The sequence below is a fragment of the Giraffa tippelskirchi genome, chromosome 1 (assembly GCF_054371585.1).
Source record: "Giraffa tippelskirchi isolate mGirTip1 chromosome 1, T2T-mGirTip1v1.2.pri, whole genome shotgun sequence".
Classification (NCBI taxonomy): Eukaryota; Metazoa; Chordata; class Mammalia; order Artiodactyla; family Giraffidae; genus Giraffa; species Giraffa tippelskirchi.
Genome location: NC_137275.1, coordinates 180,654,935 through 180,715,882, shown reverse-complemented (window position 1 = coordinate 180,715,882; position 60,948 = coordinate 180,654,935). Strand labels below are relative to the sequence as shown.

General features: G+C 41.6%; 2 protein-coding genes, 1 long non-coding RNA gene and 1 other non-coding gene across 13 annotated transcripts; 3 read left to right on the top strand and 1 right to left on the bottom strand.

Moving 5' to 3' along the window:
- Positions 1-10,911: 10,911 nt before the first annotated feature.
- LOC145514252 (uncharacterized) lies at positions 10,912-23,507 on the bottom strand. Its single transcript, XR_014059988.1, has 3 exons — positions 23,451-23,507; positions 12,513-12,607; positions 10,912-11,153 (listed from the first exon to the last, which is right to left on the bottom strand). It is a non-coding gene; the product is annotated as an uncharacterized LOC145514252 (long non-coding RNA).
- On the top strand, positions 18,023-18,094 carry TRNAC-GCA (transfer RNA cysteine (anticodon GCA)). Its single transcript has one exon. It is a non-coding gene; the product is annotated as a tRNA-Cys (tRNA).
- Positions 23,508-23,615: 108 nt separating the features above from the next.
- On the top strand, positions 23,616-41,441 carry HEMGN (hemogen). Its single transcript, XM_081511502.1, has 5 exons — positions 23,616-23,650; positions 31,192-31,316; positions 33,151-33,244; positions 37,865-38,928; positions 41,282-41,441. Exons 2-5 carry the CDS (start codon positions 31,238-31,240, stop codon positions 41,386-41,388), a joined length of 1,344 nt encoding a protein of 447 aa, XP_081367628.1. The 5' UTR covers positions 23,616-23,650; positions 31,192-31,237; the 3' UTR covers positions 41,389-41,441.
- Positions 41,356-56,145, top strand: TRMO (tRNA methyltransferase O). 10 transcript variants are annotated; one of them, XM_081511545.1, is made up of 6 exons: positions 45,337-45,463; positions 46,865-46,995; positions 47,665-47,839; positions 48,678-48,835; positions 51,810-52,451; positions 55,675-56,145. In XM_081511545.1, the coding sequence occupies exons 3-6, from the start codon at positions 47,811-47,813 to the stop codon at positions 55,932-55,934; spliced, it is 1,089 nt and encodes a 362-aa protein (XP_081367671.1). In that variant the 5' UTR covers positions 45,337-45,463; positions 46,865-46,995; positions 47,665-47,810; the 3' UTR covers positions 55,935-56,145. The 10 variants fall into 10 exon arrangements, with proteins under 10 accessions (XP_081367710.1, XP_081367681.1, XP_081367671.1 ...); XM_081511534.1 differs by having other exon boundaries at positions 45,337-45,638; XM_081511555.1 differs by lacking the exons at positions 45,337-45,463; positions 46,865-46,995 and adding an exon at positions 43,568-43,657.
- The last annotated feature ends 4,803 nt before the right edge of the window (positions 56,146-60,948 follow it).

Here is a 60,948-nt window from a genome sequence, read left to right as displayed (position 1 = left end):
AAAGTTTGAATAGACATTTCTCCAAAGAAAATATACAAATGGCCAATAAGCACAAAAAGAAGCTTAACATGATTAGGCATTTGGGAAATGAAAGTCAAAACTACAATGAGATACCACTTCACACCCACTAGGATGGCTGTAATTAAAATGATGGACAATGAGTGTTGGTGAGGATGTGGAAAAATTGGAACCCTTGTGCATTGCTGGGGAGAATGTAAAATGGTGCAGCTGCTATGGAAAACAGCTTGGCAGTGCCTCATAAAGTTAAACATAGAGGCAGCAATTTCACCTCTAGGTATATACCCAACAGAATAAAAATATATGTCCATACGAAATTTGTGCATGAATGTTCATAGCAGCATTATTCATAATTGTCATAAACTGGAAACAACCCGAATGTCCATAAGCTGATGAATGGCTAAACAAAATGTGATATGTACATACAATGGGATTTTTTTTCAGTCATAAGAAAGAATGAAGTATTGATATGTGCTACAACATGGATGAACTGTAAAAATATTATGCTAACTGAAAGAACTTTGGCAAGATGACTGTGTGATTCCACTTATATGGAGTGTCTAAAATAGGAAAATCCATATGGACTTCCCTGGTGGCTCAGATGGTTAAGAATCTGCCTACAATGCAGGAGACCCTTGTTCGATCCCTGGGTCAAGAAGATCCCCTGGAGAAGGGAATGGCTACCCACTCCAGTATTCTTGCCTGGAGAATTCCATGCAAGGGGAGCATGCATGGGTTACATGAGGACAGAGGAGCCTGGTGGGTTACAGTCCACAGAATCCCAAAGAATCCCACACGACTGAGCAACTAACACTTTCACTTTTTCATAGAGGCAGAAAATAGATTAGTGGTCACCAAGGGCTGGGAGTAATCGGGAGCGACTGCTAATGAAACCGAGTGGGGCTCTATGGGGCTCCCAGGCACAAAGGCCTTTCTGTCTCCCATTTCTTATAGTCAAGACTCCAGCCACGAGTCTGAGTGACCTTCCATGAGTTCCAAAGGGCAGATTTGAACAGTTGCTAATCAAGGGGAGAGTAGCCAAGAAATCACCTGAGGCAAGATTAAAGTGACTGCTGCTGCTGCTAAGTCACTTCAGTCATGTCTGACTCTGTGCGACCCCATAGACGGCAGCCCACCAGGCTCCCCCGTCCCTGGGATTCTCCAGGCAAGAATACTGGAGTGGGTTGCCATTTCCCTCTCCAATGTATGAAAGTGAAAAGTGAAAGTGAAGTCGCTCAGTCATGTCCGACTCTTCCCCACCCCATGGACTGCAGCCTACCAGGCTCCTCTGTCCATGGGATTTTCCAGGCAAGAGTACTGGAATGGGGTGCCATTGCCTTCTCCGTTAAAGGGGCTGGAGAAACTCATTAGGACTAGGAGACCCACCACCTGAGAGGAGACTGAGACGAGGGAGTGCAAGACCAGCTTACACCCTAACCTTGTCAGAGACCCCGCCTTTGACCCACTGTTATAAAAAGCAAGAATCAAGTTCTCTGGGACTGGGACACATAGTTTATGAGGTAGAAACTTGGTGTGTCTCCCTTTGTCTGGCAAAGCACCAAAGCTATCCTTTGCTACTTCACCCAAAACTATCTGAAAGATTTGATTTGGCACCAGTGTACAAAGAGGGCTTCCCAGTAAAGAACCTGCCTGCCAATGCAGGAGATGGAGGAGATGAGGGTTCGATTCCTGGGTCAGGAAGATCCCCTGGAGGAGGACATGGCAACCCACTCCAGTACTCTTGCCTAGAGAACCCCATGGACAGAGGAGCCTGGCAGTCCATAGGGTTGCACAGAGTCAGACAGAACTGAGTATGGGGTTTCTTTGGGGGTAACAGGAATGCTCTAGAATTTAGGAAAAAAAGTGTATTTATTTATTTGTCTGTGCTGGGTCTTAGTTGCTGCTTGCATGTGAGATCTAGTTCCCTGACCAGGGATCCAACCTAGGCCCCCTCATTGAGAGTGCAGAGTCTTAGCCACTGGACCACCAGGTAAGTCCCCAGGAATGCTCTGGAATTTGATACTGATGGTTGCAGTACTCTGAACATACACTAAAAACTACTAAATTGTCATCTTTAGAAGTGAACTTTATGGTATCTGAATTATATCTCAATAAAACTAAAAGTTTTTTATCAATTAGGCAAGTTGACAATGATATATCATTTTTACTTTAATTTGTACTTACGTATATAACTAATGGGACTCAAGTATTTAAGGCTGTTTGTTTTCCTTTGTAAGTTACCTGTTTATGTCCTGTTGGTATTTTAAAATTATTAACAAGTGCTCCATATATGTTAAGAATATTAACACTTAGCCTGATATTCATCGTCAAGCTATTTTTTCCCACTTGTTGTTTGCTTTTAAAAATGTATGTATGTATGTATTAGTAAACATACACACACATATACTGGTGAGGGTGATGAAAAATTTTTAATTTTTATTCAAGATAAAATTAATCTTTATGTTTATTGCTCTCATGTCTTGAGAGCTTTTCCCATCCCAAGATTATATCAGTATTCACATATATTTTCATCTGATGCTTCTGGTTTCATTTTTATGTGAAATCTGTATAGATTAATATTTTAATGTATGGCTTGAAGTAAAGGTCTAATTTTCTTTATTTTTAATGGTTAGCTACTTGTCTCAATGTGTTAAATAACCATCTTTCCCTCTATGAATATGAAATGTATCACATACTAAATGTATCACATACTAAATTCTTCATATTCTTAAGTCTATTTCTGGACCTCCTTCTCTATTCGCTTATTTTTCTGTCTGTACCCTCTGGGACAGTTTAACAAATGGGAAGCCAGTGGACAAATGGCAGAAGACCAGAAATTTATTCTCTGGAGACATGGGCTTGGAGCGGCACTGGACTTGGGGACATCAGGCCCAGGTGAGAGTGCATCTCCACTAACCACATAAAAGGTGGAGAACACACGTTTCAGAATGCACAGTGACACCACTAGTCCTATGCTACCCATCATATTTCTCCCTTCCTATTTCTTATCATTCATCCCCCAAAGAATACACAGTTGACCCTTGAACAGTGCAGGTTTATACTGTGTGGGACCACTTATACGTGAATTTTTTTCAATAAATACGAATTACATTTGTATACAGTATAAGGTTCACTGAATCTGTGGATGCAAATTGGATATGGAGGGCTGACTCTAAAGTTTTACATGGATTTTCAACTTTAGGGAGGATAGGCAACCCTAACCCCTGTGTTGTTCAAGAGTCAGCTGGATAACCAGACAAGATGTAAAATGGTATCAGAAGGATTTCTGGTTAGTCATGGTGGATTCCTGGAGCGCTACAGTCCATGGGGTTGCAAAGAGACACAACTTAGTGAACAACACAACAGTGGTGGATTTAACTCATATGCTTATCACTACACTCTCCCAAAGCCTCAAAAGGATTTAAAGATAAAGTTGAGAAAATTTTCCCAGAAACTGAACAAAAAGATAATGAAATATACTAAAGGACAAATAAAATCAAAGGATCAGTCTAGGGGGTCCAGTATCTGACTAATCAGAATTCAAGAAATAGAGACAAGATAAAATGAAGTCCACATCCCAAATGTAGGTACCCCTCTGACTCCCCTTTCCCCACTTAGTTCCAGAATGCTAATAGCTATCTCTGAAGGCAGGAGATTGGAGGATTCTTTTCTGAGGAAAGTGACTGGTTTAAGAGTAAACATCTAAGATAACCAAATTTTGTTTTATTTTAGCTGTAATTCACAAGTGAGGGCTCTTTTTTTTGTCTTTATAATTATTCATTTTTATAGCATCCTGTCTTTATTTCATTGATGTAACACCTCTTATCTTTGAGATAAGTTTTATTCTGATATCTGAATTGTCTTCATTTTCTCCAAGTTCCTTTTTTTAAAAATTGTAGTTATTTGGCTGTGTTGGGTTTTATTTGCAGCACAAAGGGTCTTTATTGTATCACTCAGGATCTTTCATTGTGGCACAGGGACTCTCCAGTTGTGGCACTTGGGCTTAGTTGCTTCACAGAATGTGAGATCTTAGTTCCCTGACCAGGGATTGAACCCATGTCCCCTGCATTACAAGGTGGATTCTTAACCACTGGACTACCAGGAAGTCCCTTCCAAGTTCCTTTTCACTAGCTCAGATTTCTGGCTCTTGTATTAGAGTCTGTTAACCGACAACAATAACAGCCAGTTATTTTACCAGCAAAGTGAATTTATTTGGGACCAGCAAAGAACTGCAACTTGGGACACGCAACTATGGTGAACCACTGGCAAGTCCAGTTAAGAAAAAGAAAGGAGGGCTTCCCTGGTGGTCCAGTGGTTAAGAATCTGCCTTGCAATTCAAGGGACACCAGTTCAATTCATGGTCTTGGAAGATCCCACATGCCATGAAGCAACTAAGCCTGGGCTTCACAACTGAGACCCGGCACAGCCAAGTAAATAAATACTTTAAAAAAAAAAGAAAAAGAAAGGAAACTCTTTTATAGAAGAGAAGGAGAAATTGGGACGCGCTGTTAAAAACAAAAAGTCCATTGGAGGAAACTGGCTGAGATGTTACCATGCAAGGAGAAATTTTTCTTCCTCCTAAGGTAGTATAATAGTGTCACTTCCTCCCAGAGATGCAAGAGAGGTCTCTACCTGTGGGGATCTATATTGATGTTGTGTAGTACATACATGAGAGCTCCCCTTCTGGCCTCCCAACTCTATTTTAGTGAGGTTTCTCTTTATTAATATTCACAAGTCTTTCCTGAGTATGTGGTCATCCTTGAATATCCATTCACATTTACTAGAGAGGGACTTAAAAGATGATCAGAAACTCTGATGTACTGGTAGGTCTTAGAGACTAGTGGGTATAACTCCATGGTGATCACGAAGCAAGCTAGCATTTCCATGGAGAGGCCTCCAAATGCCAGTATTTTCAGTACCTATAACTGTAAAGGATGAAATTATCAAGCAATAATACAACACAGTTCCTTTGGATTTCCAGACTGAAATGGCCCATCAAGGCATATTATAATGAAAAAACCAAAGTGTCCTAAGAGAGAAAAAACTTATAATGAAAAGCTCAAAAGTCAAAATGCATGAGACTAAATAGAACACAGGTAACTAGAAGACAGTAGAACATTTGATGCCTCCTGAGGAAATTCTGAGAAAAATGATCCGCCTCTTAGAATGTGCAGGGGACATGGGTTCAACCCCTGACCCTAGAAGATCCCACATGTAGTGGAGCAACTACTGAGCCCACACTTTAGAGCCTTCAAACCTGAACTACTGAGCCCACCTGCCACAACTACTGAAGCCTGCAAGCTCTAGGGCCACAAGTCACAACTGATGAGCTCCTATACTGCAACTACTGAAGCCCGTGCACCTAGAGCCTGTGCTCTGCAACCACAATGAGAAGCCAGTACATTGCAGCTAGAGAGCAGCCCCTGCTCTCTGCAACTAGAGAAAAGCCCACGCACAGCTATGAAGACCCAGTGCAGCCAAACTAAATAAATAAATAAAGCAGTGTGTACATATCATAAATTTTAAAAAAAAGGGTGAGTAGAGTCTCCTTAAAAAAAAAAAAAAATCATGCAAGCTGGCAGAGGTGGCTCCTGACTGTGGCTATGGATGCTGGGAAAAGGTGCTCTGCCTGCCTGAGATCTATTTCAAAAGGGCTGAAGGTCCCCAGAGCACAGAGGACAGATGGTGTGGGAGGGACCAAGGGCCTCCCCACCCTTTCTGAGGCAGTCTGCTTCTGGAATGGAGGTGGGCGTGATAGGAGCTCAAAATTGGGTCAGATTTGCTCCATCCAGCTGCAACACACACTTTATAAGAGCAGAGATATTGCCAAGTTTCTGGCATGACATTTCTGTCAGGTTTTGTACAGTGTTGGGAGATCCCTAATTTCCAAATTTCTTCAAATGTGTTTTAGAGAGAAGTTGAGAGAAGGTAGGAATTACTCTGAAGCCACTGTATTTGGACATCTGGTTCTCCTTTCTGTAACAGCATAAGAAGGTCAGCCTCCCTCTCGCTTGCTTTTTCTCCTATCTTTCTCTCTTAAATTGAAGAATAATTACAGTACAATGCACAGATGTTAAACTTACAATTGGTGACTTTTGGGGTAACTTTAAAAAATTTGAAAAAAAAAATTTCTTTTGGCTGTGCTGCATGGCATGTGGGATCATAGTTTCCCAACCAGGGATTGAACTTGTGCCCTCTGCATTGGGAGCACAGAGTCTCAGCCACTGGACCACCAGGAAAATCTTCAGTTAGCTACTTATAACAAAGGTGTTCAACTGTGTAACTGGCACCCCAGTCAAGACAGAAGACATTGCTATAGCATCCCCCTGTTCTCCTTCCAGCGCCCCATCAGGGGCAATCCTTGTTCTCAAATATATCCCCAAGAGACGATTTTGCCTGTTTTTGGACTTCATATGAATGAAATCATACTACCTGTACTCTTGTGTGTCTGACTTCTTTCACTCAACATATTTTTGAGATTTATCTGGGTTGTTGAGTAAAACAGTAGCTTATTTCTCTTTATTTATGAGTACTATTCCAGCATATGGATACATCGTGATTTAGTTATCCATTTTCTAAACAAGTCTCTTCTCTCTTATGATTAGCTTTATTTCTGAGCGGAGGCAAGTCTTCTTTATGTGACATTTTTTTTTTTTCACTAACACACTAATGGGCTTGTTTCCACAGCATGGAGTTGAAAGATTAAAAAATAGACTTTTTAAAGGACCAGCATAATTTACACCCATGTTACAAATGGAAATTGGGTGTAATACGTGCTCATTTAGGTTAAAGCTATTTGTGTACTAGGAGACCAATTAAAAGCCTGTGACAGCAACCCACATGTAAGGTAACTGAAGTCTTCACCAGTGTTTTTGCTGTGAAAAGAGAAAGGAAGGGACAGATAGATTAAATATTTCACAGGAAAGCTTGATAGGGCTTTGTGACAGATGTATGCAATGAAGGAACAGGATGAAACAAGTGCTGTTTCCAGGTAGTCATTTGCCTGGTATGTCCTTCTTCTCTTTAGGAAGGACCTGGATTGATAACTCCCTTTGCAGCCTCTGTCGTGTTAGGAAACGTAAGGAGCTCTGGTTCAGCAGCTCAGCCTGCCTTTTGGGCCCACTTGTACCTTTCATCCTGGGCCTGGTAGCTAAGCTCTTACCACACATGGTGGGGCTATTGAAAGTCATAGTGACATTTTGGAAAAAACACTGAGTTTGGATTTGGTTAGTTTTTCATTCTTTCATTCACTGAGGCTCCCTAAGTCTTGGTTTCCTCATAGGTGAAATGAAGATGAGTGCATATCTCCACCCTACCAAGATGGTTTTGAGAATCAGGGGAGGTAACTCAAATTTCTTATAATGATTCATAAGAAACTAATAAGAAAGATCACCTATAGGAGGGGTAAGAGGTATTGGGGGAAGAAGTGGGAGTGAAACTTTTAGTTTTTTTTTTAAACCATGTGAGCATATTACCTTTTACAAAAAATTCTAAACAGAATTAAATAAACTATCTCTATAAATGATTAGGCATTCTAGACTGCTGAAAAAGTCAGAGTCTGGCTAACTCCTGTGAGAATCTTGAGGTCCATTAGCCCAGAAGTCCTATCACTCCAGCATAACTTGCTGATAGCAATTTAATAACAACAACAAAAAAAAGTGAGTTTGGGGTTGTATCAAGAGCTCACCTTCAAGAGTAAAGAGATTGGGATTCTAGTCCTGGCTTTGCTGTGTCTTTCAGGTGCGTTCCTTCTCTTTTCTGTGGTTTCTCCTACTGAATGAAAGAGCAAGACTGCATGATCTTTCAGATGCTTCCAGCTCTGATATCTAGAATATAATGCTAATTTCTAAGCAACAGAGGGTCTCATAATGGATTTGCTGGTGACATTTTTGTATCTAAGACTAGAGTAGGGCAGTGAAACACATGCTTCTCTTTTCACCTTTTATTTCCTGTGACGATGAAGTATCCAGAAGCCATGAGTCAAGTGGAGTGTGTTTTCCGGGAAAAGGAAATTGAGTTGTGTTTCAGTAGAACCATTGGTGCAATCCCATTGCTGTTTGCTACTGACATTAGCTGAAGAGTGTATGGGTGATATGTATATACAGCACTTTATATGGATATCAACAAATAGGAATTCAGAAATCATATAATCCAAATTCTAACAAGACTGAAACAATGGCCTTTGATGCCAAGGAACTCGCTACCTCCTGAGGTGCTTCATTCCATTTTCATATTGCTCAAATCATTAGGAAACCCTTTGGGTTGAGCTGAAATCTTGACTTCATGATCACCATTAGTGCCAACTTAGCTCTCTGGGCTGCAAAATACACCTGTACTCTCTCTGACCAAGATCAGAAACTGCTGAAATGTGGGCCAGTACTAGACCACGTTTCAAAATATTTCAATTAGATTTCTATATCAAAACATCATGAGGGGAACTTTCCTGGCAGTTGAGTGGTTAAGATTTCGATTCCCAATGCAGGGGGTGCAGGTTCAATCCTTAGTCGGGGAGCTAGGATCCCACGTGCCTCTTGGCCCAAAAACCAAAACATAAAAACAGAAACAATACTGTATCAAATTCAATAAAGACTTTTTAAATAGTCCACATTAAAAAAAACAAACTTTAAAGAAAAGAAAGGCTTTTTTTTTTACATAAACTGTTTCTGACTTCTCTTGATAGATCCAAATATCTGTGTAGCTGCCTCACCAATGATTCCTTCCTTAGTAAACAAAAGTTTACTAAAGCTTCCCCCTTAAGTAAAGTCCCTATCCCCTCTGGTTCAGCTTATGTGTGTTGGAGAGGTGGATCCCATCCCTGGTTCTAGAACATGGCATGCAGACTTATCTGAATTCATCAGCATAATCCTACCTTTTGTCACCTTTATTGATTCAGAAACAAGCACTGTTGTAAGATTGGGTTCCTTGGGAACAGAATCTGAGATGAGACTTGGATGCTGAAGTTTTACTGAGAGAGAAGGTTACTGATCGGGACGCGAAGAAGACAAAGTTGGGTGTGGAGAGAAAATGGCCAGCAAAGCAGGTGCAATTGCAGTTACAACCAAAGTCTCAGCTGACCCCAAGAAGTTGAGGATGGGGAAGACCCTTCAGAGCTGTCACAGATCGAAGTAAGGGGGCCGGAAGTTTGAGTTCCCACATCACCCAGTCATGGGCCTTAGGCTGCACCCTGGGACAGGGTATAAAACTTTGGGGGCCTGGTTTCCTGAGGCTAAGAGCAAGACTATTCCCAGCAGCTGAGGGACAGATGTGTTCCCCTGAAGAGTGGATCAGGGCAAACCCCTATAGTATCTCCTACAGGTACAAGTCCACAGAGATTTGCTAGGACCGCTGAGAGAAAGGCTTCCGGAAGTGACCTGTATCTGTCTGGGTATGGTCGAGGAGCTCTGGGGCTTGTCTGGAACCATCTCACATCGAGGTCAGCTTTGATGACACGGGTGCTCGGCTGAATGAAAACAACCCTATGCGCTTCCCTGGTGGCTCAGACGGTAAAGAATCTGCCTGCAGTGTGGGAGACCTGGGTTTTATCCCTGGGTCAGGAAGATCCCTGAAGAAGGGAATGGCAACCCACTCCAGTATTCTTGCCTGAGAATTCCATGGAAAGAGAAGACTGGTGGGCTACAGTCCATGGGGTTGCAAACAGTTGGACAGGACTGAGTGACTAACACTACACACTTGGATGTGGTACTTTGGTGTGAACTTCATCGTTAAGTCAGTTTTCTGGCTGTGTTTTAATTATGTGTATATGAACATAAGTGTCAGTGTTACTTCGGTACATTCTGCCAATGGGGAGCTGCATTCTCTGGCAATAACCTGCTGAGTAGCAGCTGCCTCTCTTTAAGATGGGTCACTTGGTTTCCAGCTTACTAGTGCCCACTCAGCAGAGAACTAAATCCTAATCTTCTAATAATAGTCGATAGATAATATCTAAAGTGGAAAAAACCAAAGCATAGAACAGACGCGTGTGTCTATAAATACGAGGTAAACATCAGAAGAAATAGCTAAAAACATTGGCAATAGTTGCCTGTGGGGAGACCCGTCAGGGTGGGATGGGACAAGACAAGATAGCTGGTTTTGTTGGGAAGCCTTGAAATGCTCTTTAATTTGAAACTCGGTGTATCACCCGTTGATAATGCATGTCTTGGGGCAGCTTGCACTGCTCTGGGACTCTCCCATCTCCTAGTTCTCTGGTCTTTCTCTGTCTTTCTTCAGGGTAAATGCTGGTTGATAATAATTTAAAGCTACCCTTTCTCTCTTTATTATTTTAAGCACTCTGCTCTACTACTTCTGATCCATATTTCTTCCACAAGATCATCTTGGAGTGCCCCCTGCCCAATCTCCAACTTGCATGAGGAGGTAACCAAGGTCTCTCCCAGGTCTCACATGCTATGAGGCCTAAAATATATGTGGAAATATTTAACAAGTCATGAGAATGAATCTCTTTCATTTACTTAATATTATTAGCCATTTTTTCTTTTGTCATGTTAAATGAAAAATATACACAACCTAAAAGTCAAGAATTATGTTTTATTTGGCAGACAAAACAGAGCACTTAAACCCAGGACACAGCCTATCAGATTATCACTGAGACTGCTCTGAGGAGGTAAGGGAGGAGGAGCTAGGATATATAGGAGTATTTGCAACAAAGAGCAGGTAGTCGGAACTTCAAATGATTTGTTGTGTAGTCACTAATTTGTGACCAACTCTTTGCATGCCAGGCTTCCCTGTCCTTCACTATCTCCCAGAGTTTGCTCAAACTCATGCTCAGGGATGGAACCCATACCCCCTGCAGTGGAATCACAGTGTCTTAACCATTGGACCACCAGGAAAGTCCAAAATATTATTGTTAATTGAAGAAAACCAGACACCTCAAGTTAATGAATTTAATCCTTATCTGTGTATGGGAAGATGCAGAAGTCTGGGCTCAGTGAAATCATTCCTTTGATAGGCACCTCAGCTTTTCTGTGACCAGTACCCTGTGTTTTCCTATCCTGAGTCTCCTCAGGGTACACCATTGTGGGTGGCTGCAGAGGCTGCTGACTTGATAGCTGGCATCCGGTTTGTATCCTGAGTTCCCTCAGGGCTCACCATTGGGGTGTTGTAAGGTGATAACTTGATGGCTGCAACATCCTTTGTTTACTGATGTGGCAGGCAACATTTTGTTACTCACAGTCAGATGAAACAGCCATTTACTGAGCACCAACCAAGAGCCACGTGTGACACCAAATGCCATCATGTGGTTTTGCTATCACATTGTTTGGCTGTTTTAACATCTCTTCATGCCCTAAAGTGTTTCTTTCCTCAGTTTAACCATCTATAAAATGTATACAAGGTTATAAGGATTAAATGAGTCAATGTTTATAAAGCCTTTTGAAAAGTACTTAGCATAAAGTTATTAATTAGTACATTTGGACAGCGCTCTGTGTGTGTGTGTGTGTGTGTGTGTGTGTGTGTGTACTGGGCTTCAGAGATAATAAGAAGATACTGTTAAGAAATACCTTTTAAGAGAGACAAAAAGTGATGTTGTGTATTGTAACTGTGATACAAGGTGACAAGATCTTATGTCAGGAGTACCACATAAGGAACACAACCAAAGCTCTGTAAGAACCTAGACTGAGGGAAGGGACCAAATTTTCTGGGGTGGGGTTGGGGGTGGAGGCCCAGGAAGATTTCATCAAGGGAATGTCATTTAAAAAATAATAATTTTATTTATTTATGGCTTTGCTGGGTCTTTACTGCTGCACGGGGTTTGGGAGTAGTTACTCTGCTGTGCTGTGAGGGCTTCTCACTGCAGTGGATTCTCTTGTTGTGGAACATGGGCTTTAGGGCATGCAGGCTTCAGCAGTTGAAGGGAATGTCATTTTAAATGGACTTCAAACAACAGGTAGTAGCCTTCCAGGTTGAGAGAAAGGATATTTCAAGTATAGACTAGCATTAGGCAAAGTTCAAAGAAGTAGTTTTGAAGGGCTTAGCATGTTAGGGGAATAAGGACAAATGTTTCATACTTTCAGAGTTACAGCTATTGAAAGACCTAGCAAAGAGAACTTCCAGGGTTAGAAAACCCTCCAGCAGCTTTAATATTCTGGATGGAAAGAAGCTCTCATGCTTCTTTTATTTTTTTATTTTATTTTATTTTGGGGGTGCTGTGCCATGTGGCATGTGGGATTTTAGTTCCCTGACCAGGGATCAAACCCATTCCTCCGCAGTGGAAGCTCCAGAGATCTTAACCACTGGACTGCCAGGGAACTCCCCTCGTGCTTCCTTTAATGTGCAACCTTTCCTTTTTTTTTTTAATTGTAAAATATAACAAAATTCACCATTTTAACCATATAGAAAGAGACAATTTAGTAGCATTTAGTTGTGCAACCACCACCACTACTTAGTTCCAGAACATTTTCATTCCCCCCTGAAGGAAACCCCATACCCATTAACCAGTCACTTCCCCTTCTGGCCTCCCCTAGCCCCCGGAAACTCCTTACCAGCACAAAGTGATAGTCATGTCCCCGTATCCAACCTGAGGCCTCCCCACCTCAGCTTCTCATTGCCAGTGAAAACTTGGCCACTTTCTGCAAAGCTGAGATTAGTTAACAGAGCAATCTCTATAGATGCCTCTCATGGACATTTTATATAAGTTGAGTCATATAATTTGAAGTCTTTCAATACTATGAAAAAGCCAACTAACATCTTAAGATTATTATGAAAATAATTTTGACCTTATGGACCCCTTGAAAGAGTATCGGGATCCCCCAGAGGTCTGCAGAGCAGACTCTGAGAACTGTTGGTCTAGGTCATCCAGGGTGTGGGGTGTCAGCCAGCTCCCCATGACAGCTTCTGTCCCAGCACAAAGTGATGGTCATGTCCCCATATCCAACCTGAGGCCTCCTCACCTCAGCTTCTCATTTACAATAAAATCTTGGCTACTTCCTACAAAGCTGAGATTAGTAACAGAGCAGTGGATTCATGTTCAAACTGTTTGAAGGAACCAAACCATCAAATGAGGACACATTTTTATGAGTAATAAATCTAAATGTGATTTAAAAAAAACCGTACCACAAACTGATTTCCAATAAACTTCTGATCACTTCTTACCACTGTCATTACATTTTATAATCACAGTAATTACCTGTTACCTGTGATGAGAGCTGTCATGTACTTTTGAATATCAAGCAGCAGCCATGGCATAAATTGCTAGCCCCTTTCTCCTCTAATGATCACAGCTTATTTTATTCTTCAAGTATTCTTCTCAGAGTAATTAGCACGCTTATTATACAGCATATTCAAATGTTAATGTGCACACCAAACTGATGCTATTGTGAGACCCATTTTGCTCAGGAGCTAAAATTATGTTGCCATTTTGCTTGATGCTCGAGACTCCATGCTTGAAACCTGTTTCCCACATACAAGGAGCCAAGGTTATTTACTGAGAATGCTGAGCTAGAATGAGAGGAGTGACACTTAATATAGAACCTGAAAGCTGAATGGGTCAGCACATACAGGGCCTACACATTTTGAATTAGTTATCCATCACTGTGGAGACAATCAATATTTGAGCAGACTGGCTTTGGAGCCTGTTTAACATAGTTTCTCCAGGGTCTCTACCAAACTTCGCCTCTGTAGAGGTTAAACCATCCGAATCACAGTTTTGTCAATTGGAAACATTTTCCTCAATCTGAGCTGAAATCTGCTCGAGTTTTCACGCGTCTGTTTTTGCTCTGCCCTCTGGAGCCATGTAAAACATGTCTGCTTTCTGTCCTGTGACTATCCTTTAGAGATTTAGGACAGTGACATTGTCCCCACGGTCTGCTCTTGTAAGGATCAATTGTTCCAGGTCCTTATGGGACAGGTTACCAGTTCATTCACCACTGTGGTGATTCAACTTGTCAATGTCCCCTCTTGAAATAAAAACAGTGAGGCACTCAGAACCTGAAGCAATGATCCCGGTGTGGTCTGGTCAGCGTGGAAATCAGTAGGTCTCTTTGGATGTGAATGCTTTTGTTGGATATGATTCCATTCGTGCTTTCCCAGAGTATATTGTCTTTCTCGTTATCCATCATTGATTCCTGATTAGCTAAAACTACCAAATCTTTTAAGCCATATATTGGTACTTAGGCAATTATCCGTTTAGATCCCAAAATAGGATCTGAGATTTATCACCATTACATCGCATCTTGTTAAATTTGGCCCAGTGCTTTGGTCTATCAAGAACCTTTTCTGTGTCCTGAATCAATCCTTTCCATCAACAGGTGTAATCAACTTATCGATATTGCTATCTGTTTATAAATCAAAGCTTAAAATGCCTGACAGGAGAGGTCTCAGGAGAGAGCTCTCCACCTATTTTCAGAGACCTCAAATCAAAGTATTTATTCAACCAGTTATGTCTCTCTCCCTCCCCATCCAAATATGCACACCTCTATTCCAACTCTAACTCAAGCTGGCAGGGAGGGAAAACACCAAAGGATATTCCAGGTTACTAGCTGGCCGATTAAAGTGACCTAGAAAAGAAACAGAAAAAGACGGGAGGGAGTGGATAAGGCCTGGTGAAGAGTCCAGCGTGGGAAAACAGGTTCTCTGAAGCTATTTTCTCTGGGCCAACACACCAACACAGGCTGGGGGGGGGGGGTATTAAGGTATGAGTCACATGGAAGATAGTCCAGGGCTCTGCTGTGATGAGAGATAGAGGAAATCAATAACCAGGAAACAGGACCAATATTGGAAGTTAGGAGTTAGTCAATTAGTACATCAAACTGGAGGGACTAGGCAGAAGAGAACAGAGACAGGCATAAGGAGTGAAGCAAAGAAAGACCACATGAAACAGAATCTCCGCTTGCTAAATGGGCTCCAGAGCTGTGCTGTCCAACTTGATAGCCACTAGCTACAGGTGGCTATTTAAATTAACATTCATAAAAATTAAATTTAAAATATCAGTTCTTTAGTCACATTAGCCATATTTAAAGTGTTCAATAGCCACATGTGATTCATGGCTACCATATTGGATCATACAGAAGAACATTCCCAACATTGTAGAAATTCCTATTGGACAGTTCTGGTCTAGAACATGCTACATGTACTTCTTAAAAAGGGCTAGGGACTTCCCTGGTGGTTCAGAGGTTAAGACTCTGTGCTTCTAATGCAGAGGGTGCTGGTTTGATCCCTGGCTGGAGAACAAAGATCCCGCATGCTTCATGGTGTGGCCAATAAATAAATAAATAAGGGCCAAGAAAGGTAGGATATCATTGTAATGTACTTATATTCTCTTTGCTTTCTCCTTCATGACCCAGCTCAAACATCACTTCTTCTGGGAATTCACCACATGTATGAGCTGTGATTGTATGCTATAGGCAGCCAAGCATTCTGAGTTACACAGTTGTTAGTGGTCACGCATGGGTCTAGACAGTACTTAGTATGGAGATCCTGGCACAGTTATTTGTCAATCCTTAACCAAAATGTGTGGCTTCCCTGGTAGCTCAGCTGGCAAAGAATCCACCTGCCATGCAGGAGACCTTGGTTCGATTCCTATGTTGGGAAGATCCCCTGGAGAAGGGATAGGCTACCCACTCCAGTATTCATGGGCTTCTCTGGTGGCTCAGATGGTAAAGAATCCGCCTGCAATGTGGGAGACCTGGGTTCAATCCCTGGGTTGGAAAGATAACCTGGAGGAGGGCATGGCAACCCACTCCAGTGTTTTGCCTGGAAAATCCCCATGGACAAAGGAGCCTAGTGGGCTACATTCCATGGGGTCGCAAAGAGTCGGACATGACTGAGTGACTTAGCACAGCACAGCACAACAAAACTGTGGCCTTTCTCTTTCTGGGGAAGACGTCCTCCTGGACAAAACAATTAGCTTTGGGACTAAGACTCATGGGACAGGAAGGGAAGGATGAGGAACTCTGGCCTAGCCAGCCAGGATTGCTGACTCCACCATTGTAGCTTTAAAAATAATTTGTGATGAAAGCTTTTGATCTCCTGTCCATAAACATTACATAGGCCATCTCAGCCAGGCAGTCAAGAAATGGAAATCAAGGATTGTTATTTGCTTGATGCAAGATATCTTGTCATCTTACCTGTGGGCCCCCACAAAATTTTCAGTCTGCCTTCTTTCTCTTTTAATTTCCTGTGCTGTTGCTCTTGGAATTTCTCATAAGATCTATCGATTCTTCATTCTAAATCTGTCTAGAATCTGTCCCTTCCTCTAATACCCTCAGTAAATTTATCTTCTCTCTCTTTTCTCACCCAGCTCCCATGATGCTCTAAGAACTTTAGCTGACCATGACATTCTCCTTCCTGAAACCCCACAATATCATAAAGGCTCTTCCTTGGGGCACCAGCTAGCCCTTTCAGTCTCTGATATGTAACACAAATGCCAGCTTCTCTGTTACTACACTCAGAACCAAGTTGCCCTCTCACATCCCTCTGCCTTTGTATCCTCGAAGCTCTTCCTGTCTGAAATGCTGTACCCCTCCCCCCCGGGACCCCGCCACCTTTAATCCCCTTGGAGAATGTCTACACCCTTGTTTAGATTTTAATCTTACAGCCTCTGAGAAGCCCACCGTGAGCCCTCAGACAGACTCAAGGGATCCATCAGTTGTTCCCAAACACTGTATGGGCATTGGTCATAACATAGCCTGTACATAAAACACTCCTGGGTCTGTTTCTCCCACTAAACTGTGAGGTCTCAAGGGCGGGCAGCATTTCTGACTCATCTTTTACCCCGGGCGGCAAGCACAGGACCTGACTCATAACAAACACTTACTAAACGCCTGCTAGAAAGAACAACCATCTGTGCCATCATGAGGTTCTGCTATGAGGGTCCTCTGTGTAGTTTGCTGCCTCGCTCCTCAGGGTTCACCCACACTCATAGAGGCTGAGGGCCAAGAGGCACTGGTAGCTGAGGATGGATGGAAAAGCAGGAGGCCTGCAGTTGCTCCCACTGAAAGCCTCCCTGTGTGCATATGACTTGTTCCCTCGCAGACTCCATGACCTGCACAAGCCCATTCATTGTCTTTCATGAAAAAGACACAGGACCCCTTGGAGAATGTTCTTGTAGGGACACATCTGTGGGTAAACTCTATAGGGGAGAATTATGGGCAAGGGGGAGAAACATCTTAATAGAATGAAGAGGGATGACACATTGCTACTCTTGCTTAGCATGGGGAGGTCACTGGCAGGGAAATGAAGGTGCTGGTAACAAGGCTTCTTATGTTTTAGAAAATACAGCATATCCAGTGGTTACCAAGACTTTGGACTTCTATCATATTCTTGAGCCCGTTATCCACCCTGAGGGGCAGGCAAGACAGAACAGGGTTGTTATTTATAGATAAGGAAACTAATATCCAGAGAGGTGAAGTGACTTGCCCAAGGGCATGTTTTGAGCAAAGACCTGCAAAAATGAAGTGACTTTCCCAGGGTTTGTTGTAAAGTAATAATCAGAACTATAATTCATGGGGTTATTTGTAAAAGTCTCTGTGGGGTTTTCTTTGAGAAAATTTTTGAAATGAGAAATATTTTCTAGTAAATTGAGTCTGTACAGGGTTTTCAGACATCTCTTGGGAAATTTGGCTAGATGACATGAAAGATTTCTTCCAGCCCTGAAATTCTATGAACTGTTTTCTGCTGTGTCCCAGGTTCACATAACTCCATACAGTACAATTATAAGTTTGCAAATAATTTCCAAAACAAATAGCTCTCCTGCCCATTTAAGCATCCCTGTCTGACTTACCAAAAAGTCTCAAGCCCATTTCTTACTTAGTGTATCACCTAGTCATCAATCTATTTTTTCCACTCTAACTCCCCACTCTGTGCCAACTCTGTTACTTGACCAGCTGTTCACTTCTTCTGTCAGAGATAACTAGAATATAGAGCTAAAGGTATAATTTCTATGTAAGACTAGAAAGCAGAACTGTCACCATGTATTATTGAGATCTTAATTTAATTTCCACTAAAGGGGAATTGAATTGACTGGGTTAGTGAAGGTTCATGGTACTCATTGGCTTCCCTGGTGGCTCAGATGGTAAAGCATCTGCCTGCAATGCAGGAGACCCAGGTTCAACCCCTGGGTTGGGAAGATCCCCTGAAGAAGGAAATAGCAACCCATTACAGGACCCTTGCCTGGAAAATCCCATGGACAGAGGAGCCTGGTAGGCTACCGTCCATGGGGTTGCAAAGAGTCAGACATGACTGAGTGACTTCACTTTCTTTCACTTTCTGTGGTACTCATTCCTCCTCAGAGAGATGTCTGAATCCTTGTGGGTGTCATATTGGGTAGTGGGATACAGGAATACAGTTTTACATAGATCAGGGTAGGAGTAGGATTTTTCTAGAAAGGAAAGTCTGTCTTGGTTGGATGAACCAAGTTATTTAAATTCTGCCTGATAATTCTGTCCAGTCTCCTTGCTTGAGAACAAAGTATTGTACACCCATCCGAACTGGATAAAAACAGAAGTTAATAGCAGCTCTGTGGAAATAGATACCCTACTTATCTTCTAATCCAAGAGTCCAGGCTCTATCTGCTGCACCACACACTCTTCAAGGTGATAATTACTCTCATTAGTTAGTGTTTCCTGAGAAGTGAAGTATGGTATCCAATTTCAGTAATGAAGGCTATAGCAATAATAACATGTAACAGACTATTTTATTTTCATCAAGAAGACCAAGTCCATCAGATAGAAGAACTATGGGTAATTCTGGGTATATTGCTGGATATCTCTGAAAATGGTTATCCTGTGGGGGGTTATTTTAATTTCTCTCTTGACTACCAAGAACATTCTGACACTTAAAAATAAGATGTTCTTGTTGCTGATGGGGAGGGGAGGGCTCATCACAAAGCACTGGACCAGGACTTCCCTGGTGGCACAATGGATAAGAATCTGCCTGCCAATGTAGGGGATATGGGTTTGATTCGGAAAGATTCCACATGCCTTGGAGCAACTAAGTCCATGCGCCACAACTACTGAGCTTGCGTGCTGTAACCACTGAAGCCCAGGCACCTAGAGCCCATGCTCCATAGCAAGAGAAGCCACCACAATGAAAGGCCCTTGTACCACAGCAAAGAGTAGCCCCCTCTCACCACAACTAGAGAAAGCTTGCTCACAGTAACAAAGACCCAGTGCAACCATAAGTAAACAAATAAATATGAAAATTAAAAAATAATAATAATAAAAAAATCTTTACAAAGCACTGGGCCAGGACTGCTTGCTTTTTTCTTCCAGTGGAACATCAGACTTTGCTACATGACTCCCACATTGGTGTCTATCACAGCTGAGAACGGCTGGCTTTCCTAAAATGAGATGAGAGTATTAACAATAGAGGGTGACAATACAGAACATAAAGAAGCACAAAGGAAGTCTTCATCCTCACGTTGAACTTGCCCAGGATACATGCTGATAAAATCAAATCTGATCACGTCTTGAGCTCCATCTGTTAAGAGTGTTCACAGCCTCTTAGGAGAATACCAACGAGGAAAGACCTGGAAATATGTTTTCTGCCTGCCCAAATAATTCCCTCTCTTCCCTCTCCAACCTGGCTAAAAATACAACCAAAGTGTCACTAAAACACACACACACACAAAATACAAAGCCTAACATTTGTTGAACAGATTGTGGCAGAATATCAGTTAGCTTAGTGTTCGATATGCAAACATCCTCGATGCTAATTCATCCAGAAGAGGACTTGTAGGGAGGGGGAACAGAGAGCATCAGAGAATAAGGGAGCAAGGTTGGCTGCCTGTAAGGGGAAATGTTAGTCTAGTTGACAGGTGAGAATTGTGCAATTGCCTTTTATGTCCATCTAGTGGTAGCAGTTCTAGCTCGAGTCCCCTCTACCTCAACTTGTTCAGGTGATGACCGTTTACTTGAATATATACCTTGTGCTGGGCCCTCAGCAGGCACTGGACCTGAACCATTTGGAAGGTTGCAATTCATCAGCCAAGTTCAAGGACTCGTCTGCTGCTGCTGCTGCTGCTAAGTCGCTTCAGTCGTGTCCGACTCTGTGCAACCCCATAGACGGCAGCCCACCGGGCTCCATCGACCCTGGGATTCTCCAGGCAAGAATACTGGAGTGGGTTGCCATTTCCTTCTCCAGTGCATGAAAGAGAAAAGTGAAAGTGAAGCCGCTCAGTCGTGTCCGACCCCTAGCGACCCCATAGACTGCAGCCTACTAGGCTCCTCCGTCCATGGGATTTTCCAGGCAAGAGTACTGGAGTGGGTTGCCATTGCCTTCTCCGAAGGACTCATCTAGGTTATTCTAACTCTAAACTTCAAGCCCAGGGGACGTAATCTGCTGGAAGCAAGGAGGTGAAGTTTCCAAATTAAGAAGACTAATGTGGGGCTTCCCTAGTGGTCTAGTGGTTAGGAATCTGCCTGCTAATGCAGGGGACATGGGTTTGATCCCTGATACAGGAAGATCCCACATGTCTCAGGTGGGACAACTAAGACCATGTACCATAGCTACTGAGATGGCATGCTGCAACTACTGAAGCCGTGCACCTAGAACTTGTACTTCACAACAAGAGAAGCCCCTCCCTGCAATGAGAAGCCCCTCCCTGCAATGAGAGGCCTCTCCCTGCAATGAGAAGCCAATGCACTGCAACTAGAGAGTAGCCCCCACTCGCCTCAATGAAGACCCAGCACAGCCAAGTTAATTAATTTTTTAAAATTATGAAAAAATATTTTTAAAAAGATGAAAGCACCATGTTAGGTTCTAGTACATATTCTATGCCAGAGTAGTTACAACTCCAAGGGATTACGAAAGAGCAAAAATGGGAGAGGTTAACGTTCAACTAGAGACCCTGTGGAGAGTAGCTGATATGAATAACAGTGGGTCAGTGACAGGACAGGGAATGATTTTGAGTCTTTTGCTCTGTCCCTTTTGAATTATAAATGAGTTACTGTAAAGGAAAGTTTGGTTTTAGGATAATTTGGACATGATCTAGAAATTATGTGAAATAAAAAGAATTCGGTGGTTAATTGCATAGGCTAGCATTTCTTAAGAGGTGGTATGTACTCATTCCGCTTGGGGTAGTACAGAAAATTTCAGATGAAATATCTTTTACTTCAACAGTTCAGTGTTTATTTGAATGTGTCTTAGAAGAATCTGTCATACCACAAACCTGTGATTTCACAGGTGTATTGTTGGTTTTCCACTGACATTGGTGATATGAAATTTTCATTTTAAATACTTTCAGTAAAAATAAGTTTATTTGAAGAAATCATTGCTGCTGCTACTGCTGCTAAATCGCTTCAGTCGTGTCCAACTCTGTGTGACCCCATAGATGGCAGCCCACCAGGCTCCCCCGTCCCTGGGATTCTCCAGGCAAGAACACTGGAGTGGATTGCCATTTCCTTCTCCAATGTATGAAAGTGAAAAGGGAAAGTGAAGTCGCTTAGTCATTTCTGACTCTTAGTGACCCCATGGTCTGCAGCCTATCAGGCTCCTCCGTCCATGGGATTTTCCAGGCAAGAGTACTGGAGTGGGGTGCCATTGTCCTCTCATTAAATAAATAATAATACAGACGATGTTATGACAAGAATATGGCAAAAATCATGAAGAGAGAATGTAACAATTGGAAAGTTTGGGAAATGTTTCATCAAACCAGAGGATAAGGTAGATTGACTTGTAGACAGAAGGGTTCCGAATAACAGTCAGGTAAAGAGAAAATGGTAGAACTCTCAGAGGATCTGGATTCCGGTTCCAGCTGCCACTAGGCCTGTATGACATTGGCTCCCTCTATAAAATAACTCATGCCTCACTTAGCTTTATTATTTAGTGGTTCTATTTCACTTACTGTTATTGAGATTATGAACAATCATGACAGCCAGAGCAGGAAAGTCTGCTATGTGCCAGATGCCTTCCAACAGTCATCATTTGTTTTTTAATAAAATTATTTATTTATTTTTTTTGGCCGCACTGCATGGCATGTGGGCTCTTAATTCCCCAAGCAGGGATTGAATCTGCACCCCTGCATTGGAAGATGGAGTCTTAACCACTGAATGGCCGGGGAAGTCCTCAAGAGTCATCATTCTTAATTCTCATAATAGTCATGAAAGGTAAGTGTAGTAATACCCATTTCATATATGAGGGAATCGATGCTGGAAGATCTTGGCCACACAGAACCTGATTTGAATGAACTTAGATCTGACTCTGGAGCCTGTGTTTGTTCCTCTGAGCTTGACTGTGTCATAGTAGCAAATTCCTATTCATGCTCAAAACTAAGCTCGAGGTCACATATTCCAGGAAAACTCTTTTGACCTCATCTCTCCATCTTGGTTGGATGTCCCACCTCTGTATTCCCTTAATTTTCTATGAAGGTTTCTATTTGCATTTGTATTCCCAGCGCCCTACATACTTTGAGGGCACAGATTACATAGTCAACAAATTGCAGAAAGAGGGAGAGGATGAGGGAGAGGAAAAAGGGAAAGAAAGAGAGAAGGGACTGAAAAAGAAAATATATTGCTGCCTTATTCTATTATATATGGAAGGGGTAGAATTGAGAGGCAGGACAGTTAGGTGGTTAAGCAAATGGCCTCCTATATTCAAACCACCCAATTTTGCCACTTTCTAGATGTGTGACTTAGGACACAGGTTCAATACCTGTGCTTCAGTTTCTTCATCTACAGAATAGAGATATCAATAGTACCTACCTTAAAAGCTGTTGTAAAGACTAAACGAATTATCATATATAAAGTACCTAGAAGACTGCCGGGGATAAGACAAGCAGGTACTCAATAGATATTGGCTGTTATTATTTCCATAATAAAAGGGGAAAGGGTTAATACTATTGTAAAGTGAAGAAAACACTTAGTACTATTACACACATAGAACCTCATCATTTTCCCAATTCTACTTGTTGACCAATGTAGAGTCATTCCAAAGCAGTTATAATTAAAGAGAATTACAGCTAGAGGATGCACTATTTAATATCTTTATCCTTCCACTTCTATGACAGCAAAATTAAAGACTCTATCTCTACTCTTAGAACATCCTGAAATACTGATATTAAAATTATCACACTGAATTATATTCTAAATTTAATTACTTGCTGTCTACCACCCTCAACTAGACTAAGTTCCTTGGAGGAAAGGACTCCTGTTTGTTTCCTCTCCAGTTCTTAGTAAAGGAGATGGCATGAAGTAAGTGTTCAATAAATGTTTGCTGAACGAATATTATAGAAAACATGTGTGCACGTGAACAGTAAGATGAAAAACATTACATGATATTTATCATAAAGAGGCTCAAATCAAGTGACACTTCAGCTCAGAAAGGAGAAATCACCTCTATGTACGGAAGGTAGTAGAAAAGAATGAATGGTTAAATCTATGAACTTTGGAGTCAGACTGCTTCGGTCTTGAGCCCTAACTACAGCACTTATGAGCTTATGTGACCTTGGGATGTAATCTAAATTCTTTAAACCATAATTTCCTCACCAGAGAAATGGGGATAATACTCCTTAGATGAATTAAGTGATCTCAAGTGTTTGTAACATGTTGTAACATGTCACTGCCTATTATGGTTTGCAGAGTAACCAGCATACCATCATCATTATCATCATCAAAGGCTTTGTGATAGAGGCACTCACTATATGGATGGGCAGACACAAGGGAGGAGCACTGAACAGCCAGGAGGTGTGAGTAAAGGTACTGTGGGCATTAGAGTCGAGGCCAAAATGGGAGGGCAAGTGGCACTATTTGACTGGATCATTGGGTATTTTCAGCAAAGTAATGGGAGAGAGGATTGGGAAATTGACTTTAAACACCAGGCTGACAAATTTAGTCTTTATTTTACATGTAATACTGAGACTTTACAGGCTTCTAAACAGGGTAGTGACCAGTTCATAGCCAAAGTTTCTTTTTTTTTTAATTAATTTATTTTTGACTGTGCTGGGTCTTCATAGCTGCTTGGGCTTTTCTCTAATTGTGGTGATCAGGGGCTGCTCTTCATTGTCATACACGAGCTTCTCATTGCAGTGGCTTCTCTTGTTGCAGAGCATGGGTTTTAGGGTGCTCAGGCTTCAGTATTTGTGGCACATGGGCTCAGTAGCTGCAGTTCTGGGACTCTAGAACACAGGCTCAATAGTTATGGCACATGGGTTTCATTGCTGCCTGGCATGTGGGATCTTCCCAGATCAGGGATCAAACCCATGTCTCCTGCATTGGCAGGTGGATTCTTCACTACTGAGCCATCAGGGAAGCCCTCAGAGCCAGATTTATTTTGTGAGGAATGTTTTGGCTGTTTGTGCAGGACAATCTGGGGAAAGTGAGGGGAGATAGAAGCAAATTAACCACTTAAGAAGCTTCTCCAATACTTCCAAGGAAAAGTTGAGGTCCCCCACTGGGATGATGGCTTGGGAAATGAAAAAAGCAATGAGCACATGGGATACTGGGAAGAATGAACTCACAGAACTGTGTCCAGCTGGATGTGAAAAGCCAAGTGAAGGGGCAGAGGCAAAGACAATTCTGAACTGGATTGCCAATTAGAACTGGACAGCCAGGAACATGGTGCTGCTCTTTGCTCTTTTATAGCAGAATAGTTAAGAATGGCAGAAATAAAGCACAGGAGAGCCCGGCTTTAGGGGAAAAATATATTTGCTTTTTGATATGCCAAGTTTAAGGTGCAGTGGGATACTCAGGTGAAGAATGATATTCAAGAGACACCTGGAAATGTGATCTTAGAACTCAGAAGGAAGGAAGGAAGGAAGGAAGGGAAGTCGCTCAGTCGTGTCCGACTCTTTGCGACCCTGTGGACCGTAGCCTACCAGGCTCCTCCGTCCATGGGATTCTCCAGGCAAGAATACTGGAGTGGTTTGCCATTTCCTTCTCCAGAGGATCTTCCCGACCGAGGGATCGAACCCAGGTCTCCCGCATTGGAGGCAGACGCTTTAACCTCTGAGCCACCAGGGATCCTTAGAACTCAGACTGATAATTATTTACAAGATATCTGCATAGAGAGAATAGCTTAAGGTATACAGTTGGATTGACTAAGAGTGAGAGAGAAGAGACTCAAGGAATCATACTTGAGTAGTACTTCTCACAGCTAGAAGAGGGAAAGAGAAGTGTGTGGAGGAAGATGATGGGGAGGAGGGAGGGATGAAGAACATTACCACGGAAACCAAGAACAGAGTGACAGAAGTGTTCAGAGGAATTGTGAGTTACAGTGAGGTCATAGAGAGAATTGAGAAGGAACCACCGGAGTTGGCCATTAGGAAGTCGTTGCTGACTTATGAGAGAACGATGTGTGGAAGAGAAAACTAGATTGCAGATGCAAAGGAAAGAAGAAGTGATGTGGTGGAAAGGAAGTGGTAGACTTGAGCATACACTGTTAGTTCTGGAAGTTCAGGAATGTAATGGACAGTGATGTGATGGGGGATCAAGGTGGGAGCAGTATTGTTCTTCCCCAGTTAAATGACCACACATCAGTGTTTATCCAGAGATGCTTACCGTCTATACATTAAGAAGTAGAAAGCAATATTGGTGGAGGAGGCCGGAGGAGGGAATTCGAAACAAACTAGGTTGAAAGTCAGGTTACAGCCATTCTAAAGTCAGAGACCATGTTATCTGTATGTGTACGGCAGCATCTGTTTCAGCAGAGACAGGGGACTTATTTATCACATATCAACAGACTATGAGAAAGAGGGAACTGAGAAGAACTCGCCCTCTCCACTCAGGAAAACAAAGCTTGATCAACTCTTAGAAAAGAATTTAAAAGCTTTGAAGAAGTATTTTAGCAAGGAAAAACACTAAGGGAAAAAAAGGCATATGATAGCTTCCCTTTCTTTACTTTTTCCAACCAAAAGCACTTCAGGAAAATGCCCAGGTGCATCATAAGAACACTCTAATAATACTATTAATACTGCCCGTGTTTATGGCATGTCTGTCTGTACAGTGCTTTTCATTTTACAGAACGCTCTCACGATTTCTTTTATCCTGCCAGAATCCCTGGGAGGTATTACCTTTTTTCTGTTTTATAAGGAAGAAATTGAGGACCAGAAAGAATCAAGCAATTTCCCATCAAGTTACATAGCCAGGAAATGGTAAAGCCCCAAATCCCTTCCTCTTTTTTCCTACACGCTTTCAAATTCTGTTCATGCGGTCTTCACAGTATAACCCTCCATGTATGGGATGACAAGCCAACGTATAGCAAAGTGACCATCCTCATTTCTTTATTTCTATCAATATGACCTAAAACTACATAAGTTTGGGGGCACTTTTTTATCAAATCATGTTTCTCACTGAATAGTATCCAATGCTCCCTTTTCACCCCTGTCATAAAGAGTCCCAGGGCAGAAGTTCTTAGCAGCATGTTTCCCTCTTTCCACATCTGCCCAGTTCAACCAGGCCTCTGACATGCATGAACAGGAAGGGCCTCAATACTTAAACCTGCTCCCTGTGGGTCAGGAGACAAGAAAGCAGTTCTTTCCCTCAATATCTAGTGTCCGAGCAGGAAGAAGGCCAGATTGGAGGCTGCAGGCTCAGTTTTCACAGGGAGACTGCCACTCAACACTCTGAGCACCAGTGCCATGCTCTGAAAAATGAGGATACTGACAGCTCTTTTATAAGTTTGCTGCAAATATTCAGGCAAGCACATGTGGAAGTAGGACCCTGTGATGCATTTGATATTCTGCTGTAGCTGTCTTGAAATTTTTAACAGTTTTTGAAGGAGGAGATCTATATCTTCATTTTGGACTGGGCCCTGTAAATTATGTCACTGGTCCTGCCTGTGTGTCCTTGGCCAAGTCACTCAACTTTTCTGGGCTCCAGTCCATAATTAATTAAATTCTTAGGACAATTCTCAATCTTTCTTCTATCTTCCTATTAGCACAATTTGATATGGTTGATCACCCCCTCCTTGAAACAGTTTTTCTGTTTGACTTCTAGAACACTGCACTTCCCTGGTTATTCTCACCCACACTGGCTGCTCCTTTGCTGTTTTCTCCTTAGCCTATCAGCATGTCCCAGACTAAACTCCTGATCATCTCCTGCAAGCCTGTTCCTCCCAGGCTTCCTCATCTGTTAATGGTAACTCCATCCTTCAGGTCGATCAGACCAAAACCCTTGTCTTTGCCTCTTTATCGCTCATTCCATATCCAGTTTGTAAGCTACTCCAGAGTCTGACCACTTCTTCACCATTCCCATTATAGTCCAAGCCTTAGTCATCTAGATTATGTGTGATCCTTATAATTGGTCTCCCTGCTTCCACCTCCTCAACCTGTCCCCATGGTCTGTTCTTTACACAGTAGACAGACTTCCCTGGTTAAAACTCCATGCTTCCACTGCAGGGGACCTGGGTTTCATCCCTGGTCAGGGAACTAGGATCCCCCATGCCGCAGGGCACAGCCAAAAATTAAAAAAAAAAAAAAAAATCAGATGGCATCAGTCCTCCGTTCAGAACCATCCCATGACCATCCATCTCTCAGAGCAGAAATCCCTACAAGGGGCAATAAGCTCCCTCTCAGAACCTACCTCCTGCCACTCCCTCACCTCAGGCCATTCACCAGTGCCTCTCTGCTGACATGTGCTCCCAGAGGGCAGCCTAGCTGGCCCCTCGGTCTCCTGCAGTTCTGCTCAATTGTCACCTTGTTTAAAATAGCAATGACCAGCAGCTTTTCTCCCTCATTCCTTATCCTATCCTCATTCCTATTCCCTGCTCTCTTTTCTCCAAAGCTCTCATCACCATCTGATATTAATAAAATCTTTTTACTTATATGCATATTGTTGATTTCTTCGCATTAGCATGTAGGCTCTGTAAGGGCAGAGACTTATCTTTTAACTGCTATGTCTTCAGCACATGGGTCAGGGCCAGTGAATGACAGTAGAAAGAGCTCTGGAACAAATGATGATGTTACTATAATTAAGTCACAGCAGCATCAGCCCCTTTGAGTGTGTAAAGTACTCGCACAGGCTACACACCCGTGAGGCTGGCACTGCATACAGGAGTGAGGGCGTTTATGGGGACTTCTCTGGGCCAAGCCTCCTACTAGATTATACCTTGGGGACAGAAAAGTGAATGGGGAGTGGTCTCCACCCTCAGAGAATTTGTGGCCTAGAGAGAGGTATCTTGTAGATATGCAAATAACTCTAGAAAGAGGCAGCATTTGCTAAAAATATTCAGTCTTTAGTGCCTAACATTCTGTGATACATTCTGCTAACTACTCTAGACTTCACTACAGAGGGAAAGGACAATGAACTATGGCTTGTGAACTAACTGTGTGGCTATTTCTGTCCCAGACAAGTTCCTGCTGTGGCCTGCTTATCACACCAGAGACACCTTGCCTGACTTCCAATCTGTTTGCTCCAAATTCCCTCCACCAGCCCCCTCCACCCAATATTGCTGCCTAATTTTACTGTTAACTTGAGACCCCACCTTCACATAGTCCCTCCACATTCTGCTTCTAGATATCAGAACATGAGGCAGGGGTGGAATCAGCCTGGGCAGGCTGCAGCAGGGTGTAGAGGGTCTAAATGTTATTTCCCTCCAATAAAGATGCATATATCTCTATGGGCCCACAGTACACAGGATTCAGAGACAAACATCTGTCCACCTCTGCAGCCTGACAGCTTGCTCAGTACATGGCGCAGAGCAGACATTCAGTAAGGTTTGCTGAATCACTGAACTGGGTCTTAGACGCTTTAAGGATAACTGTATTTAAGAAATAATTTTGCATCTTCTGTAAGGTGCCCCAGAAGTATTCTAAAAGCTTGTCTTATTTCATTATCATAAGAAAGAACCTAATCAGTCAGAATTAAAACATCTCAAATAAAACCACTAGTATTTAAAATGCTTGTTTAAATTATAAAACACTTTTATTTTATAATTTTCAAAGTTATTTTAGCCTGTATTTGAGTTTTTATGAGATAAATTACAAATCACACTTTGCATTCCCTTTAGGACTTCTTTAAATAGGGACTCCTTGAAGTTATCTGAGTTTTTAGATAGAGATTTACTTATGAGAAAGTCTGCAGAACTGAGAAACGTAAACTAGAGCTTAGAATCTGGTCATTAAATTCCACATTAAGTTTTGGTGGTAAGTCCTGGAGTGCTTGTTATAGAATTCTCAGTGTGTTTAAAAAGCTTGCTTCTCTCATATGTTCACATCACACATACATTTTCCTACCCAGGTAAGATCAAGCATTAACAAGATGACCCACCTTATAATCAGTAAGATGTGCTGACAGCAGTAAGTAAGAAAATTTATGACAGGTAAATCCTTCCCCTCCTTGGTTCTCAATTTCTCTGTATATAAAATAGGAGGAGGAACTAGATGGTTTAGGAAGGGATGCTAAAGCCTTATGAGTCTATGGATGTGGAGAGCATCTATTCACATGATAAAGGTTTTCTCTTCATAAAGAATTTCCTTCAGATTTTCTCTGAGTTTCTTTAAAACATTTAAACTGTGACTTGACTTACCAAAATCTTGCCACTATATTTTTATTACTAATAACAGCAGCTAACACTTATTAAAGGGCTTCCCTGATTGCTCAGCTGGTAAAGAATACACCTGCAGTTCAGGAGACACAGGAGATGGGGGTTTGATCCCTGGGTCGGGAAGATCCCCTGGAGGAGGAAGTGACAACCCACTCCAGTATTCTTGCCTGAAAAGTAAACGTTTATTAAGCAGGCTAGATATTCTAGGCACCATGTATTCAATATGCCAGGCACCTATAAAATGCTTTATATACATTGTTTTTTCATTTTTGTTTTAAATTTAATGAACCCTTCCAGTTTTTATTTTTATTATTTTAAAATTTTATTTATTTATATATTATTTTTGGTTGCCCTGGATCTTCATTGCTGCATGCAGGCTTTCTTTAGTTTCAGTGAGCAGGAGCTACTCTTTGTTGGGGTGCATGAGATTCTCATTACCTTGGCTTCTCTTGTTGCAGCACAAGCTCTAGGCGTTTGGACTTCAGTAGTTGCAGCATGAGGGCTCCAGTAGTTGAGGCTGGTGGGCTCTAGAGTGCACACTTAGTAGTCATCGCGTGCAGGCTTAGTTGCTCCTTGGTATGAAGAATCCTCCCGGATCAGGGATGGAACCCATGTCCCCTGCACTGGGAGGGGATTCTTATCCGCTGGACCACCAGGGAAGGTCCAGTACATTGTTTGATTCAGTCATCCCAATAACCTCATGAGATGCATACCAATATTGTCCCATAATGTAGGGAGTATACTGGCTCCAAAACTAAGTTGCCTAAGGTAACTGAATTAGGGAATGCGGCAACACTGGAATTCAAACACTCTTCAATTCAACGTCTGACTCTAGACATATTGTTAACCCTTCATCTCACAGACTAGTTGCTCATATCAGGAGGTAGTCAGTGTTCCTTTCCTAGGTGAACAATCCTGGTGCTCTGTGCCCCTTTGCCTTCAAATGGGGTGGCCAATTGAAGACAGGTGATTCCTTTGGTTTCAACTTAATTTCTGTGACATAATGTGCTGATACTTTTGTTAAGAAATGCTTTTTGACCTTTCCTTGATTAATAGAGGATTTCACTAGTTGTCTTGAGTCACTTATGAGTGATCTGGTGAGCAGAAGAGGGTTCAAATTTGTTCTGAATTCCTAATTTATATCTTTTTGTCTATTATCTAAGTCTAACAGCAAGACTTTCCATTATTTTGCATACAATTAAGGTGAAAAAAATGCCACATGTAGGAAAACATTGCAAGATTAATTTCACATCTTTATAATTTTCACATTCATTATATTCACTTTCACAAGAACTCTGTGAGGTGGGCAAGTCAGGAATTATTCACCTGCTTTGCAAATGAAGAAAGAGAGTCACAAAAAGGGGAAGTGATTTGTTCAAGGATATTGAGCTGGTTAGGTGCTAGACTTCATGTCCTTCCTATGCCATGCCACCTCTGTATCTGAAAAGGAACATCAGACTTGAGCACTTCTTAGCATGCAGAGACAAATGGCTGCCATGCCAGAGGCTGGGATATACTAGCCTGTGGCTGCTGGGCTGCCTGTGTAACTAGCCACTGTGCTGGAGGACGAGGACATAGCATCAGCCATGACCCTGCTCACACCTGTGCAGGATGATAAAGAAAGTAGAAGTAGCCAACAGCTGTGGTCCAACTAGATAAAACTTTAAGGCGGGAAGTCAAGTGACAAGTGAACTCGTCTGTGTGTGTGTTTTTTAACTGTTAGTTACTTTTGACATTTTAAAAAAGGCTTCTTGTGGAAGTCACACCAAAAGCAGGAAGATACTGCAGCAAGATGGATTTGGGAAAGGACCAATCTCTCTCAAAGCTCCATCAGACACCTGATCCTCGTCAAGAAGAGACCCATGTTCCAGGTAATGAAAGAAACCTTAAGAGACGGTGGCTGTTGGGAAGGATTGGGCTATGATTATTTTCCTCTTTGTATGGGTCTGGCAAAAAAGGAGCCTCATTGGGTGGGTACATTCATGTATTAGAATGGAAAAATAGGGGCTATATAACTTTCTGAGCTGACTTCTAGCACTAAGATTCTAGTAAGCAGGAGAAACACAAGGAAATAATAAATAAATAATTATATATATATATATGATAACGAAAATACCCAGTAATGGATGGTGTGATAAAACAAGTACAACCATATATGTAGCACAGATATGGTGTAACTTTTGGAAAGGTATCTGGCAATAAGTAGCAAGAACTATAAGAGTGTTTATTCTGTTGACTGACTAATCTTAGTCTTTGGATATATCCTACAGCAGCATTTTGGCTGCTTTTGCAGAACCCTAGGCCTTGAGACAGTGATTTAAAAATTTTTTATGCCATGGATCCCTTTGGCTTTCTGATGAAACTCTAGACACCTTCTTAGGCTAAAATTTTTAAATACATAAAGTTAAATACATATGATTACAAAGGAAGCAATTATATTTAGAAAATTATCAAAATAAAAAACTGTGATATAATAATATATGTGCTTGTTTACAGGTGCATTAAATAACAAGATCCAGTGGTGTATCTAATTACCACTGTATCAAATCAAATATTTCATCTCAAATAAATGATATTCTAAGGTATCTGTAATAACTGTAATGTGATATGAAAAAAAATCCATAATTTCTTTTTGTGACAAAGACATATTCTGCTAAAACCACTGTGGTTTGTTATCTACATTCATAATTGAAGGAAATGGGCATTTAAAGATTAGTAAAAATAAAGGTATAATTTTCCCCTATCCAAGTTCACCATTAAGGACTGCTGTTCTAAAATCAAAAGGTGTCATGGTCCATGAGGTATATTCTCTTTGGGAGGTCCCAGTGCAAATTTGAAATCATTCCACTGGCTCTAAGAAGTTCTACATCAAAGACCCATTAAATTTTCACAGTCTTAGATGGCAACAGAACTGTTGTTAATAGTAACGTTAATATTCCAAAGAACTTGGAGAAACATCATCCAAAGGAAAAAAATACAAAAGAATAAAAAAATCTGTTTGTGTGAAATGCTTATTATAGTTGATCTACAGTGGCACCCCCCCCCCCAAAACCCAAAGCAAACAAACTGGTAACAGCCTAAATGTTCAGTATGAGTGGAATGAGTGGATAAATGAGAATACATCAACTTGATTAAATATCATGTAGTCACTAAAGTTACAATTATGAGGACTAGATGATGGAATTTATTTCTGATGGTTAATAAATGATAAAACTGTGGTATGCAATCATTGCAACTTTAATATAGGGACTAGATGAATACATGGAAAATCCCATGGACAGAGGAGCCTGGCGGGCTACAGTCCATGGGGTCACAAGAGTCAGACGCGATTTAGCGACTAAACCACCACCAGATGAATACAAGGAATGAAGTGAAGGCAGGTTATAATGTTAAGGATGGCAGAACATCACTGATTTTTTTCTTTACTTTTATGTTTGTACAATATGCACACTATTTTGAAGAAATTAGTAGCACATTTATGTACAAGTACTGACCTTTTCATTTAAAAAATGTTGACTGAATGTTTGCTCCCAGGCATTCTTCAGGAGGCACAAGGATAAATAAGAGATAGTCCTTGACCTCAAAAGGGTAGGAGAAAAACTTAGACACTCAATAAGGGGATTCTATCATTTTTCTTTAGGACTCTTCAGCTGTTAATGCCACAATTCATCACTATCTCTCATAACTTTCATTTTGATCCTACAGAAGTCATTGGAACTTGGAGTTTGCGGAACAGAGAGCAACTCAGAAAAAGAAAAGCTGAAGCACAAGAAAAGCAAACTTCACAATGGCAGTTTCGGTATAGTATCACTGCAAGGGAGAAGGGACTGATATTTACTTAGCATATGTTACTTGTTAAGTGGTGCTGAGAACTTCTATACACCATAGTTTATCTTTCCAACAATCCCACAAATCGGGAGCTGTTATCCATATTCATCTCCCCCCCACCAAAAAAGAAAGAAACCAAGTCTCTGAAGGTTAAGTCTCTTGCCTAAAGTCACACAGATAGTAAAGTGATGGGAACAGAATCTTATTTCTGCTCTCTTTTACCAGGTGATCAAATTATGTATATTGTAGAGAGGCCTGCTGTTCAACCACTTTAGTAATATAACCATTGTTGTTGGGAGTGGGAGATATCATTGAGAAGACCCCCAAGATTGTTCTCCACACTTTCTATTAGTAAAATTTTTCTTTAATGTGTGTAGTTAACTCTCCATGGAGTAAACCAAAGCACTGTCTGTAAATGAGTGATGAAAGAGTCTAAGAGTTCCTGTATCCAAAGTCAGCTGTATGGAATCTCAGGGAGGGAAGACATGAGCATGACTATACAGTAGGCAGCATCTAACGGCCCCATTTAGAATATAACTATGAAAACAGAGGTATTGCTTGCTTGGAGGTAGCAAAGGGAAACTCAAAGAGCCACAGTACAACATCTATCTGAGCCAGGGTTTCTCAACGCCTGTGTCACTAACGCTGTGGGTAGGAGAATCACTGGCCTCTAGAAACCCATAGAACTTTCCCTCCCCAGTTTTGACAACCAAAAATGCCTCCAGACATTGTCAAATGAATGCCTCATGGGGTGGGGGAAGAGGAGGTAAAATTGCTCCCAGTTGAGTGCCACTGATCTAAGTACTCTTCTTCTTTAAAAAAAAAAAATTTTTTTTTTTGGTTGTGCTGGGTCTTCGTTGCTGCATGTGGGCTTTCTGTAGTTGTAGGGGCTACTCTTCATTGTGCTGCACAGGCTTCTCATTGAGGTGCTTTCTTTTGTTACAGAGCACAAGCTCTAAGTGCACAGGCTTCAGTAGTTTCAACATATGGGCTCAGTAGTTGTGGCTCATGACCTCTAGAGCAAGGGCTCGGTAGTTGTGGTGTATAGGCTTAGTTGCTCGTCTGTATATGGAATCTTTTCAGACCAAGAACTGAGCCCATGTCCCCTGTATTGGCAGTTGGATTTTTATCCAGTATCACTAGGAAGTCCCTTTACAAAATTTTGATTAAGATTTAGCTATGTATTTCTTCTTTTTTGGAAAAACGTGTCCTTCAGTGGCAAAAATAACATAGGTATATATTTATCTAAGCATCCTTTTTAAAAAAGCATACAACGCAGGTGTTTTAAGTTCCTATTCTCACTGTGGATGGAATATTGTCTGTTCTGCTACAACATGTGTTTCTATAACACCAGTTAGCTCACATATAATTGGTAAATAGGAGAGAGGTGTCAGTTTAACGTGGAAGTTGTGTTAGTTTGTAATTTTTCCTGGTCAAAAGAAGCCAGAATAGTGGGAATAGAATTAAAAACTTCATCAGGAAAGGAAAAAGCCTTCAACTTGGCTGCTGTGTAGACAGGATTCTTTTCAGCCTGCATCCAGGCTCCTTCCGCAGAGAAGGACATCACTAACTCTGCAGAGATCTTCACATATAGCAGGTTGCACTTCCTTCTGTGCTCAACTCGGTGGCAGCCCTGCTGGTTCAGAGCACCATCCTTATTTGCATGATCTCAGCACTGAAAGCCTACATTCACACTGGTGCTTTTGTGCATTTTTACCATCCCCGAGGCAGCCTCCCCGCAGAAAAAGCTGCCTGTCTGGACTATCCCAGTTATCTCCCCTGTACCAACTATAGTTTATCCCAGTGTTATAAAGTTGCATAGGATTTGACTTATTTGCCCCAACTAAATTTATTTTTCCCATAAGCACTGTCACTTTTAGTGCATGCTTTTGCAGAAAGTGAGGTTTTTCAGGAATGCATATACGTTATATGCATATAACTTCTGTACTGAGGTCCTCTGACAGGTAACTGTTGAAGAATACCCAGTTGGCTCCCTGAATTCCATACTCACCAAGCAACCTTCTGGTCATTATTGGTTTCGCAAGTACTTGCTACAGAGAAAGAGTGCATTGTCACTTTGCTTTTCTCACATTTCATTTAAAAATTGGTGTTTAGGTTTATGTATCAATCCCTTTGAGCTGGTTGCTGAGCCCTGACTCGAGAAATGGATGAGGCTGGTTTCAGTATGCTCTTAGAATTGGGTTTCTGTGCTCAGTGGGTTGAGGGAGGGGTCCAAGGCTGAAGAAGTCACTGGAGTAGGTGGAACCTTGGTGAGCCTCTTGGTAGTGGGCTGGCCTTGCTGTTGTGATGCATTTCTAGACTGCTGAGGGCTGTTCTCAGTGAAACCTCAGTTCCAGAGAGAAAGGACAGAGTGTAATGGTTAAGAGCCGGGTGGCTGAAGTCAGATGACTTGATACGAAGACTAGCTCCCTCACGTCCCAGCCATATCACCTTGGGCAAGTTACTCAGAAAATTGTGCTTCAGTTTTCTCATCTGCAAAACGGAGATTATAATAGTATCTGCTCGTAAGTGTATGTGAAGATTACGTGAGATAACAGAATAAGTAAATTACTTAAAACAGTGCCTGACATGGAGGAAGCACCATATATATACACCATATATATATAGGCACTTCCCTGGTGGCTCAGAGGTTAAAGCGTCTGCCTCCAATGCGGGAGACCTGGGTTCGATCCCTGGGTCGGAAAGATCCCCTGGAGAAGGAAATGGCAAACCACTCCAGTATTCTTGCCTGGAGAATCCCATGGACGGAGGAGCCTGGTAGGCTACAGTCCACGGGGTTGCAAAGAGTCGGACACGACTGAGCGACTTCCCTATATATGGTGTATATATATATCTATATATATATAGTATATTCTATATTAATATGAGTACAGATTTCTATTTGGACAATTCATCTGTGTAAGTTATTACATGCTCTTACAACAACTACATGAGGCTGGGCAGATACTATTTACTCCATTTTACCTGTGAAGAAACTGAGGCATAGGGAGTTTCACTTGCCCATGATCACATAGCTGATAATTAAGAGTACAGATTAAATTTTAGACCACACAGATATATTTGTATCTTTTGAGAAACTACCGGGAAGAACATGAAACATTGTATTACTCAAACTCCCTCATATAGAGATCTACATAACAAATTATTTAGGATTTAATTTCTAGGATAATAAGTGTTAACTGAAGAATTCACATACATCAGTTTTTAAAAATGTTTTAAATTAAAAAATTTTTATCCATCATCTTTTAAAAATTTGATAATAAGGTCTTTATAATTTATCTTGTTACCTTGGTTACTTGGAATTAAACTTCAAAATGCTGAGCTATCATTTTTACCTTCATATCATCATATTATTTCTACCTTCTATATTATTTTTAATATTTCTTTTAAACTATACTATTACAATATAAACCTTTTAAATATTGACTTCAAACTGGTTTTGATGAGACAGTCTTAAAAAAATTAATTATGGGAATTTTCAGACACAACAAAAGTAGAATAGGATATACATTTTTTGAGTGTGCATGAACTGTGAGAACTGCAGAGGTGTAAAAAACACTGGTTTCATCTCGAAAGAATGTCCAGTTTACTAAAAGAATTTGGGTTTCTCCATTAAGCATAATCCTCAAAATAAATCCTATAGGAGTGGTAAGCATGGAGAGCATTTCAGTCCTGTGGCCTGTTAGAGAAGGCTCCATGGGGCATGGAACAGAGAGTTTCAATAAGTTTAGAAAGTGATGAAATGCTTATTTATACTACCTTCCCCTCCCCCCCAATCCATCTGTATTAGCCTTCTGTATTTGGTTATATTTGCAATACCTAACAATTTGTCATTGGCTGCAGTTCTCATGCATATCTTTGCATCTTCTAGATCTTTAACTATCAGTTCAAAGTAGGTATAATATGACCACTCACACCTTTTCACCAAGCTGTTTTACCTCAAGAACATGTTTCAGCTTTGGACCCAACTTATAGTACATCTCATTCGACTCACACTGCAGCCTCTTAGCCTGTTTTACAAAGACACTGTATTAAGTGAGCAAGCCAGGCTCGTCACCTGTAGGCTTCACAGATGTGAAGCAGGGCTGCGTTGCAGATCTAGCAACACAATCATATGAGTTTTCCCCACCGGCATAGAAAAACGAATTCACACAGGCTAAACCCAAAGAAACTATTATGTAAAACAGAATGCCAATCTGTTCATTTATAACATCAATGATACATTTCCTATAACCAAAGTTTAAGTATATGCTCTCAAACACACACACACACACACACACACACACACACACACACACACACACACACACACACACCGGTCACTAAGAAGGTGCTTGTTGAACCAGTCATCAAAGACAAAAAAGTCCTAAGGGTCATTTCCTCTCTGGACAATTGAGAACATTTAGCACTGCTTCTTCATTTTACACACAAGGAGATTGAGGCCTGGAGAGATTCAGCGGCTTGTTCAAAGTCACGCAACAAGGCAATGGGAGTCCTGGGACTGTTACTGCCAAACATTTATTTGAATTCTGAAGTCCTAGTTTTGACAGTAATTCTGATTTCTCCATAGAGAGAAAAAACACAAGCGGCAAAGAACAGGGAGAAGAAGTGAAAGAGGCAGAAAGAGACAACAAAATACAAAAATGAAGGTGGAGCTTCTGTCACAATTAGAAAAGGAAATGATGGAGAAAGCGCCAGCACCTGGAGAGAAAGAAATCGAGCCACCTGGGAGTGTGACCGAAGCTCTCCTTCCGGCAGTGTCCCCACAAAGAGTTGCTCCTGAGAAACACGTTTCTGAAGTAGGTCAAGAAAGTGTTATCCTTCAGGAAAATTCTTCTGAGTACCAAGCAACAGCGGTACAAAACCACCCTTCTGAAATACGCCAAGATATGGCTGACTCTGAAGACCTTTCTTCTAAAATGTGCCAAGAAATAGCTATATTTCAAGACCAGCCTTTCAAAATGTTCCGTGATATGGCTCAGCCTGAAGAAGTCTCTCCTAAAACACGCCAAGAAGCCCCTGCAGCCAAAGTCCTTTCTTCTAAAACATCTGAAGATACAGCTGACCTGGAGGGATGCTCTCTTGATGCACATCCCAAACCAGATGTGCCCAAAGCCTCTACTCTTGAAACATACCAGAAAAGACCTGAGCCTGAGGAACCTGATTCTGAACCAGGTCAAGGAATAGTTGAGACTGAAAGCTTTGTTTCTAACACACAGCCAAAAATGGCTGTGCCTAAAGAGCTTTCTACAGAAATACACCAAGAAACAGATGAACCTGAATACTTTCCTCACAAAATACATAAAGAAATTGCTGTGTCTAAAGCCCCCTCTCATAAAACAACCCAAGAAACATCTGTTCCTGAAAAATGTCCCCCAGAAATATACCAAGAAACACCTGGGTCTGAAGAATATTCACTTGAAATATACCAAGAAACACCAGGACCTGAAGATGATGCACTTGAAATATACCAAGAAACAGCTGAACCTGAAGACCTCTCTACTAAGACATATAAAGACAAAGATGTTCCTAAAGAATGCTTTCCCAAACTGTACCAGGAAATAGCTGGACCCCAAGACCGGGATCCTAAAGCACACCAGGAAGATGTTAAGGATGTTTATACTTTTCCTCAAGGTATGGGTTTCTTACTGGGGTCAAGTTAGTGACACTGCCATTTCTTACTGCTCCCTGTTCATAATCAGAGCACCAAATAGGCGTCTCTCCCTTGGAGCACTGATTTATAGCCTTCTGTGACAATCCTGGATCCCAGTTATCTCAAATGTATCTTTGACGTCTTTGTCCAGTTTTAAGTGAAAAATGTTTATCATTCAACTAATGTCTATTTGGTATATTTCCATGTAATTTAAATAATGGAAACTATAAGTGTATATAGTGGATACCTGTACGTACTATGCATTTTGGGAAGCTTTAGTAGGTGAAGAAAAATGAACCCTGTGTGGAGTCAATTATGTGCAAAATATTTTGGACAATTACATTTATATTAACACAAAGTCTTGGTGAATAAAGTTTTTTTTCTAGAAAATTAACATTTCCTGGCAAACTAAAGGCAAGTAAATTCATGGTACAAGGTACTGAGAAAGATACAAAGACATAAAATAGGATCCTGATACTAGGGAACTCTTTGTTGTAGGAGTTAACAGGCTTACCTTTCTATTTCAATATTTGTCCCTGAAAAGCATAGTATTTTAAAAACAATGTGACCTTTATTCAATTTTACTTGTCTCAGGGACATAACTGAGAGCTTTGGTTCTCCTTGTTCAGTACTGTTCTCAGTGTAGAAAATGGACTGAGCCTAGCAGTCTATCCCCAGGGAATTGTTTTCTAAAGAAATTCCTTTGGTAGCTTATTTTCTCTTTCTCCTAAAATATGAGTGCAACAAAAACCTGGGCTTAAGTTGGGTTCCAAGCAATACAGGTTTTGAGGAAATACCTTTTTAAAATTACAGTAAAAGCAGACATATGAAACACTACCTGTATTGACAGGAGTCCCCTGCTGGAGATGCGGCTCCAATCAACATAGCCCCAGATTCTCATGGTTTTATTCTAAACCCAGTGAGATTAAGACAGGCAATTAATTAATTATTTTATGCTTTTTGGCAATTAATGCTTATCTTGTTTTCTCTTTGTCTTGCCAAACAAGTAGAAATGTCTTCCTTTTTGATGATTATAAAATTGCTATAATGATAGTTATAAATGTTCATTATAATAAATTAAAGCAATATCTAAGTGACTATAAAGTGCCTTATGATACCACTTCCTATCTCTGATCCCCAATGTTAAGATTTTGTTTTAACAAATGAGATGGTACAATACATTCTATTTTATAACCTGCTTTTTTTCACATGCCATATATATTGTGGCTATTCTAATGACATCTTTGTAACAATCGTCCAGTATTATGCTATATATACAGCAATTTATTCAATCAGTCCTTATAATGATGAACACCTAGGTTACTGCCAAGTTTTACTATTGTAACAATGTTCAAGGAACATCATTGGAAGTAACAGTTGTTTAACTAAAATTTATATGGCACTTTCTATCTGCCAGACTCTCTATTAAACATTTTTTTGAATTACTTTATTCAATGTTAGAAACCTAGTGGATGAATAATGTGTCCTTATTTTTATAGTTAAGGAAACTAAGGTACTGGAAGCTTCAGTTGATCTGATTACTTCCTTGGATAAATTCCTAGAAATTGAATTGCTAGGCCAAACTGTACCAGCATTTAAAGTCTGGATACATTCAGTCAGACTAGCCCAAATGTAGCAATTCACAGAATCCAAGAATTTATGTAAGTGCCTAGTCCCCATGCCCTTGCCAACAGTGCACATGATTATGTTTTAAAAATCTGCGCCTATCTGCTAGGTTTTTAAAGACCAACCAACCTAATTGTTTTAATTTCCACTTTTTTTAATGACTTATGCTACCAGGCTTACTTTTACGATTATTATGAATTTAAGTTTTTCCTTTTGAGAATCACCTGTTTGAATACTTGCTCCATTTTATATTTTGGATATCTATCTTTTTGATTAAAAATCTCTTTAAATAATAGTTATTAAATCTTTGCCTACATATAAGTTGAGTCATAAACATTTTTATTCTTGTTGTTTACAGTTTAACTTTGTTTATAGAGGTTTGGACATCTATATGACCAAAATTTTAATGTTAGTTTTTAGTTACTCAAACTTGTCATGATTTTAGTTTTTAATGATTCAAACCTGTCAATCATTTTCTTTATGGCTTCTAGTCTGTGGTCTGCTTAGAAAGGCTTTTAAAATGTTAAGATTAAAGAAACATTCTATTGTTTCTACAACATTTATTGTATCTTAATATTGAAATCTTTAATTCATCTGAGATTTGTTTCTGTGAAAAGTGTGAAGTAATTTTTTTTCTCCAAATGGATAGCCAATTGTCCCAATACCGTTAATTGAATCTATTTTCACATTTTTTTTTTTATTTTACAGAAATGAAGGAAAATCCCAAAGCAGAAGAACCAGAGATAATAGAAATTCGAAATGTGCCTCAAGAGAGTAACCCAGAAAATGACATCTACAGTTATGTTTTGTTTTAACAATGTTCAACCTTCATAGTCATCTAACAAAATACACATCTTAGTACATTGCATGTGTGATTTTCTCAAAATATGGTAGAAATCTCTACAATATTCGTTAATATTTTAACAGTATCCCCCTGCCTATCGATATATAGTCTATAGATTTATAGACTATATCTGAAAGCAAGAATTAATGTGTTTTCTCAGGCTCTACCACATAGACAATATTCTGCTAGTGTGTATGTGTGTGCACGTGTGTGCACATATGTGTATGTATGTGCATTCTGGGGAGAGGACAATGGTGGGAACAGACTTACTAGTTTTACTCCCCTTAAGAATTAATCAAAGAAATGTTTGCTCTTGGGGGAAATTATCAAGCCCTCCTTTTATCCATTTCTAAGGCTGAACAATTAAAATTTGGGGAAGTATATAGTTTTCTTATAAACTTTGATCAATTATTAATGTAACAATAGTATCAAAATTTTATGCAGGCTTCAGTTGGCTTTTAGTAATTTAATAATTTTAACAGTTCTTATCATTCTAGGACTTCTTTAAAGATATTTTGGAGTGATGTATGTACTTGCATATTTGAATTTTGATTTTCTGTTTTTACTTTTAAAATATTGTAATTGTGCAAAATGTACATTAAATCATTAGTACATGTTTAAGTGTGTGGACAGCATCATGGTAAGCACTGTGAGGGTCAGAAGACCTATAACACATAGTCCTTACCTACTAGGAGTTTAGTCTCGTGGAGGAATAAGACAGAAAACAAGTAATTACAAAAGAAGAGAGTAATGCTAATGCTTGTGGATAGAAGATACAACCAAGGGAATACCCATTTTTTTGCCAGAGTGACCTGAAAAAATTATACGAGTGGAGCCTTGAAAGTTGGAGAAGATTTGTATTATAGGTGAGGATAGCAACATTATTGTATGTGACACAGAGAAGGATGAATTCAAGATATGTTCAAGAACTGCGTGCAATGTACTAGAGTTAATGCAGGGTCCATGTGGAATAGCAGAATTAAAGTCTGGCAAGAATCCATCTAGCCCTACCTTGGGCTACCCTCCTCTCATTGTGGGTGCAACGTTTGTTCTTTAAAATCCATGAATCTTATGATATTAAATCTAATATCATGTGTGATAAGATCCAGAGCTTTAATTGATTTTCAGAAGGATCCTTCACTCAATGAAAGATTAAGAATCATTATACTGGGTCACCCCTGGTGGTTCAGTGGTTAAAAATCCGCCTTCCAGTATAGGGGATGCAGTTTGATCCCTGGTCAGGGAATTAAGATCCCATATGCCACGGGGCACCTAAGCCTGAAAACCACAACAAAGATCCTCTGGGCTGCAACTAAGAAAAAAAAAAAAAAGAATCATTATACTGAGAAGTGTTTCTCAAAGTGTAGGCAGATACCTACTTTGAATCATTTAGGGTTTGGTTAATTTTTTTTTTTAGGCAGATTCCTAGATCCTACCTCTAGAGAAAAGGTTGCATCATAAACTGCAAATAATCATGTATAATGGTTATTTATATAATCATATATCCTCTGCTGCTGCTGCTGCTGTTGTTGCTTCAGTCGTGTCCGACTCTGTGCAACCCCATAGACGGAAGCCCACCAGGCTCCCCCGTCCCTGGGATTCTCCAGGCAAGAACACTGGAGTGGGTTGCCATTTCCTTCTCCAGTGCATGAAAGTGAAAAGTGAAAAGTGAAAAGTGAAAGTGAAGTCGCTCAGTTGTGTCCAACTCTTAGCGACCCCATGGACTGCAGCCTACCAGGCTCCTCTGTCCATGGGATTTTCCAGGCAAGAGTACTGGAGTGGGGTGCCATTGCATATATCCTCTAGACAGGATAATAAACATTGCAAATCATATAATGAAAATGCTACATATTTAAGCTTCTGCTTTACATAAAGAGAACTTTTCCCTTTAAATCAAGTGGAAATCTACTTCATCAATGTCTCCAAGTCTGCTATGCATTTCAGAACATGTCACACTTGGTATCGTATTTTTGGCGTGACTGTCATTGTATATGATATCTAAGGCCAAGAAAGCAAATACCTCTGTTGGGCCACAAAGCGACTATCACTTTTAGCAACACCCCCATCTAGTGGAAAATTTCAGTCATTACGGCCCCAGTTTTACATCGTGCAAAGAGCTCAACAGTTTTCAATTTACTTTTGTTTCATAGCTGCCCAGAACTGTTTCCTCCTGAAAACAGAATGAAGGCATTCTTTTCCAAATTTCACGTGGAAGAAAACCTATCAGAGGACACGTAGGGGTATGAATTTTATCAGTTTGTGAAGTTTTTGTTTTAAAACCCACAATCCTCTCTTTAAATCTTTGACTCCTTCTGATGGTTATTTTCTAATAGTGGTCTATTAGTTCATGACAAATGAACATGTTTAGGAACAGCTTTTCATGGTTGTTAAACTTTTAAATCTGTGGAGTTTTATGATTTTTTTAAAAAATTTATTTTTTTACTTTACAATATTGTATTGGTTTTGCCATACATTGACATGAATCCGCCATGGGTGTACATGTGTTCCTATGATCTTGAATAACTTGTTTTTCAGGCAATATGTCTCTCTCCCCCCGGCCAAGAAAAAACAGGATAAAAAACTCAGAAGTAGAATTAAGTATACAGCTGCTGCTGCTGCTGCTAAGTCGCTTCTGTCGTGTCCGACTCTGTGCGACCCCATAGACGGCAGTTCGCCAGGCTCCGCCGTCCCTGGGATTCTCCAGGCAAGAATACTGGAGTGGGTTGCCATTTCCTTCTCCGGTGCATGAAAGGGAAAAGTGAAAGTGAAGTCTCTCTGTCGTGTCCGACTCTTAGCGACCCCATGGACTGTAGCCTACCAGGCTCCTCCGTCCATGGGATTTTCAGGCAAGGATACTGGAGTGGGGTGCCATTGCCTTCTCCCTTAAGTATACAGAGAAACTTTATAAATATACAGATGAGAGATGAGTTTACATGTAAGTAGGTAAGAGGCCTTGGTGGCTTAGATGGTTAAGAATCTGCCTGCAATGCAGGAGACCTGGGTTCAGTACCTGGGTGGGGAAGATGCCCTGGAGAAGTGAATGGCTACCCACTCCAGCATTCTTGCCTGGAGAATTACGTGGACAGAAGAGCCTGGCAGGTTACAGTCCATGAGGTCACAAAGAGTCGGACACAACCGAGAGACTAATACACACACACACACACACACACACACACGTAAGAGGCCAGGCTAGTGCTACAGGGATAACTGGTCATCGCAAGGGCTGAAAACTGATTCTTGTAGGCCCTCAACTTTTTAGAGCTTCCCCAAAACAACCACTACAACCCCAATGTATATGGCCGTTGACTCAGTTTCATTCTCGCTTCAGTTCTCGTGAGGTACGGAGCATAAGGAATAGTCCACACTTCTCATCCCTACCTACTCTGGTGTAGGGCTACACATCCATTAGATTTGAAACGAGGTTTATTTGGGTTTCTTTTCTGACGAAACATCATTTTTATTATGGAAAAATTGGGAGCATACAGAGAAGTATAAATGACCATCTGTGTATTCCCACTACTCAGGAAGTATTAACATTTTCTAACATCCCGTCATCTCGCTATGTGATAACTGCATATACATATACATATTCATATACATATTCTTTTTATGTATTAGCGTCATGCGTTGGGTGTGTAGGTTGCTTATCATTTCGAGTATCTTTATGCATAAACCTTCATCGACTTGTTCTCAATGGAAAGGGCGGTAACTTGGACCCTAAACTGAAGCGGGTCGGCGCGAGACAGGACAAGACAGATTCAGAAGCGGAATAAGGGCTTCAACCTCTAACCGCCACCTAGCGGTAGCCTCTGACATCCCCCGCCCGGAGCCTCACTCCCCTAGCGCCCCCGCCCCGCGCGTGCTCGATCTTGGCGCCATCGCCAGCACAGCTACTACGCAGGCGCCAGGTAGGGAAACCGGAAGCGGAAGGTTTGAACGCATTGGTTGGCCTCCTGTGTGACCCGTAGCCATGCGCGACTTGAAAGAGTCCAGGCCTCGCGCCACAGCGACCCCGTGCGGGTGTGTGAAGCCGGCGTTGGAGACAGGTAACTTCTAAAAGGCTGGCTGTTCTGCGCGCGTTAAGAACTCCAAGAGCAGGGAACCGCTTTCACTGCAGAGGGGAGACGGGACATGCGAGACCTTAAATGGTCAAGGGTCGTTTTTCCTACTTATTGCGAAGTTACGGATCATGTGTTCAGGCGACCACGTGATGTGTCTGAGGTGAGCGGGATGATGTCATCTCTCTTGCTCTTTGGTGGCTAAGGTTGGCAAGGTCTTGGCAAAACAACCACGTGCACTAAGAACTACTGTGTACTGTGACCCCGTGCACTCCCTTTATTGCTTAGAACTAGTTCGATTCATGTATTCTGTTGTTTTCAATTGAAAGCATCTTATATGCAACCAGTTTCCTTATCTTTTATTATTCTTTGCCTTGTATTGCACACTCCAGTCAGTCAAACTGGTTTGTTCCCTTCTTATGCTAGAAAATTTGTCATTTAACTTTGTGCACCTTATTCCCTCTATTTGAAATACTCCATAGTCCTGACCAAGGTCACATACATAGTTATGGTAGCATAGAATTTGAATTATAGTAAGTCTTCTAAAAATGAATTTTTCCTTTCACCCATGTTCTTTTCAGTTTATTATCTAAAAGGATATAACAATGCATATATAATGATGAGGATATTTATATGTACTTATGAATGTTATAAGAATCTTGTTTTATAGTTGCATAACATCTGGCGTGCTGTGGTCCATGGGGTTGCAAAGAGTCAGACATGACTGAGCGACTGAACTGGACTGAACATCTGGTAGAGGCTTCCCTGGTGGCTCAGTGGTAAAGAATACACCTGCCAAGGCAGGAGATGCAGATTGGATACCTGGGTCAGGAAGATCCCCTGGAGTAGGAAATGGCAACCCACTCCAGTATTCTTGCCTGGAAAATTCCATGGACAGAGAAGCCTGGCCAGCTATAGTCTGAGGCATCACAAAGTTGGACAGCTATAGTCTGGGATGTCACAAAGTTGGACACGACTGAACATACACGCATGCACGAAACATCTGGTAGATTTTAAAACTGTGAAATCGATGTGTTAAAGAAAACACGTCTTCCTACATCTGTTCTTGACCTTTTATTTTATTTTTTTTGTTTTTGCCTGCTTGGAAAAGAAAAATAATGATGGTGGGTTTTAATACATTGTGTTAACACTATTATGTAGAAAATTGTGCCTTCTTTTTTAAAAATTTTTATATTTTATTTTTAAAAATTTTTATTGAAATATAGTAGATATATACTATATTAGTTTCAGGTGTACAGCAAAGTGATTCAGTTATATCTATATGTGTATTATTTTTATATATTCTCTTCCATTAGTTTCAGGTGTACAGCAAAGTGATTCAGTTACATCTATATGTGTATTATTTTTATATATTCTCTTCCATTATAGGTTATTATAAGATATTGAGTATGGTTCTCCATGCTGTATGCTGCTGCTAAATCGCTTCAGTCGTGTCCGACTCTGTGCGACCCCATAGACGGCAGCCCACCAGGCTCCCCCGTCCCTGGGATTCTCCCATAGTAGGTCATTTTTGGCTATCTGTTTTAGGTAGAATAGTGTGTATATGTTAAGCCCAAACTCCTAATTTATCCTCCTCTTCCCCTTTTGGTAACCATAAATTTGTTTTCTGTCTGTGAGTCTATTTGTTTTGTAAATAAGTTCATTTCTATCTTTTTTTTTTTTTTTTAGATTCCACCTATAAGCAATATCATGTATTTGGCTTTCTCACTTAGCATGAAGTTTGGCTTACTTAGCATGATAATCTCTAGGTCTGTCTGTACTGTGCTGTGCTTAGTTGCTCAGTCATGTCTGACTCTTTGCCGCCCCATGGCCAATCTGTCTGTCCATGGGGATTCTTTAGACAAGAATACTGGAGTGGGTTACCATGCGCTTCTCTGGGGGATCTTTCCAACCCAGGGATAGAACCCAGATCTCCCTCATTGCAGGTGGATTCTTTACCTTCTGAGCCACCAGGGAAGCCCAAGAATACTGGAGTGGGTAGCCTATTCCTTCTCCAGGGAATCTTCCCGACACAGGAATCAAACCAGGGTCTCCTGCATTGCAGGTGGATTCTTTACCAGCTGAGCTACCAGGGAAGCCCCTAGGTCTGTCTGTGATACTGCAAATGGCATTATTTCATTCTACTTGACCTTTTGATTAATGATTTCTTACGTAATTTTCTTCTGTAGGGAATCTTTTAACTGAACCAATTGGTTACTTGGAATCCTGTTTCTCAGCCAAGAATGGTACTCCAAGGCAGCCATCCATTTGTAGCCATTCACGGGCTTGTTTGAGGATTAGAAAAAGCATCTTTAATAATCCTGAACACTCCTTGATGGGCTTAGAACAGTTTTCTCATGTTTGGTAAGTTGTTTTATAGTTAGAAATGGTACTCTGAACCAGAACTTGTCTCTGAGTACTCCAGTTGGAAGCACCCTTGGAGACTGCCATCCAGACCACCCTTATCTATTGCGTGGGATTCTTGGACTGTAGGCATGAATGTGAATGTTGGCATAACTTGGACACCCTCAAGGAAGTGTGGGATCCACTGAAGGGGCACATTCCATTTGCAGTTGTTCTAATTGTGATGGATGACTTCTGTTGAGCTGAAATCTGTAGACCTCAGTTCTGCCCATGGGTCATTATTCTGTCTTCTAGACCAGGGGTCAACAAGCTATGGCCCATGGAGCAAACCCATCTCATCTTCTGTTTTTGTAAGTAAGTTTATGGGAACACAACCACTAGCATTCATTTATGTGTTGGCTGTGGCTGCTTTTGTGCTACAGTAGCAGAGTTGAATGTTTATAGCAGAGACTGGTTGACCTGCAAACCTTAAAATGTTTTCCAGCTGCTCCTTTAAAGGAGAAGTTTGTGGACTTTGCTCTAGACCTGTGAAGTATTAAGTCTAATCTTCCTAAAAGACAAAAGAGACCTTAGAAATCTTGATACTTTTAAGTAAAGTGTTAGCTATATTAAGGCCTGTGTTATACTAGCGTTACTTGCCGTCACTTGGAATTTTGTCTCCGTTCATTCTTCCTCACCCCAACAATTTTTCCCCCACTGATCATATTTTAATACTATTAAAAACACTCTTTCTGTTTTAGTTTGTGAGGATTACAGTTTTTTCATCCTCTATATCATTATGATAGATTAATTTCTTTGTCTTCTTTTCTTACTCAGTAATTTGGTTTATTTTCAATAGGATTTTGTTTGTTTTTCACAAAAATGGTCATTTGAGCTGTAAGGCAAAAGTACAGCCTCCTAGGCTGAATGGTGCAAAGACTGGCGTTTTCTCTACAAGGAGCCCACATCGTCCCAATGCAATAGGACTGACCCTGGCAAAACTGGAAAGGGTAGAAGGTAATTTCTACTTTTACCTTTTTTTCCTTAACCAAAAGAAGTCTTATAAAATCAACATAGTACTCAGCACTGGCTGTTATTCATAGAAATACAAATGGTGTTAGCCCCTGAAACCCGCCAGATATTGAAGAGAATGAAATGATTAAAGGAATGTGAGCATTGAAACACTTTGAAATAAGCTCTCATAGGATGCTCAGAGTTAGTTTATGTCACTGCACTTATCAGAAGTTATTATTTCAAAATAACTCTTGAGATTTCACAATCATTAAATTAGCAACCAAATTTTTTCTGACTTGAAATTCTGTAAATACAAAATGATCTAAAAATAATTGGACATGCTCAAGATTTAACTCACAGTAACTGGTTGCACGTGCATATATGGTCAGCACATGGGGTGGTCGGTCATTTTTTCCTTGCAGTCCCGAGGAATGAACGAGCATCTAGCTGCAGTGCTGCTGTGTCCATTGAGACATGAGGCAGAGGGCTGGGATGAAGACCCCATAGATTGAACATCTGTCAGATTGTGAGAGGACCTGTGTAGAATACTAGATTAGTTTTAACTGCGTGCTTGTATATAACATTGTTACTGAGCTGTTCGTTTTTGAAAGCTTCCGATTCTCAAATCCCTCCAACCTGATCAGCACATTTGTGAAAGAGGCAGAAGATGGAGTGGCAGGTATATAGGAAATCAGGAGACATTCCAGGCTTCAGCTTGCTTGTTTATAAAGTGGCCAAAGGAGAAGAATTCACTGTGGGATATTTTTTGAGGATCTTACGAAGGCTCTAAGGGTACATTACAGGCTAAAAAGATGAGAGCCATTACTTCGTTTGTTCTCTCTGAGAGCTTGAACTCCCTTGCTGGATTATATTCAACAAGGCCTTGGTTAGGTTTTCGAGAAAAATTCTAGAGCCAATCCAACTTGAGTTTTCTCAATTTGTGATGGCTAACCAACTTGGATAATAATACTGGAACATTTTATGATTGTGCAACCCACACGTATTTTCTGAGCACTGGGTATGTGTCAAGCATTATTCTAGGTGCTGGGGATATAGTGACAAATTTAGATAAAAATCCCTGCTCTCCAGAGGAACTTAGCATTCTAATGGGGAAGATCAAATCAAAGAGGTGAAGACAAAACACAGCAGCACTATAGACACTCTTATAAGTAAGCATTATAAGGATGACCAGTGTTTTTGTGGTGCTTTGCAGTTTATAAAGCATGTTCATGTACGTTATCTCACAGTGGCTCGTGGACTGGGTAGAGTAGCAGTCTGACTGTTGTGAATGAGAGCACTGAGGTCTTGGATGTTTGATAATTTACCCAATGGCATCCAGACAAGAGTTTGTCTGACTTCAAATCCCTTGAACTCTCACTTGTACCCCCATGTCTTTTGCAGACGCCATTAGGCACAATCTGTCACTTAGAAAGTTCAAAATCTTCTTTCCAAAGTTCCAGGTTCATTCACAATAAGCATGTTTTAGAAATCAGAGTCCTGTGTTAGTCATGTTTTTCTTAAATGAAGATAGGATCACGTGTGATCACATGCAGCTTTTTGATTCGCATTGGACCAGTTTTCCAAGAGTCATGTTAGTAGACTCTGCAGCAGAGTCTACTAACTGGACAACAGCTGTATAAGTGGGACAGCAGGAGACCTTTCCTTAGTATTTGGCAATGGTGACTTATGTTCTGCTTAATTATATGATGGAATATTATATTTCTCTTGCTGTGTAACAAATTACCACACCCTTATCAGTTTAAACAGCACACATTTATTACATGTTTAAGACATTATGATGTTTCTATGGCTTAGGGAGCTGGGACACAGCTTAGCTGGGTCCTTGCTTAGAGTCTTATCAAGTTTCAGTGAAGGTGTCATGTGGAATGAGTTCTTTTCTTGAGGTTTGACTGTGGAAGAATCCACTTCCAAGCCCACTCTGGTCATAGGCAGAATTCACTTCCTTCTAGTTGTGATCCTGAGAGTCCTGGCCTCTCGCTGGTTTTTGGCTGGTGGCTGCCTCCAGCTCCTAGAGGCAGCCCACAGCACCTCAGGACCGCCCACAGTACTTTGTTGTATGGACTTTCCCAGCATGGCTGCTTGCTTCATCAAGCCCACAAGAAGAGTCTCTCAATTGAGTCTGCAGCAAATGCAGGAGTCTTAGATAACATAGTCACTGGAGTGATATCAAGTCATACTCAAGAGGAGAGAATTACATACCACTAGGAGATGAGCATCACAGGGCCACCTTAGATGCTGTTTGCCACGGTAGAAACCATCATCAGTCCCACAGAGGTAATACTGAGGACTCTGATGTACCTGGGCTTCCCTGATAGCTCAAACAGTAAAGTATCTGCCTGTAATGCAGGAGACCTGGGTTCAATCCTTGCATCAGGAAGATTCCCTGGAGAAGGAAATGGCAACCCACTCTAGTACTCTTGCCTGGAAAATTCCATGGGCAGAGGAACCTGGTGGGTTACAGTCCATGCGATCTCAAAGAGTCGGACATGACTGAGCAACTATCTTTCTTTCTGATGTACTTGGAACAAAATTAGAAACCTCCAGTGATGCAAAGGTGGGCTGGCCCCCATCTAGTGCTCGAAGGCTTACTCACTGTCAAGGGGGAGAGACTCTAAGGCCATTGCCAGACCGTGTGACAAGGGCTCCAGGTGAAGTTTGGGCACAGGTTCCTCTGCAGAACCCAGAGGAAAGAACACTTTTGTCTGAAAGAGCCAGAAAGGCTCTGTAAAGGAGGTGTTACATGAGAGCCTTGAAGAGTAAGCAGCAGTCTGACAGGTTAAAAAGAGAATGGGTTTCTGGGTAGAAGAAGTGTGTATTGGCACCAGGTGTACGAGAGCCCGGTGCGTGAGGGAATTGTGACTAAGGCTGGTGAGGTTTAGACAGATGGTGTTGAGTCTCTAATCATTTGTGCCGTTCTTCATTGTTAATATTTCTAAGATGTTTTTCACATTAACAGGTGGAGCTGTGTACCTTTCTGGAATTGACATGATTCATGGCACACCTGTACTAGACATAAAGCCCTACATAGCTGATTATGACTCACCGCAAAATCTGATTGAGTCTTCAGGGGACTTCACCTCAGAGAATAACCGACATATACCGAAAACCATGTCCCAGTCTGAGGGCGAGACTGATGGCTGTGACTGGCAACAGCTCTCAGGGTACAGGCAATCACAGTCCTGCCACTGCGCTAAGGAGAAACCCAAGTGTCCTGAAGATAGAACTTCAGGGGAAAACAACGCGGGATCTGATGACCCAGCAAACACCCAGCAAAGCTCACCTGAGCCCAGGGAGAGAGCAGCAGAGTTGGGTGAAGAATCCAGTCCCAGGGTGGCACAAGAGCAAAGTGGCCCACATAGCCAGGAGAAGAGCCCTTCAGAGGAACAAGAAGATAGCAGGCTGAAGAGAGGGGAAGAAGCAGTGGTTCCAGAAGGACACAGCCCAGAGATGTCCCCCAAGGCTCCTTCCAGGGTGGCCGGTGCAGCCCATTGCAGCGTGGTCCCTGCCTGGGTGAGAGAGGCCCCCGTGGCCAACTTGGAAGTCCGGTTTACTCCTCATGCAGAGATGGACCTTGAGCACCTCAGCACAGGTGAACCAGGTACTTTCCACTTCTTGTTTGTGAATAAGAGATGAGCCTTTGCTAGGAGATGTGGCAAACTTGGTATTTCTCCCATCCAAATACTAACCAGGCCCGACCCTGCTTAGCTTCCGAGATGACATTAGGCATATTCAGGGTGGTATGGCCATAGACCAGATTGATATTTCTGAGGGCAGGTATATAGAGTATTGGTCATTATGACTTGTAAAGAAACGCAGGAGTATAAAATCAAACTTGGACAATGTCATCATCTGATGGCTCTCAGTCAGCAGCTGTTCAGCACAGAGTCCCAGCCACTCAGTTTACTGAGGACAGCTGCTGCCCAGGAATAGGGCCTCTTGTCAATTCATAGCAGTAGTTCTTGGAGTTCTCAAATGGCATTCAGACGCTAAGTTGTGCTTGTTCTATACTTAGATAGATTTTCTTTCATCTGTTTCACTCGCTGACTAGAGAAATATCTCATCTTATTTTAACTGTCAGGTGGCCAATAGCTCAACCTTTGGCACAGAGCCCAGTAGTAAGAAGGAAAGAGTGTCTTACCACAGAAATTGTCCCTATAAAGTCCCAGCACTGCAGAAGAGCTGCCACAGGGCTTTTACTTGGCACCTGTTTAATACATAATGTTAACAAACATTGTTATCTGGTTTTTCAAGCCCACAAGCAGATTCCAAGCAGCTGTCTAGAATGAAGGAAGGGCCCCTTAAGGAAGTGGGTTCAGTGGTTCCAGTAAGAAGTAGCCAGTTAGTTGTTGCCAAGGAGATGTCAGATTTCACCTGCCAGTAGGTGGTTGTGCTTCTCATTCTATCCTAAGGCTCTGTGTTTAAACAGAACATTTAATTTTTAAATTGATCTCTTTATTTTAAAAGTTTTATGAACATTGTTTAATCACTGCATCTAGTTCATAGGGGGGCTTCCCTAATGGCTCATGGGTAAAGAATCCACCTGTAGTGCAGGAACACATGTTCGATCCCTGGGTCAGGAAGATCCCTGAGAAGAAATCCGCAACCCACTCCAGTATTCTTGCCTGGGAAATCCCTTGGACAGAGGAGCCTGGCAGGCCACAGTCCATGGGGTCACAAAAGAGTGGGACATGACTTAGTGACAAACAGCAGCAGCACAGTTCATGGGAGGAGGAAGTCAGTTTTGGGTTTTTTTTTTTGGAGGGGTCATACCCCACATGGCTTGTAGTGTCTTAGTTCCTTGACCAAGGATTAAGTCCACACCCTCAGCAGTGAAAGCGCGGAGTCCTAACTAGTGGACCACCAGGGAATTCCCAAGGAAAGTCAGTTTAGGATTTTGTGGTAGAACAAAGCAGTGCTGCCTAAAAGGCATGGTCACTGAAATACCATATATTTGCCCCTTGTCTGGTGGTTATGAGATGCTTTCTGCTTTGGAAAGTTTTGTGTTTTTCAAACTACAGTTCATTGAGAGGCTATATTATGTCTTACTGATTTAAAAAATGGTTAAAAAGAAAAATAATGAACTGTAACTACAAAATGGGGGCTGATTGATTTATAGCAGCAGAATTTTGAGCCAGGACAGAAATAAGAGATGACTTCAGAAAGTTTAGAGTCTAGAAAGGATAAAAAGATGTTGGAATGGGGAGGTGGGATTGGCACTGGAATAGAGTGCTGTGGGAACAGGAAGGAGAGTGTATTCTGACTTGGGGAGCAGAAAATCTGGAGAGGCTTCTATCTCCTTGGGGAGGAAATCTGAGAAGGCTTCTTGGAGGAAAGGATAAGTATTTGGGCTGAGCTTGGAAACATAAGTAGGCAGGGAAAGGCACCTACGCCAAATGAACAGCCAAGCGAAGACCTGGAGCTTCTATGGGAAGCAGTTACTGAACAGTGTGGTGTTTTGGGAACTCTTCTTTTTAGAGTGGCCTTAGAATTGTTTTATGTACCACACACTAAAGGAATCTTAGCACTGCATAATTAGTCCTCAGTTTTTGACCAGAGATTGTATTTCGTGACTTTACCAACTTTTTAATTGGACATAGCCCCAAGTGATATTTGGCTGTTTTCTAAAATCTGAATTTGTTTTCAGAAGGATAAAGACAGCACCTCCACCCCCCACTACCACTCCAGGTGATATTTTGAACAGGGACAACATTCTGTAAAGCACCTGCCTTCCTGGAAGAGCCTGGTCTTTGTTTGGATGTATGTTATGTGGCAGCTATTAAAAATTAGGTCACAGTTAATCTTTTATTTAAGTTTTGTATGTAATGTATTTTTAAAAATTATAACACACCCACAGTGTCATAAACATAGGAAATTTTTCCGCTTCCTATGTTTACTGACATACGAACCTGAGGAATGGTGTAGCCTCTTCCCAGTGATGATGTTGAACTTAGTGAACCTGCTTCACTGTTCTCACAAGGGCTCTCCCATTACTCTTACAGAAAGTAGCGTTACTTTTACTTGTGGGTGTGTGACACCCTCCCCTGCCTGAGGCACCCTCCCCTGCCTTGATGTATGTGTGGCCTTCTGAGAATGCTGGGACTGTCATGCCTTTCAGTGACCATGCCTCCATTCTGAGAGGAAAATGACAAGGAATTGAATTCAAGTCTACGTTGAGCTTCCCTAGTGGCTCAGTTGGTAAAGAATCTGCCTGTAGTGCAAGAGACCCAGGTTCGATCCCTGGGTTGGGAAGATCCCCTGCAGAAGGAAATGGCAACCCACTCCAGTATTCTTGCCTGGAGAATTTCATGGACAGAGGAGCCGGGCAGGCTACAGTCCATGGGGTCACAAAGAGTCGGATAGGACTGTGCGACTAACTTTCACTTTCTACATTGAGCATAGGAAAGTGACATTTTGGGTGCACAAAAGCTCAGCTCAGCTATCCTGCTTAGGAAGCTAAGGAAAATTATCGCCGTGATTTTTTTTGCTCAGCAGATTTCGAATTTGGGCTGAGTATGCATAAATTTAATATAATGACAGTACCACTTGAAGGTGACATTCTTTATGATGACTAAGTAGATTTCCAAGTGATATTCAAGGTTCCGACCAGCCTCCACATTTAAACTCACTCTACTGAAATTTTACTTGCATGATTTTGATAATTAAGTCATGGGGTCTTTTTTTTTGGCGGGGGTGGGGTCTATGTGCCTTGTGGGATCTTACGTCCCCAGCAGGAATTGAACCTGGGCCCATGGCAGTTAATGCGTGAAGTCCTCACCACTGGACCGCCAGAGAATCCCCAAGCTGTCTTCTTCTTATTGCAGGTGTTGGTCAAGTTTCGTTTAAATATTTTCAGTCAGCGGAGGAAGCAAGGCATGCCATCGAGGCTGTGCTGTCAGCTGATCCTCGGTCTGTATATCGACGGAAGCTCTGCCAAGATCGTCTTTTTTACTTTACAGTAGACACAGCACACGTCACATGCTGGTTTGGTGATGGTTTTGCAGAAGTCCTAAGGATCAAGCCGGCTTCTGAGCCTGTTCGCATGAGCAAGCCTGCGGAGTCCCCGGTGTCTTTGGGGTTGTGAGTACCCTCCATGGAGCCTGTAAGACAGCCTAATTGACTTGGGTGTGGCTGTTGGGTTATCAGTACAAGCTAATGATGTGCCTTCTTTGCAAAAGGAAGCAACATGACACTTTGTGATCTCACTGCTTTCATTTGGTGATTTGGGTTGTTCACAATATTTATTTAAAAAACATGTATTTTAATAAAGATACAGAATTTGGAGACATCACCATATCATGATTGCTTTTGATGAGTCAATACTGAAGAACCCAAAGGTGATGCTATGTCAGGGTTTTCTGAAAGAAGTCAGTTGTCCTTGGTACTTGGTAAAACTGGTTAGAAGCTAGGGGATGTGTTCAACCATTCATGTTGGGGTTTTTTTTGTCTGAAAAAGCCTGATCTCTCTATTTTGTTCTAAATCAAACTGAGTTACAATATCTTGAGAAACTAACAAACCAAAATAAAGTTGTTATAAAGATCTTTAGAGACTTTGCTCCCCACACCCATGTATGTGTATATATTTAATCCTGATTCCAAAATGGTGACTTTAGGGTTTCTTTGGATGCCTTTGTATCAGAAAAGAAAGTAATTCTGAGAAGTCCAAGAAAAATAACTTAATTACTGGTTTATTTATTATTTATTCTATGACCGTTCACTGAAAACTACCGTGAGTGGGGTTTCAGTGGTAGAAGGAGATAAGCTGGATGCAGTTCTTGTTGCTGGTCATCGTTGTGGAGGAAGAAGACACAAGCACGCTGTTGTATTACAGTCAGATAAATAGAGTAATAAAGTCTGTACACAATTCCTGTGTGAGCACCACACGGGAAGCAGCTTCAAGAATGTATTGCCCATAGGTGATTTTAGCGATGTGATCCCAGATAGCTGAAGATTTATGATCAGCATAACCAAATTAGACACCTGTCAACATGACGCAGGCTTTCCTAATCATAACCATAAATCTGAATAGCTGATTGATCATGGTTTTGAAATGGGCCCTGCTGCCTATAGATACTTGCAGAGTCATTTGTGGCTCATGACACTGCATTCCAGAAACATACTGGCTTGTCGTTGAGCTTTATTGACTATGCCAAAGCCTCTGACTGTGTGGATCACTATAAACTATGGAAAATTATTAAAGAGCTGGGAATACCAAACCACCTGACCTGTCTCTTGAGAAACCTGTATGCAGGTCAGGAAGCAACAGTTAGAACTGGACATGGAACAACAGACTGGTTCCAAATAGGAAAAGGAGTACATTGTCACCCTGCCTATTTAACTTATATGCAGAGTACCTCATGAGAAACGCTGGGCTGGAAGAAGCACAAGCTGGAATCAAGATTGCTGGGAGAAATATCAATAACCTCAGATATGCAGATGACACCACCCTTATGACAGAAAGTGAAGAGGAACTAAAAAGCCTCTTGATGAAAGTGAAAGAAGAGAGTGAAAAAGTTGGCTTAAAGCTCAACATTCAGAAAACTAAGATCATGGCATCTGGTCCCATCACTTCATGGCAAATAGATGGGGAAACAGTGGAAACAGTGGCTGACTTTATTTTTTTGGGCTCCAATATCACTGCAGATGGTGATTGCAGCCATGAAATTAAACGCTTACTCCTTGGAAGGAAAGTTATGACCAACCTAGATAGCATATTAAAAAGCAGAGACATTACTTTGTCAACAAAGGTCCATCTAGTCAAGGCTGTGGTTTTTCCAGTGGTCATGTATGGATGTGAGAGTTGGACTATAAAGAAACTGAGTGCTGAAGAATTAATGCTTTTGAACTGTGGTGTTGGAGAAGACTCTTGAGAGTCCCTTGGACTGCAAGGAGATCCAACCAGTCCATCGTAAAGGAAATCAGTCCTGAATATTCATTGGAAGGACTGATGTTGAAGGTGAAACTCCAATACTTTGGCCACCTCATGTAAAGAGTTGACTCATTGGAAAAGACCCTGATGCTGGGAACGATTGGGGGCAGGAGGAGAAGGGGACGACAGAGGATGAGATGGCTGGATGACATCACCAACTCGATGGACATGAGTTTGGGTAAACTCCGGGAGTTGGTGATGGGCAGGGAGGCCTGGCGTGCTGCGATTCATGGGGTCGCAAAGAGTCGGACACGACTGAGCAACTAAACTGAACTGAGAACCTCTTGGGGAAGTATTTTTAATTTGATTTGTAAAAGCTTTTTATTTCGAGATAATTATAGATTCATGTGTGTGCTGTTGCTGCTGCTGCTAAGTCGCTTCAGTAATGTCTGACTCTGCAACCCCATAGACGGAAGCCCACCCGGCTCCCCTGTCCCTGGAATTCTGCAGGCAAGAACACTGGAGTGGGTTGCCATTTCCTTCTCCAATGCATGAAAGTGAAAAGTGAAAGTGAAGTCACTCAGTTGTGTCTGACTCTTAGCGACCCCATGGACTGTAGCCCTCCAGGCTCCTCCATCCATGGGATTTTCCAGGCGAGAATACTAGAGTGGGTTGCTATGCCTTCTTTCGGGGGATCTTCCCCACCCAGGGGTCAAACCCTCATCTCCTGTATTGCAGGTGGATTCTTTACCTCTGAGCCACCAGGGAATCCCTATAAATTCATAGGAAATTGCAAAAATAGTGCAGAGGGTCCGTGACCCCTTCACCTAGCTTCTTCTCATGGTAACGTCTTACATAACTATGGTATAATGTTAAAACTAGGAATTCGACATTGGTAACAATCCATCCTTTATTTTGATTTTGAATTCTTATCTCTTAAAATTGCTTTGAGACTGAGTGACTTCCCTGGTGGCTCAGATGGTAAAAGCGTCTGCCTACAATGTGGGAGATCTGGGTTCGATCCCTGGGTCTGGAAGATCCCCTGGAGAAGGAAATGGCAACCCACTCCAGTACTCTTGCCTGAAAAATCCCATGGACAGAGGAGCCTGGTGGGCTACAGTCCATGGGGTCGCAAAGACACAACTGAGTGACTTCACTTTCACTTTCAGGTCTTGAAACATAAAATGTTGATATTTAATATGGAGAAAATAACTCTGAGGACCACACCAGTCAACAAGAGGACTCTTCCATTGTTTGCGATTTTAATATACATTCTCAGGGTTTTAGAACTAAAACCCTAAAAATAATCCAGCTTAGTTCTTTGCCAGCTCATCAGTCTCTTCAGTATTCCCAGTGTTTGGCCTTTTCCCCTTGCATAAGCCCTTCAGTGACGACCCTTCACCCCTGCCCTGTGTAGCTCATTATTGAAGGGTTCTTCCTTTACATGAGATCAGATCTGTTCTCTAATAACTCCAGTCTCTGGCGAGGCCATAGAGGGTGAGGCTGATCACCCTCTCGTGTTTTTTTTTTTAGCTGTTTCTCACACAACATGTTCTCCAGCCTCTACCCACCCCCAATCCTTGAGTCCCCCGTGTGAGCTTTTGTCTCTAGGCAAGAAAATGTCCTGTTGTGAGGAAATTCATATCTCTGGGTTATGAACTTCCATCCCTCAGCAAGAGAAATCAATGGAAGTCAACTTTCTATTCCTTTTCATCTCGGGAACTTTTTCAAAAGAAAGGGACACAAATGACATCCACCTTCCAGATTAGCCTTGGCTTTCTGGTGCCTGTAGGGGGAGCCGTGAGAGCTGATAATTTTCACTAGCTTGGAGAGGAACTCCAGGAGCTCAAGCTGTTAGGGTAATTTTGGCTTTCTGCCCATCTGCTCCAGCTCTCCAGAGCAGTAGCTAGCACAGGGAATGCTGATACTTGTCAATCACATATATATAGAGAGGAGAAGGATGAGTGCCATTACATTTTAAAATTGTAGTCGGCTTAAGGTGTGGGATGGATTATTCCAGTGTGTGGAGGCTGGAATTAGCTAAACCCACGAGCCGTTTGTTTGTCAAGCTCTTGTTGGTAGTTTTCTTTTTATGATATGGTCCCAAAGGATGAAGGCGCCATTATAATGAAATCTGTATCAGTTACTACACTTTTAGTGGGTCTTTAGCACTGGGCTGCATGCTTTCCCTACATTAGGGGTTAAGTGATGTGCTCAGGCTCACACAGCTGGTCAGCCAAGCACTGAGGATGTCATCCCTGTCATCTGACCTGGCCCTGGAGTTGGCTTCCTTCCCAGCTTGGCTCTCATGCCTTCTCCTGGGCAGGGGCAGATGCTCAGCTGACCCTGCTGCTTTATTTGAGGCTCCATATGCTTCATTGGAGAAGGAAATGGCAGCCTACTCCAGTATTCTTGCCTGAAGAATTCCATGGACAGAGGAGCCTAGGCGGGCTACAGTCCGTGAGGTCGCTAAGAACTGAACAGGACTGAGCAACTAACACACACACAGATGCTTCATAAGCACAGCATGCTTCACTTAGAGTGATGTTCATGGGAATCTAACCATTAAATGAAGAGGGAGGAGAATAAGGGCAGAGATGCCCATTCCCATTAGATCTGCCTGGCACCTCCGCAGTGTGGGAGATGTGGGGAGCACTGTGACTGGCCTCAGAAAGTTCACGCACTGCTTTCTGCTCAGCCCTGTGCTACCTGTGTGACCTTGAGCGAGTCACTGAGCCCATCTCCACCTCCCTGACCTTATGGAGTTATTGTTACAAGGATAATGCTTGGGAAAGTATTTTCTAAACTTTTCTGTGGTCTGTAAACTTAGGTCATTTTAATTTTATTTTTTAAGAAACAGACTCATAGATTTACTTATTTTTGCTCTGCTGGGGCTTTGTTGCTTTGCGTGGGCTTTTCTCAAGTTGTGGTGAACAGGAACTATCTCTAATAACAGTGTGAGGGCTTCTCATTGCAGTGGCTTCTCTTGCTGCAGAGCACAGGCTCTAGGGTGCCAGGGCTCAGTAGCTGTGGCACATGGGTCCAGTTGCTCTGAGGCATGTGGGATCCTTCCAGACCTGGAGACAAACCTGTGTCCCCTGCATTGGCAGGTGGACTCCCCAACCACTGGACCACCAGGGAAGTCCAACTTAGGTCATTTTTAAATTGTACCTGTCATCATCAACACGCTTTCTCTGACAGTCTGCTCTGGCTTACCTGACTGGATAAG

What these genes read in the sequence shown, in the direction of transcription:
- HEMGN (XM_081511502.1), top strand. Translation starts at nt 31,238, where the DNA reads ATGGATTTGGGAAAGGACCAATCTCTCTCAAAGCTCCATCAGACACCT. An exon ending in ACTTCACAATGGCAGTTTCG is followed by an intron (nt 33,245 to 37,864) that starts GTATAGTATCAC and finishes ATTTCTCCATAG; the next exon opens with AGAGAAAAAACACAAGCGGC. An exon ending in TGTTTATACTTTTCCTCAAG is followed by an intron (nt 38,929 to 41,281) that starts GTATGGGTTTCT and finishes TTTATTTTACAG; the next exon opens with AAATGAAGGAAAATCCCAAA.
- TRMO (XM_081511517.1), top strand. Translation starts at nt 45,388, where the DNA reads ATGCGCGACTTGAAAGAGTCCAGGCCTCGCGCCACAGCGACCCCGTGC. An exon ending in GAACAGTTTTCTCATGTTTG is followed by an intron (nt 47,840 to 48,677) that starts GTAAGTTGTTTT and finishes TATTTTCAATAG; the next exon opens with GATTTTGTTTGTTTTTCACA. An exon ending in AAAACTGGAAAGGGTAGAAG is followed by an intron (nt 48,836 to 51,809) that starts GTAATTTCTACT and finishes TCACATTAACAG; the next exon opens with GTGGAGCTGTGTACCTTTCT.